This window comes from Primulina eburnea, unplaced genomic scaffold, assembly GCF_022965805.1.
Source record: "Primulina eburnea isolate SZY01 unplaced genomic scaffold, ASM2296580v1 ctg128_ERROPOS2300000, whole genome shotgun sequence".
NCBI lineage: Eukaryota > Viridiplantae > Streptophyta > Magnoliopsida > Lamiales > Gesneriaceae > Primulina > Primulina eburnea.
In genome coordinates this window covers 15,773-87,861 of record NW_027330812.1, presented here as the reverse complement: position 1 = coordinate 87,861, position 72,089 = coordinate 15,773, and the positions used below count along the sequence as shown (strand labels likewise).

At 37.7% G+C, this 72,089-nt stretch overlaps 4 protein-coding genes across 4 annotated transcripts; 3 read left to right on the top strand and 1 right to left on the bottom strand.

Moving 5' to 3' along the window:
- Window positions 1–38,052: 38,052 nt before the first annotated feature.
- On the top strand, window positions 38,053–39,670 carry LOC140820603 (uncharacterized). The gene is made up of 3 exons (XM_073180909.1): window positions 38,053–38,183; window positions 38,475–39,465; window positions 39,572–39,670. Exons 1-3 carry the CDS (start codon window positions 38,053–38,055, stop codon window positions 39,668–39,670), a joined length of 1,221 nt encoding a protein of 406 aa, XP_073037010.1.
- A 17-nt stretch (window positions 39,671–39,687) lies between these two features.
- LOC140820602 (uncharacterized) lies at window positions 39,688–40,668 on the top strand. Its single transcript, XM_073180908.1, has 2 exons — window positions 39,688–40,269; window positions 40,528–40,668. The coding sequence occupies exons 1-2, from the start codon at window positions 39,688–39,690 to the stop codon at window positions 40,666–40,668; spliced, it is 723 nt and encodes a 240-aa protein (XP_073037009.1).
- Window positions 40,669–44,333: 3,665 nt separating this feature from the next.
- LOC140820633 (uncharacterized) lies at window positions 44,334–47,735 on the bottom strand. The gene is made up of 6 exons (XM_073180935.1): window positions 47,357–47,735; window positions 46,228–46,918; window positions 46,010–46,153; window positions 44,777–45,906; window positions 44,525–44,692; window positions 44,334–44,449 (listed from the first exon to the last, which is right to left on the bottom strand). Exons 2-4 carry the CDS (start codon window positions 46,228–46,230, stop codon window positions 45,031–45,033), a joined length of 1,023 nt encoding a protein of 340 aa, XP_073037036.1. The 5' UTR covers window positions 46,231–46,918; window positions 47,357–47,735; the 3' UTR covers window positions 44,334–44,449; window positions 44,525–44,692; window positions 44,777–45,030.
- Window positions 47,736–69,386: 21,651 nt separating this feature from the next.
- On the top strand, window positions 69,387–70,225 carry LOC140820601 (uncharacterized). Its single transcript, XM_073180907.1, has 2 exons — window positions 69,387–69,620; window positions 69,686–70,225. The coding sequence occupies exons 1-2, from the start codon at window positions 69,387–69,389 to the stop codon at window positions 70,223–70,225; spliced, it is 774 nt and encodes a 257-aa protein (XP_073037008.1).
- The last annotated feature ends 1,864 nt before the right edge of the window (window positions 70,226–72,089 follow it).

Genomic DNA, 72,089 nt, shown 5'->3' with positions numbered 1-72,089 from the left:
TAGCTTCCTCAAAGGAGATAAACATCGTGCGGTACTCATTTACCATATCGTGCAATGTGGAAATGAGTTCTTCTCATGTAAAGTCAGTAGAGCTAAATTCAAATACCTGATCGCTGCAAGATTCCATCTCTGCATCATCAGCCATAAGGCATTTCACCTCCTCTTCATTGCTACCTTGTTCAGTTCTTTTGTTTTTCTCATGACCATAGTTTTGACATCCCATTATTTTGGAAAGCCAAGCATTACTTTTAGAGCAATCTCTTTCTTTGAATGCACAATTTCTAGTGCATTCAGCTCATTTACAATACAGTTCAATCTTTCATTGAATTCATCATTGATTCTCTAGATTTCATCTTGTTATTATCAAACTTCTGAACAGCAACTGAAAGTTTGTTCTCCTTAGTTTGCTTGTTGCCTTAACACAATTTAATCAGCTTCTCCCAAATTTCTTGAGCTGATTTGCACATTTTTATCTTGCTGGAAATGTTTTTATCCAACGTTTTGTATAGAATGTCCCCGAAATTTTTTTACAAGTTTTACTTTCTTTTATCTTCTGTGGTCCAATTATCGTGTTTTTTTGATAAGATGAGGTCTCCGTCAGTTAGAGCAACAACTATGTTTGCATTCAAAATTTTCATGGGCCCGTCAGTTATGACGTACCACAAGTCATCGTCCGGTGCAATTAAATGAGCCTGTATTCTAATTTTCCAATCATCAAACTCCTCTCTGGAGAACTTAGGGATTTTGTTTAATGAAGACATGGTTATCAATTTGAGCATATGGAACATTCAAGAAAAGATTTTAACCTCTCTGATAGAACTTATTTGTATTGGTTAAGGATGATGATGTGTTTAGAAAGGGGGATGGGGGTTAAATAAACACTTTGGTTCTTGTTATCTTTTTCAGATATAAACCAATTCTTTAAGGAACTGATTCAGAAATCTTGTGTGTCAATATCAATCAGTTAACTAATGATTGTAGTACGAAAATAAACTGAAAAATAGATTGAAAGTTTGGATAAAGTATTGAAGCAGAATGAATAAAATGTTGAACACAGAGAATTTTATGGATGTTCGGAGTCTTCAACTGCTCCTACGTCACCCATTTTATCTAATGGATAGGATTTCACTAAAATACTTTGAATGATTACAAAGATTTGTAATTACTCACTGCAGTTGGACTTATAGAATGCCAAAATGAAACTCTTAGCTTATCTTCTTTACGTATAAGTTTCATAACTAAGTAGCTCTATTAAGTAGCTTGAATGCTACGAATACAACAATTAAGTAAGAGCTAAATTGTGCGATTTGTAAAATGCATAAACTTTAGAGTAAATCATAGATAATTGATGGTTGTTCTATTGGTATCTCATTTCGTCTCGTAACCTTTCTTCAACTTAAATTATCAGCTATTAATATTCTTCGATTCCAAATGTCACATTTAATGCATTTAATGGTTAATATCCATTGAATCGTCTTCTAGTCCATGTACACAACTTTGTTCTGATAGAAATACGATGTATTGGACTATTCTGCATTTGTACAGACTATCAGTTTATCTGCCGAGTATGATGGTGTGGCTAATTGATCAGGAGTAAAACTGGTTGGCTGATCAGTTCAGCTGGACTACATCAGTTCTGACTCATGTCTTCTCTGTTTGAATACTTTAGCTGAGATAGGTCATTTAACTTCAGTTTTTCGAAGTCTGACATTCAATCTGTTTATTGAGCTTTGAATCATCAATTTTAAGACTTACATATTTTTATAAGATATTTTAGTCTATTCACTTCATTCTTAATCCATTTAAGTCAGATAAGTCTCCTTCCAAAAATTTAGTTTCGTCAGCTCAGTTTGGTTCTTCAGTTCTTTTCTCGATTTTTTTGTCAAATTCTGACTCATAAATCTCAACAGCACAGTATTTGGCATAAGGTCAATGGAAAACTCCAAGACACGCTCGGGTAGAATACCCGCAACGTCATCCAGACACACGTCAGGAAAGTCCCTGACAACTGGGACATCTAATATCGACGGACTAGTTGTAACATGGTGTTGGGAAATTATAAGTTTCGGAGTTTGAAATACCAACCAGTAACGGAACTGAATATCAAAACTGAACAGTGACCAAATTGATAGCACAGAACTGATCTTAGAACTGAAGACAAATTTTCGGACTAAAATGGATTAAGTAGAACTAAAATTAATAAATAAATTTTTGAAAACCATAAATAAGTTTCAAAACTGATGAATAGAAAAAATTCGGAGTTTGGATATCAAAATTAGAGATCAGAACTGAATGTGATATTCGTAGAACTGATATAACAAAACTGAAACTGAAGCTAACAGAGGGCTCAAACTGAAAGGACATTGGTTAGAACTGATTGCCAAATCTAGACCAGCTTAACTTATCAGTCGAACAGTCTGACTCCTGATTAGTTGGCCATGCTGTCTGAAACGTCTGCTACTCGTTTTCTAAAAAAGTACTAGAAATTTTTTTCCTCTTACTAATTCGGCCGAATACATATATATAAATACTTTAAAATACCTTGACACCATTTTTAAACTAAAACAATCAACTACCATTTAAAAACCTTAAGGAAATAGTTTAAAGCATAAAATCCGTCAAAGATTTTACTAAACCTATAAACATTATTTGAAAAGTATCGCTCATACTATAACCTCTCAAAAATATCTCATAACATAAATATAAAGTCGTAAAAATATATTTAACATAACTTAAAATCTTAATTCATAAACTAGTGTGGAAAACTAACGTCGGTCCTCGGGTCATGTGCACCTTCAGTCCAGCAAATTCAACCATCAAGACCTCCATAAACATTATTATCATAATCACCTGTATCAATCACACCTAGCACATCATATTTTTTTATAACAAATAATACGTATACAAATTACATGCAACAGTGAAAAATACATGTACTAAAAATATCGTTTTCATGAATATGTATAAACTTTAAGCATAAAATTTTATGTAAACATTTTATGATGCATAAACTTTAAATAAAAACATTTTCATAATGATGCATCAAGTTTAAACATAAACATTTTCTTAAACATTTTCACATCATCCTCAACATATTCATATACATATTCCTTTTTTCCTTTCGTTCAATTCAGATCATTAATTGCGACTTTCGTGTTCATCTACGTCTATGTATTGAATAGAAAAAATTCGGAGTTTGGATATCAAAATTAGAGATCAGAATTGAATGTGATATTCGTAGAACTGATATAACAAAACTGAAACTGAAGCTAACAGAGCGCTCAAATTGAAAGGACATCAGTTAGAACTGATTTTCAAATCTAGACCAGCTTAACTTATCAGTCGAACAGTCTGACTCCTGATTAGTTGGCCATGTTGTCTGAAACGTCTGCTACTCGTTTTCTTAAAAAGTACTAGAAATTTTTTTCCTCTTACTAAATCGGCCGAATACATATATATAAATACTTTAAAATACCTTGACACCATTTTTAAAATAAAACAATCAACTACCATTTAAAAACCCAAAGGAAATAGTTTAAAGAATAAAATCCGTCAAACGTTTTACTAAACCTATAAACATTATTTGAAAAGTATCGCTCATAACCTCTCAAAAATATCTCATAACATAAATATAAAGTCGTAAAAATATATTTAACATAACTTAAAATCTTAATTCATAAACTAGTGTGGAAAACTAAAGTCGGTCTTCGGGTCATGTGCACCTTCAGTCCAGCAAATTCAACCATCAAGACCTCCATAAACATTATTATCATAATCACCTGCATCAATCACACCAAGTGAGTCTAAAGACTCAACACATCATATTTTTGATAACAAATAATACGTATAAAGATCACATGCAACAGTGAAAAATACTTGTACTAAAAATATCGTTTTCATGAAAATGTATAAACTTTAAACATAAACTTTTTTGTAATCATTTTATAATGCATAAAATTTAATTAAAAACATTTTCATAATGATGCATCAAGTTTAAACATAAACATTTTCTTAAACATTTTCACATCATCCTCAACATATTCATATATATATCATCATCAACATATACATGTTCTTTTTTCCTTTCGTTGAATTCAGATCGTTATTTGTGACTTTCGTGTTCATCTACGTCTACGTGTTGGGCGATGGATCCGTCTACATGTAACCATAGTACTGGACGATGGGGACATCAGCAACACTTTCACCGGTCAACTGAGCATTGGCCTTACGTATTAACATATCATCGTATACATATTCGTATCCAAGGAAACACGATCGTCGGGCTCCCATTGGGACAATAACCCTCATGATATTTCCAACATATCATCGTATTTGTCACAATAACTTCACTTCCTTCAACGTTTCATATTATCATCACTTTATAAAATTTAAACATGCATATAACGTTTTTCTTTTAAACCAATCATGCAACATGTCTTTTAAATGTCCACGTTAAATCATAAAATCCATAAACATTTTTAAAAATAAAATTTTAACCTATCATACCCATGAAAATTTAAAATAATCATATTAACATATAAAATAGCATTCAGAGCAATGCCATGACGTTTACTAATTTTTGGGTGTAAAATTACCGTTTTACCTCTAGATGTAAAAATTTCACGTTTTTTACATTTTCTTAATTCCATCGACTCTAGATCATCCCAAATAATTATTTAAGCTTACATTAATTTATTTTCATATTTTTATTTAGCTTAAATCGATGACTTTTAATTATTCTTTAAATATAACATATTAATGCATTTTAATCCCGAATTAAACCAAACCTTAATATAAAATTCCCAAATTAAAATTTTAGACTTATAATAATTATTTGAACTTAAATATAATTTTACATAATTTTATTCCGTATAAAACTAGGCGTTTCAATTATTTCTTGAATTAACGTTTCGTGCGACGATTAAATCTCGGATAAATCCAAACTTATTATTTTGATCCCAAATTTTAAGCCTAATATTTTTATTATTTATTCTACCCTTGTGAGCCATGAACCACACCCGTGGACCCATGGTTCCAATTTTAGTTTTTAATTCAAAATATTGACCCATTATCGAACAACCCGAGCCATCTCCTAATTTACTCGAGCCATGGTCAAGCCGCCTCGAGCCAAACCCAAGCCAACCCACCTAGGGACCCTATTGACCGAGCCCAGCCCAAAGAACCAGCCATGGCCCACTCAAAAACCTCCTGCCCCCTCACCAGATTTCATGCAAGTGTGTGGGTGTGTATCCTAGTTGTGTAAGGTTTCCTAGTTGCCTTAGGACTCATCAAGCCATCTAAACACTGACCACCCATGACCTCTAATGACCCTATACCAATCTAGACCTAGCCTGGACCACCACCGAGCACCTACCCTGTGCAGCAAGCCACGCGAACAGCCCCAACATCCCAACAGCAACCTGCGCACAAGCTCTTTTCTTCGCCCGAGATTCCTAGCTAGCAATGTGGGGACCCGGGCTCTAACTCAATTCTTTTGGGATTTAATTGGATCTTTGTTCGAAAATGTGGGTCAAAATTTTGCTTATAACATTAATTCAAATGTATAATTAAAGCATATTATGTCTTTAGATTAAATACACAACATAACGTACATACATGTCTGTTTTGTACAATCATACACTAGTGTTTGAATACCAACTACAAACATAAATGACACAAGTCCAGTACGAAACACTAGAAATCTTCAATGCCCGAGATCTCCACGCTATCATCAATCTCTCATCTAGCTCGAGACCCAGATCCTGCCCCACCTGTTGCCATGCACACATACAGACACGACAACAGCCGGATAACTCCGGTGAGAACATATCCCAGTATAAAACATGGATGCATGCAACGTAATAATCATGTACAAATGCATAGCATATGTATCAAGTAACATGAATGTAAATCTAAACATGTAGAAGAATACAAATCTGTATTCAACATTTAAATCTTGACTCGACTCATTTCTAATCTAGGGATCCCGGTGTGAATAAGACGGTCTGTCACCTACCCAACCACTCGGGGCAACGGTACGTCTTATTCCTAGACTTCGGTCAACTCTGTATCGAGGGTCTACACATATAGCAAATCTGCTCCTATGCGTCGATACACCGAAACGTCTAGTTTTGGCCAATCTGCCAATATCTCCTATCTCAGGACTCGAATATAAATCAATAAACAAAACATTACATAATCAATGTAATAACAATCTAGTATGTGATTTAGGGAAACTCGTATCAAATCTGAATCGAGTTGTGCAATCCCGTGACCACATGAATTATACCTTTCTTGTCGAATAGTCGGTGTCGTAGTCGAAGTCTTGAGTTCACAATAGCCAATACAAATCTGAAAGGGCATAATCAATGTGCACTCTATCAATATACATCTCAACAATTCAATATATAAGGCTGAAATCGGTTTCAATATAATTCGACGGCGTAACGGCGTAATTCTTCGATACCGGTAACTCAAGAATATCATACTCAATCACAATCAACTCATAATCTCACCTAACATCAATATACATGCTGAAATCTGCATACTCTCAGTCCAACACATGCTGGAAAATTGAACGTATAGCATACAGTCTCCCAATTTCGATCCGGTAACGAATAAATCATGCTCCACATATCAAGAACACATATTCTAACTCAAATCTGAATTCCCCCAACACATATATTTCGAAACATGTTGCAAATGAGTAAAAAGTATACCCTTATGAAGCGTGTAATACAAGGAGCAAGAATCTTCACTCGGATTCCAAATCGGATGTGTAAACTTCTCACAATTCCAAGTGTGCTATGAAGAAAACTTGAAGCATTCCATGGAGAAGGGTCTCGGTTCTCGTTCTGAATGCCAAAGGAAATGAAGACAACTATCATATATTGCATGCAAAGGGACGAGTGTTCATGTTTTTCAAATGACACGCACTACCGCGGGTGCGGTAGCTTAAGAGCGCGGGTGCGCTGAGCTTTCGGCAGCGATATCATTTTCTGAATTTCGGTGACCGCGGGTGCGGCTCTTGCATGACCGCGGGTGCGGTCTCACCACCGCGGGTGCAGTCTTGCTAGCACCGCGGGTGCGGTGTTGCTTCGCACAAATCCATCACCTTTCTGTCACATACACCGCGGGTGCGGTAGTCTTAGCACCGCAGGTGCAGTGTGGCTTCGGCCATGCTTCACAATTCCAATCTAAATGTCATGCATTCTCATATCTTCAAGTCTAACCTCAATGACCACGGATATTTCTCGGGCCTTACATTTCTCCCCCTCTTAGACAGGAGTTCGTCCTCGAACTCGTAAGCAAATAATTATGCAAGTATATACCACATAGTATAATCAAAATTAAAAGGAAGACTCACATCATATAAATAGCTCGGGATGTTTCTGTCTCATATCAGACTCTGTCTCCCAAGTTGCTTCCTCGATGCCATGATGACTCCATTGAACCTTCACAAGCGGAATGGTCTTGGTTCTAAGCTGTTTCTCCTTCCGGTCAAGAATCTGTATCGGTCTTTTAACATAGCTCAGAGTCTGATCCAGCTCGGCTTCGTCAGGTTGAATGACATGAGAATCATCCGGCATATATCTGCGCAACATCGACACGTGAAAAACATCGTGAATGCCAGATAATGAAGGAGGAAGAGCAAGTCTGTAAGCTCGATCGCCAATCTTTTCAAGAATCTCATACGGACCGACATATCGAGGAGACAACTTTCCACGCTTGCCAAATCTGACAACGCCTCTGAAGGGTGAAATCTTCAAAAATACTCTGTCTCCCTGCTCAAATACCAACGGTCTGCGTCTGACATTGGCGTATTTCGCTTGCCTATCTTGTGCCGTCTTCATTCGCTTCTGAAGGATATTCACTTTCTCGGTCATCTCACGAATCATCTCAGGCCCCAACTCTGGTACCTCAGAAATATCATCCCAGTACAACGGAGATCTGCACTTCTTTTCCTTATAAAGCTTCGAACGGTGCCATCTCTATGCTCGTCTGATAGCTGTTGTTGTATGAAAACTCACACAACGGCAATGAATCTTGCCAACTAGTACCAAAGTCTAGTACTACAGCTCTCAGCATGTCCTCTAAAGTCTGGATAGTCCGCTCTGACTGTCCGTCTGTCTGGGGATGATAAGCAGTGCTCAGGTGTAAATTCGTACCTAAAACCTGCTGCAAGCTGTGCCAGAAATGAGAAGTGAATCGTGGATCACGATCTGATACGATCGACTTCGGCACACCGTGCAGTCTGACGACCTCTCTGACATATAACTCTGCCATCTGATCGTGTCGATAGGTCATGCTGTACGGAATAAAGCAAGCTGATTTGGTCAGTCTATCAATGATGACCCAAATCGAATCACAGCCCCGGAATGATCGAGGTAACTTCGTCACGAAATCCATGGAAATGTGGTCCCATTTCCATTTAGGAATAGACAAACTCTGAAGTAAACCTCCGGGCTTCTTCCTCTCTGCCTTCACCTGTTGGCAATTCAGACATCTAGACACAAATTCTGCAATATTTGTCTTCATCTGCTTCCACCAGAATTGCGTCTTCAAATCATTGTACATCTTTCTGCCTCCAGGATGAATGCTGAACCGACTACAGTGTGCCTCTGACATGATCTGTCGTCTCAAATCTGAAACATCTGGCACCACTAGACGGTTATTCACATACAGAACAGAATCTCTGACTCGATATTCTGAGATATGTCCAGCTCTGACCATATCAATCGATCTCTGCACACTCGGATCGGTTCTCTGCTCTTCTTTGATCCTCATAATCAAGTCTGGCTCAATCTGAATCGCAGCAAGTCGCAACGGTCTACTCTCTGTTTCAAATGTCAATTCGGACAAGCAACAATCTTCTACTAAATTTGATACACCTACAGTTGACAAGGAAAGAGCACATACTTTTCGACTCAAGGCGTCTGCCGCTGCATTCGACTTTCCTGGATGGTATTTGATCTCGCAATCAAAATCTTTCAGCAGATCAAGCCATCGTCGCTGCCTCATGTTCAACTCTGACTGAGAAAAGAGGTACTTCAAACTCTTATGGTCGGAATAGATCTCAAATTTCTCGCCATACAGATAATGACGCCAGATTTTGAGTGCAAATACAATCGCCGCCAATTCAAGATCATGAATCGGATAGCGGGTCTCGTGTGGCTTCAGCTGTCTAGAAGCGTACGCTATCACGTGTCCTCGCTGCATAAGAATACATCCTAGCCCTCTGTGAGATGCATCACAATATATAACAAACTCACCTGTACCGGTAGGAATCGTCAAGACAGGCGCACTAGTCAGCGTCTTCTTCAGCTCAACAAAACTGCTCTCACACTCTTCTGACCACACAAATGGCATGTTCTTCTGTGTCAACTGGGTAATCGGCTTCGCTATACTGGAGAAGTCTTGAATAAAACGTCGATAATACCCGGCTAGACCCATGAAACTGCGTATCTCAGGCACAGAAGTCGGTCTCAGCCAACTGATAACAGCTTCAACTTTACTCGGATCTACAGCAATACCATCTCCAGATATAATATGCCCCAAGAAAACAACCTGTCTCAGCCAGAATTCGCGCTTGGACAATTTAGCATACAACTGCTCATTTCTCAAAGTCTTCAATACGATTCTCAGATGATCTGCATGCTCAGTCAAACTCTTCGAATATACCAGAATATCATCAATAAACACAATTACAAACTCATCTAAATATCTCTGAAAAATGCGGTTCATCAAACTCATAAACACTGCAGGTGCATTCGTCAAACCGAAAGGCATAACAACAAACTCGTAGTGCCCATACCTAGTTCGGAATGCAGTCTTCGGAATATCAACGTCTCTAACTCTGAGCTGATGATACCCTGATCTCAAATCAATCTTCGAGTATACCGAAGATCCCTGTAACTGATCAAACAAATCGTCGATGCGCGGCAAAGGATACTTGTTCTTCACTGTTGCCTTATTCAACTGCGTGTAATCAATACACAATCGCATCGAACCATCTTTCTTCCTAACGAAAAGCACCGGAGCACCCCAAGGAGATACACTGGGTCTGATATATCCCTTGGACAAAAGATCCTCCAACTGTGCTTTCAACTCTTTCAGCTCTATCGGTGCCATCCTATATGGAGCTCTCGAAATAGGAATACTGCCTGGCACCAGATCAATGCTGAAATCAACCTCTCGAACTGGGGGCAACCCTGGAATCTCGTCTGGGAACACATCTGCAAACTCGCAAACCACTGGCAGATCTGCCAATGCTGGGCTCGACTTCAGTAGATCTACTGAATATACAAGAAAACCCTCTGCTCCTCTCTGAAGCAATCTACTCATAGTCAGAGCAGATACTAAGGGAATCCGAGATCTGTAACCCTTGCCATAGAATTTCCACTCATCTGTCATGTCGGGTCTGAATCTGACAATCTTGTGGAAACAGTCTACAGTGGCCCTGTACTTGGTCAACATGTCTATACCAACTATACAATCAAAATCAGCTAAACCAAGTACTACACAATCAAGATCAATCTCATGCCCCTCAAACTGAAGCATACAGTGTCTAACAGTAGTTACAGATATCAAACCACTCCCCAACGGAGAAGCTATAGACACTACCGTAGACATCGACTCAACAGGCAATGAATGTCTCAATGCAAAATGTTCAGATATAAATATATGAGATGCACCTGTGTCAATCAACACATATGCAGGATAACCGCAAAGAAAATAGTTACCTGCAATGACGTCATCTGGCGCCTCCTGCGCCTGCTCCTCTGTCAGGGCAAAAACACGTGCCTGCTGTCTGGGAGGCTGACTCACAGTCTGACTACCTCCAGGTCTCTGCTGGGTCTGTGTAGAGGGTGGCTGAAAGGAGTGTACAGAAGATGCCTGTCTCTCCATCTGTGGCGCCGGTGCTGATGATCCTGTGCTCTGGAATCGTTGTGCACCTCTCTGGGGACAAACTCTGGCGAAGTGTCCCTGTTGCCTACAGATGTTGCAGCGTCCCAGAACTCCTTGACACTGCTCCGTGGCATGTCGCCCTCCGCACGAACTACAGTATGCGCCACTGTAATCTGACCCCTGACCTCTCTGTCGAGATCCACTCGAACTCAATGAACCGCTCCCGGATTTCTTAAACTGTCTGCCCTTAGCCTTTAGAAATTCCTTCTTGCCACTACCACTAGCTCCACTGTCAAAACGAGGAGGAGGTGGTGGAAACTGTACGGTCGTGGACTGTGGCGGTCTCTGCCCCTGAACACCGTAGGAAGCTCCTCGCTGCCTGATCAATCCAGCCTCTGCTCCCTTCGCTCGGTTCAGTGCCTCTGAAAAGGTGTTAGGCCGTCCTGTGTTCACCAAAGTAAAGACATCCGGATTCAATCCGTTGATGAACTGATCAGCCACTGCCTCGTCGTTCCCGGCCACATGCGGTGCAAATCGTAGCAATGCAGAAAATTTAGCAACATACTCCTCGATGTTCCACTGTCCCTGTCTCAGATTCGCAAATTCAGCTCCCTTATCTTTTCGATAGGAGACGGGAAAGAAACGCTGATAGAACTCATCCTTGAAGACTTTCCACGTGATATCAATGCCTCGGTGTTCCAAGGCTCTCTTCGTAGTCAACCACCAGCTCTTTGCAACCTCTTGCATCTGATGCCCTATCAACTTCACACGTCGCTCATCAGTATATGCCAAAGACTCAAACAACATCTCGATATCATCAAGCCAGCTCTCGCACTCTACTGCACTCTCTGTGCCCTTCAGGGTAGGCGGATGGAAAGACTGAAATCTCTTCAATAAGGTCTCCATCGGCGTAGCAGTAACATCCATCTGTGCACCGGATGTGCTACCCTGCTCTGGCTGTGGCACTCGTCTAGGCGGCATAAATCTGATTAACAAACTGATTAGTACACAATCAATATCATCTGTCTCAGCCCTCCTCTGATCATATACCTCTGATCGAGAATCGGTTCTGATTCAGGCTTGAAATGCTGTAAATCAATTTAGATAATACAACAACATATAATAGGGAAAGCAGTAAACCATACTAGCATCTCAAAAGCAAGGAAGATGACTCGATCTACCCCGCTCATTCTATTCTATTTCAGTCTACAGAACCTACAGCTCTGATACCACCTGTTGTGGGGACCCGGGCTCTAACTCAATTCTTTTGGGATTTAATTGGATCTTTGTTCGAAAATGTGGGTCAAAATTTTGCTTATAACATTAATTCAAATGTATAATTAAAGCATATTATGTCTTTAGATTAAATACACAACATAACGTACATACATGTCTGTTTTGTACAATCATACACTAGTGTTTGAATACCAACTACAAACATAAATGACACAAGTCCAGTACGAAACACTAGAAATCTTCAATGCCCGAGATCTCCACGCTATCATCAATCTCTCGTCTAGCTCGAGACCCAGATCCTGCCCCACCTGTTGCCATGCACACATACAGACACGACAACAGCCGGATAACTCCGGTGAGAACATATCCCAGTATAAAACATGGATGCATGCAACGTAATAATCATGTACAAATGCATAGCATATGTATCAAGTAACATGAATGTAAATTTAACATGTAGAAGAATACAAATCTGTATTCAACATTTAAATCTTGACTCGACTCATTTATAATCTAGGGATCCCGGTGTGAATAAGACGGTCTGTCACCTACCCAACCACTCGGGGCAACGGTACGTCTTATTCCTAGACTTCGGTCAACTCTGTATCGAGGGTCTACACATATAGCAAATCTGCTCCTATGCGTCGATACACCGAAACGTCTAGTTTTGGCCAATCTGCCAATATCTCCTATCTCAGAACTCGAATATAAATCAATAAACAAAACATTACATAATCAATGTAATAACAATCTAGTATGTGATTTAGGGAAACTCGTATCAAATCTGAATCGAGTTGTGCAATCCCGTGACCACATGAGTTATACCTTTCTTGTCGAATAGTCGGTGTCGTAGTCGAAGTCTTGAGTTCACAATAGCCAATACAAATCTGAAAGGGCATAATCAATGTGCACTCTATCAATATACATCTCAACAATTCAATATATAAGGCTGAAATCGGTTTCAATATAATTCGACGGCGTAACGGCGTAATTCTTCGATACCGGTAACTCAAGAATATCATACTCAATCACAATCAACTCATAATCTCACCTAACATCAATATACATGCTGAAATCTGCATACTCTCAGTCCAACACATGCTGGAAAATCAAACGTATAGCATACGGTCTCCCAATTTCGATCCGGTAACGAATAAATCATGCTCCACATATCAAGAACACATATTCTAACTCAAATCTGAATTCCCCCAACACATATATTTCGAAACATGTTGCAAATGAGTAAAAAGTATACCCTTATGAAGCGTGTAATACAAGGAGCAAGAATCTTCACTCGGATTCCAAATCGGATGTGTAAACTTCTCACAATTCCAAGTGTGCTATGAAGAAAACTTGAAGCATTCCATGGAGAAGGGTCTCGGTTCTCGTTCTGAATGCCAAAGGAAATGAAGACAACTATCATATATTGCATGCAAAGGGACGAGTGTTCATGTTTTTCAAATGACACGCACTACCGCGGGTGCGGTAGCTTAAGAGCGCGGGTGCGCTGAGCTTTCGGCAGCGATATCATTTTCTGAATTTCGGTGACCGCGGGTGCGGCTCTTGCATGACCGCGGGTACGGTCTCACCACCGCGGGTGCAGTCTTGCTAGCACCGCGGGTGCGCTGTTGCTTCGCACAAATCCATCACCTTTCTGTCACATACACCGCGGGTGCGGTAGTCTTAGCACCGCAGGTGCAGTGTGGCTTCGGCCATGCTTCACAATTCCAATCTAAATGTCATGCATTCTCATAGCTTCAAGTCTAACCTCAATGACCACGGATATTTCTCGGGCCTTACAAGCAAGAGCTCTTCCAGCCAAGCCACCACCGAGCCCCCACGATCCTAACCATCCCTGGACCATACCCAGACAATACCCAGACCAGCCCAAGCACTGGACCCCACGCGCGAACCACCTTAAGCCAGAACAAGTTGTGCGCCTCTCCTGTACGCTGCTGCTGTCAACTTGGCGTGTAGGCTTCTACCTAGGCCACCACTGAGCCCATCCCTTCCTAACCCTTACTGGACCGTCCTTGGCCACCGTCCAGACCACCTAGTCCAGCCCTCAACCGAGCCATTCCCTAAAAATCTCGGTCGATAACCATAACCCTACGGGAAGAGTCCTACGCAGTGTGGACTCTTCCCTAGCCTGGTACCCGAGTCCTAGCCATGCTAGGACTCTTCCTAGGACCTAGCCACGTCCCAAACTAGCCCTCCTCAAGATCTGGTCTAGACCTTAAGCCCCATGCATCAAAACCGTACACATGAAGACAACACACAAGCCAACACAAACTTACAGTCCTTACTTTGCTGCCCACGGTTGTCCAGCTTGTTTCTATTTCGTTTGCAGTGTTTTTCGTGTCTTATAAGACCCCTAAACTTGTGTAAATGAAACGTCCCATGTTCTTGTGTATAAAATGTACTAGAAATTTTTTTTTTTTTCGGTCCTTGAAAAATATTTTGATAATATTTTTGTCCATGATCTAGAACATTCGCTAGCTAGCATTTAAAAATCAATTGCAATCGTCATAAAATAAAATAATCGCATGATTTACCAAACCAAAAAAAGAAGCAATAATCGCGAAACGTATTTTCCTCTCCAAAACCACTCTAAAGCATAAATAAATGGTTTTAAAAATCTTTTAACGTGAAATCATGATCCATCATCATTAGTGCGGAAAAACAGTAGAAGCGCTGGTCCTCGGGTTGTGTGCACCTTCAGCCCAGTCATCTCAAGCGTCAAGACCTCCCTCACTCTCACCTGCATCCATGACACCTAGTGAGTCTAAAGACTCAACACACCAAATCTTTGTAACGAGTAATATATATAAAATCGCATGCAACAGTGAAAGTATTTTTACGTAAAATGACATTTTCGTGATATGCATGACATGAACCTCACCTTTACCTTTTCCTTGATCATAACATAACATGATAACATGACATAATAGCATGACGTGATTCTTTTCATGATCATAACTTTATCTTTTCCTTGATTGAATTCAGATCATTAATTGTGACTTTCCTGACGTGACATGACATGACATGACGATGGTACCATCTACGTGAAACCACAGTACTGGGCGGCGGAGACATCAGCGACACAGAATCGTCAACTGAGCCTTGGCCTATTCTTGATCATAACCTCAATTCCTCAAATCCTCATACTCACAATTACTTCACTTTCATCAATATTTTTCATGTTTTCATCACCTTATAAAAATCATGCATGGATATATTTTTTTTTCTTTTGAAAACAAGCATGCACCATGTATTTTATATGTCAATTTTAATCATAAAATTTCATGGACATTTAAAATAAATCATAAATAAATCATGAACATTTCATAAGCATTTAACAACGAACATAATATCATAAAAATAGCATTTAGGGCACTGCCATGACCATTACTAATTTTAAGTGTAAAATGACCGTTTTACCCCTGGACGTGACATCTTACGTCTTGGAATTGTTTTTTTTGATTTATTGACTCTAACATGTCCCAAATAATTATTTAATCTTACGTGAATTTTTTCGTAATTTTATTAAGCTTAAAAATTAGACTTTTCCATTTATCTTTAAATAATTGTTTTGACGGTGTTTTAATCCCGAAAAAAATACCAAACTTTAATATAAAATTCCTAAATTCAAAATTTAGTCTTTTTATATTATTTTAGCTTTATGAATCACGACTCGACCCCCGTGAACCATTTTTCAGTTTTTCTATATTTTAAAACTCATTTTGACACTTAAACTTCGACCCCGAGCCATCTCTTAATTTTATCGAGTTACCCCCGAACCAAATCGAGCCAGAAGGTGCCCAACATGTTAACTTAGCCTACTGGACACTATGTTTGACAAGGCAACACCCAAAAACCCAGAAACGAGCTGCCCAAGACTCCCCCCATGAGCTGGCCGAGAGTTCAAAGTGCATGAAATCTGTGTGTGGGATCGGGTGACTCCATCCAACGCTATTCTAACCGAACCCAACCCATGGACACTTGCTTAGGACCCTAATGAACCTTTCTAGCCCAGCCCGTGCCCCATGCAACGAGCCACCATCTACTGAGAGTGGCGCGAACCCTGCACAAATCTGTGCAGGGTTCTCGGGTGGAGTCCTAGCTGCGCTAGGACTCTTCCCGAGCCCTCGGTTCGAATCCCAGCGTGGCTAGCACTCTCACCCAGACTCAAGACGACCCTTGGCTGTGTCCTGGTCCAAGACGAATCCAAGGCCCACCCCGAAACGTGAGACCCGATCACTTAAGCCAAGACATCATCCTGCAACATGGTGTTTTCCTGAATTCCGTTGGTTTCTGCCGATAATGGGTGAACGGATGTGGCTCCGTTTTACATTGAAAACTTTACTTAAACCTTAAATAACATCATGGCAGCCCCTAAACACAAACAAGACATGATTTGGTACATAAGAATCATTAGTTCATAGCATATACATGAGAAAACGAATGTTTCTGGAATAAAACTTCATGTTCTTTGCACATGCATCTACTAAATCGATATATGATGTAACGGATGAGAAAAGGAAGATATAGGCGTGCCTTTGCGTCGTAAACGCACGAAATACCGATGGCGGCGAAGAACGGGGAGAACCGAGGCTTGAAATCCTTAAAACTTTGAAGGAAAAAGGCTATTCTCCTCACGGCCGAGAGCTGCTGGAAGTGCCGAGGAGAACTTTTGTTTTTCTCATAAATTTGAGCGGCGTGAGTTTTTTTTTTTTACAGACTAGGTTTTGTGTGTGTTATTTATATGCTAATTACTTATTTAATAGGCTTAAGGCCTATTAACTCTTAATTAAGCCCACTAGTGCAAGCTAGGCTTAATTAAACTAAAAAAAATGTTTTCATAAAAATAACTAGTGAATTAAATAGCCGGACATCGAATTTTAGTTGAAACCCAACACCGATAAAATTTAGTCTCGGCGTATTAAATTACCTCAAAATTTTCTTGTTTTCAAAAATATGAGGAAATCATCACCGTTAAATTAAATAATTAAAAGTAATCATTTAATAAAACATTTTTCACATTACTCAGCCCCCGGTCTCCGTTCCTTGATCGTCACTTGAATAAACTTTAAAAATGCAATTTCATGCAAAATGACAATAAAATCATAATAAGCATGTATGTCACATAATTAATTAACCATTAAATTAAATTACTCATTGTTCATATTTTCTAGATTTGCATGCAGTTGGATTACGTCGACTTAATTTTGGACCTTACAATTCCTCCCCCCTTAAATGAAATTTCGTCCTCGAAATTAGAACTTACCGGATAACTCTGGGTAGCGACTCAACAAGTCCTTCTCGGTTTCCCAAGTAGCTTCCTCTTCCGAGTGATTCAGCCACTTGACCTTGACCATTGGAATGACTTTATTACGTAATCTCCTCTCTTGCTTTGCTAAGATCTGGACAGGCTTTTCCTCATATGTCATATTCGGAGTTAGCTGAAGAGGCTCATAGTTGAGTACATGCGATGGGTTAGACATGTACTTCCGAAGCATAGAAACATGGAACACGTTGTGAACTCCTGAAAGTGCAGGTGGCAATGCCACTCTATAAGCTAGTGTCCCAATCCTCTCCAAAATCTCAAACGGACCTATAAACCTTGGACTAAGCTTGCCCTTCCTGCCAAAGCGCATAACACCCTTCATGGGTGCTATTTTCACAAATACGTGGTCGCCCACTGCAAACTCTAAGTCCCTTCGCCTCTTGTCCGCATAACTCTTCTGTCGGCTTTGGGCAGTCTTCATTCTCTCACGAATTTTGACTACCAATTCCGCTGTCTCTTCAATAACATCCGGACCAATAACTCTTCTTTCCCCAACCTCATCCCAATGAATGGGAGATCTACATTTCCTTCCATAGAGTGCCTCAAAAGGAGCCATCCCAATTGATGATTGGAAGCTGTTATTGTAGGTGAACTCTACTAGAGGTAATTTCGGTTCCCAACTGCCTTGGAAATCGATAACACATGCTCGCAGTAGATCCTCCAAGGTCTGAATAACTCTCTCTGACTGTCCATCGGTTTGAGGGTGGAACTCTGTACTGAACAATAACTTAGTTCCCATTGCTGCATGCAAACTTTTCCAAAATGATGACGTAAATCTCGGATCCCTGTCAGAAACGATAGAAACTGGAATCCCATGCACACGAACTATCTCCCGAATGTACAACTCTGCATACTGAACCATGGTGAATGTCGTCTTAATAGGTAGGAAATGAGCTGATTTCGTCAGACGATCGACTATCACCCAAATGCCATTCAGTCCCCTAACGGTCTTCGGCAGTCCCACTACAAAATCCATAGTGACATTTTCCCATTTCCACTCTGGAATATGGAGTGACTTCAATTTCCCTGCCGGTCGCTGATGCTCTGCCTTGACTTGCTGACAAGTCAAACACTCGGACACAAATCTCAGAATGTCCCTCTTCATCCCTTGCCACCAGTATAACAACTGCAAATCCTTGAACATTTTCGTAGTTCCCGGGTGAATGGAATATGGCGAGTCATGGGCTTCCTTCATAATAAGCTCTCTCAAAGAATTGTCGCTAGGAACCCATAGACGATCTCGATAACGAACTAAACCATCCACCACTGAATACAAGTTTCGTCCCTTGGCCTCATCTCTAGCTCTCCACTTTTGCAACTGTTCATCAGTGGACTGACTCTCTCGGATTCTGTCCCTCAAAGTCGACTGGACTGAGAGTGTGGCAAGATTAGGGCCCCGCCCCTAGCATAAACTGTGAGCTCAAACCGCTGTATCTTGGACTGAAACGGTCTCTGAAGAGATAAATGAGTAATAACCGCCGTTTTTCTACTCAACGCATCTGCCACAACATTAGCTTTTCCCGGATGGTAGCTAATGTCACAATCATAATCCTTCACTAACTCAAGCCATCTACGCTGTCTCATATTCAACTCCTTTTGGGTGAAGAAGTACTTCAAACTTTTATGATCAGTGAATATCTTGCACTTCTCCCCATAAAGGTAGTGTCTCCAAATTTTCAGTGCGAAGACTACTGCTGCAAGCTCGAGATCGTGAGTAGGGTAGTTCTTTTCATGAATTTTCAACTGTCGCGACGCATAGGCAATAACTCGGTCGTTTTGCATCAGAACTGCACTCAAACCAAGCTTAGAAGCGTCGGTAAAAAGAACATACTCCCCTTGCCCCGATGGCATCGACAACACTGGTGCGGATATCAAGGCTTGCTTCAACTTGTCAAAACTGTCTTGCACTCGGGTCTCCAAATAAACTTTGCATTTTTCTTCGTCAGGGCGGTCATAGGTACCGCTATAGATGAGAACCCCTGAATAAACTTGCGGTAATATCCAGCTAGTCCCAAGAAACTGCGGATCTCGGTGACACTCTTCGGCACTGGCCACTCTTTCACTGCCTCTACCTTACTCGGATCAACTTCCACTCCACTGCTGGAAATGATGTGGCCTAAAAATGCCACTCTATCAAGCCAAAACTCGCACTTGCTGAATTTTGCAAAAAGCTTCCTGTCTAACAGTACTTGCAGTGCGGTTCTCAGATGGCGGCTATGCTCCTCTCTGCTCTTGGAATAGATCAATATGTCGTCCATGAAGACAATAATAAACTGATCCAGATACGGCTGAAATACGCGATTCATGAGATCCATGAAGATCGCTGGCGCATTGGTCAACCCGAATGGCATGACCATAAACTCATAGTGCCCATATCTAGTTCTGAATGCTGTCTTATGGACATCTGCTTCTTTCACTTTCAACTGATGGTATCCTGAACGCAGATCAATCTTAGAGAAAATCGATGCTCCTTGCAACTGGTCAAATAAATCCTTGATTCTTGGCAGTGGATACTTATTTTTGATAGTGACCCTGTTGAGTTCTCGATAATCGATGCAAAGACGCATACTACCATCCTTCTTCTTCACAAATAATACCGGTGCGCCCCATGGAGAGTAACTAGGGCGAATGAAACCCTTGTCTAACAAGTCCTGTATCTGATCTTTCAATTCTTTCATTTCTGCAGGTACTAGACGATAGGGTGCTTTTGATATAGGAACTGTGCCCGGTACCAGGTCAATAGAGAATTCCACTTCACGATCGGGCGGGATGCCAGAAACGTCCTCGGGGAAGACGCTAGGAAAATCTCTCACAATGTCCACATCCTGTAGCTTCTGACTGATAGGCTCGTGAGCAGTAGTGACACATGCTAGATAAGCTGAGCATCCTCGCTTAATAAGCTTCCTCGCACATAAACAAGAGATAACGTGCGGCATTTGCTTGTTCCTTGCCGCCTCAAAAACAAATGGTTTACCATGAGGCGGTCGAATAGACACTGATCGCTGACTAAAATCAATCGAAGCTCCATTCGCTGATAACCAATCCATCCCAAGTATAATATCGAATTCGGGCATAGGGAGCACAATAAGATCTGCCCGAACCACATATTTGAATAAACGAAGCTCCAGATTCTTGACAATTTTAGACGTGAGCATCTGATCACCGGATGGAATCGAAACTTTGAAACCCAAACCCATATCTTGAGGAGTAATATTCAGTCTTTTGATGAAGGTTTCAGATATGAAGGAATGTGTAGCTCCTGAATCTAGCAATGCATAGGTAGCTACACCTAGAATGATAATCCTCCCTGCGGTGAAAGATGTCCTTTAAATCTTTTCGAGTTGAAACTTAAGGATTTTACTATCATTAATTTCCCAAGTTCATAAGAAGATTACATGTTGAGCTTAAGCATTTCATGAAAATTGTATCTTAGTCCTTACATTTTCGAATTCCATACATTCTAGTCCCCCAATTTTGGATAATTGCAATTTGGCCCTTAGGTTTTCGCATAATTTCATTTTAGTCCTTAAAACTTTCGAAATTCACCCTTAGTGCTCATGGCTTCGGTAATTACATTTGGAGCCTTAATATTTATATTTATTACATTTCGGTCCCTCAAATTTCGGGATTTGCATCTTAGGCCTCAAATTTTCGGTTTTTGCACAATAACCCCCAAATAATTCGGAAATTGCACCAAGAACCCTTGCCAAATTTTCGAAAAAAACCCAAAAATTAATCGGTTATGATATTCTTTAATTTTGGCCCTAAAACTTTTTATTTGGATACCTCACATCCTTAACATAAAATAAGGCACAAAATTCATATCATTTTCTAGTGTGCTAAAAATCATAACATAAACTCAACTAAGTAGGACATGCAATATAAGTTCCACTAGGTTAAATCTTGCTTCCCAAATCAATTCTAGTAACCAATTTAACATTTCATGCAAGAATAGGCAATATAAAAATGTTAAATAACTAGGTTACCGGTGACAAGAGTAGTGTCTGCCTCTTCCTCTGCTTCCTCAGCATTCATAACATACACTCGTCCTGCTGTGGGTGCCTTCTTCTTTGGGCAATCAATAGCCTTGTGCCCACTCTCCTTGCAATAGAAACACTTGAAAGAGCCCCATTCACACTTGCCCAAGTGCGGGCGATTACATTCTTTGCAAATTTGCCTCTCAGCAGACGGTGGTGCTCCCTGATTCTGAGGCTTCTGTTGTCCCTGCTTCCTGTTTTGACCCTGGGGCTTTTGAGGCCCTTGAGGTCTAGATGGACCCGTATTCTGCTTCTTGATGGGCTGACTGTTGTTATGGTGCTGTTGCCTTTTACGCTGAATTTCAAAATCAATCTCCCTCAAAGCTTGCTCTGACCTGAAGGCACATGTAGTGGCAGCAGCATAATCCACTGGATGCATCATCATGACGTTGTTGCGCAAAGTAGGGCGAAGACCATCCATAAAGTGCCTAAGATTTTCCGCAGGATCTCTAGCAATAAGGAGCACAAAGTGACAACCCCGATCGAATTTCTTCACATAATCTGCAACAGACAAGTCTCCCTGACGGAGGCTCATAAACTCTCTCTTCAGTCGGCCTCTAGCATCCGCAGTAAAATATTTCTCATAGAAAATTTCTTTGAATTGAGGCCAAGTAAGAGTAGCAAGGTTAACACCATGCTCGACCCCTTCCCACCACAGTGAAGCATCATCTCTAAGCAGGTAGGTGGTACACCTCACTCGGTCGACATCACCCATATTCAGATAACGAAAATGTACCTCCAAAGAACGTATCCAGCTCTCAGCAGCAAATGGATCAGTGGTGCCAGAAAATTCCTTTGGCCCTAGCCTCCGGAACTGATCATAAATATCCTGCGCTGGCCTGGGAGCCTGCTGAACCTGCTGCTGCTGCTGTAACTGTAACTGCAACTGTTGTTGTTGTAACTGCTGTTGCTGCAACTGTTGCTCAAATAAACGAGCCATTCCCTCAAGAGCTCGAGTAGCAGCATCTGGTGGTGGTGGTGGTCCATTCCCTTGGTCATTTCCTTGACGATTAACACTGTTTTCCTCTTGGTTTTCGGTGACCGGGGCACGACGTGGAGGCATTTTATCTGAACGTTTTCCAAAATCTAACGTAACCAACATGCATTTAGATATATGTTTTCTAATCATGTGACATATCGTGATTCATTTAGCAATTATAAGCATATAAGGCATAATAATCATAAAACTCGTAAACATGTGGTGTAAGCATATCATTCACTTAATCATGCAGATAACATCATACTGAATCATGTAAAGCATGTAAAAACTTACAAACTGGAGGCTTGCCGACTGATCTTTCCGACGCTGGTGGTGGCACAACCCTTTACAGGAACCTCTGCTCTGATACCAACTGAAACGTCCCATGTTCTTGTGTATAAAATGTACTAGAATTTTTTTTTTGTTTCGGTCCTTGAAAAATATTTTGATAAAATATTTTTGTCCATGATCTAGAACATTCGCTAGCTAGCATTTAAAAATCAATTGCAATCGTCATAAAATAAAATAATCGCATGAGTTACCAAACCAAAAAAAGAAGCAATAATCGCGAAACGTATTTTCCTCTCCAAAACCACTCTAAAGTATAAATAAATGGTTTTAAAAATCTTTTAACGTGAAATCATGATCCATCATCATGAGTGCGGAAAAACAGTAGAAGCGTTGGTCCTCGGGTTGTGTTCACCTTCAGCCCAGTCATCTCAAGCGTCAAGACCTCCCTCACCCTCACCTGCATCCATCACACCTAGTGAATCTAAAGACTCAACACACCAAATCTTTGTAACGAGTAATATATATAAAATCGCATGCAACAGTGAAAGTATTTTTACGTAAAATGACATTTTCGTGATATGCATGACATGAACCTCACCTTTACCTTTTCCTTGATCATAACATAACATGATAACATGACATAATAGCATGACGTGATTTTTTCATGATCATAACTTTATCTTTTCCTTGATTGAATTCAGATCATTAATTGTGACTTTCCTGACGTGACATGACATGACATGACGATGGTACCATCTACGTGAAACCACAGTACTGGGCGGCAGGGACATCAGCGACACAGAATCGTCAACTGAGCCTTGGCCTATTCTTGATCATAACCTCAATTCCTCAAATCCTCATAGTCACAATTACTTCACTTTCCTCAATATTTTTCATGTTTTCATCACCTTATAAAAATCATGCATGGATATATTTTTTTTTCTTTTGAAAACAAGCATGCACCATGTATTTTATATGTCAATTTTAATCATAAAATTTCATGGACATTTAAAATAAATCATAAATAAATCATGAACATTTCATAAGCATTTAACAACGAACATAATATCATAAAAATAGCATTTAGGGCACTGCCATGACCATTACTAATTTTAGGTGTAAAATGACCGTTTTACCCCTGGACGTGACATCTTACGTCTTTGAATTTTTTTTTTTTTTGATTTATTGACTCTAACATGTCCCAAATAATTATTTAATCTTACGTGAATTTTTTCGTAATTTTATTAAGCTTAAAAATTAGACTTTTCCATTTATCTTTAAATAATTGTTTTGACGGTGTTTTAATCCCGAAAAAAATACCAAACTTTAATATAAAATTCCTAAATTCAAAATTTAGTCTTTTTATATTATTTTAGCTTTATGAATCACGACTCGACCCCCGTGAACCATTTTTCAGTTTTTCTATATTTTAAAACTCATTTTGACACTTAAACTTCGACCCCGAGCCATCTCTTAATTTTATCGAGTTACCCCCGAACCAAATCGAGCCAGAAGGTGCCCAACATGTTAACTTAGCCTACTGGACACTATGTTTGACAAGGCAACACCCAAAAACCCAGAAACGAGCTGCCCAAGACTCCCCCCATGAGCTGGCCGAGAGTTCAAAGTGCATGAAATCTGTGTGTGGGATCGGGTGACTCCATCCAACGCTATTCTAACCGAACCCAACCCATGGACACTTGCTTAGGACCCTAATGAACCTTTCTAGCCCAGCCCGTGCCCCATGCAACGAGCCACCATCTACTGAGAGTGGCGCGAACCCTGCACAAATCTGTGCAGGGTTCTCGGGTGGAGTCCTAGCTGCGCTAGGACTCTTCCCGAGCCCTCGGTTCGAATCCCAGCGTGGCTAGGACTCTCACCCAGACTCAAGACGACCCTTGGCTGTGTCCTGGTCCAAGACGAATCCAAGGCCCACCCCGAAACGTGAGACCCGATCACTTAAGCCAAGACATCAGCCTGCAACATGGTGTTTTCCTGAATTCCGTTGGTTTCTGCCGATAATGGGTGAAAGGATGTGGCTCCGTTTTACATTGAAAACTTTACTTAAACCTAAAATAACATCATGGCAGCCCCTAAACACAAACAAGACATGATTTGGTACATAAGAATCATTAGTTCATAGCATATACATGAGAAAACGAATTTTTCTGGAATAAAACTTCATGTTCTTTGCACATGCATCTACTAAATCGATATATGATGTAACGGATGAGAAAAGGAAGATATAGGCGTGCCTTTGCGTCGTAAACGCACGAAATACCGATGGCGACGAAGAACGGGGAGAACCGAGGCTTGAAATCCTTAAAACTTTGAAGGAAAAAGGCTATTCTCCTCACGGCCGAGAGCTGCTAGAAGTGCAGAGGAGAACTTTTGTTTTTCTCAGAAATTTGAGCGGCGTGAGTTTTTTTTTTTACAGACTAGGTTTTGTGTGTGTTATTTATATGCTAATTACTTATTTAATAGGCTTAAGGCCTATTAACTCTTAATTAAGCCCACTAGTGCAATCTAGGCTTAATTAAACTAAAAAAAATGTTTTCATAAAAATAACTAGTGAATTAAATAGCCGGACATCGAATTTTAGTTGAAACCCAACACCGATAAAATTTAGTCTCGGCGTATTAAATTTCCTTGTTTTCAAAAATATGAGGAAATCATCACCGTTAAATTAAATAATTAAAAGTAATCATTTAATAAAACATTTTTCACATTACTCAGCCCCCGGTCTCCGTTCCTCGATCGTCACTTGAATAAACTTTAAAAATACAATTTCATGCAAAATGACAATAAAATCATAATAAGCATGTATGTCACATAATTAATTAACCATTAAATTAAATTACTCATTGTTCATATTTTCTAGATTTGCATGCAGTTGGATTACGTCGACTTAATTTTGGACCTTACAGTAAAACTATCCCTTTTCCATTACTAATCATGGCAGCCCCTTATATACATGTAAATCATGATTTTTGGATCAAAACCAAGCTTTAAAAATCCACCTTTGATGCATGTACGAAAATATATCAAGGTGCTCTTGTTTTTCATGCAATTTCAAACATAAATACATAATATGGTGTGATTATGAGTAAAGGAAGAATATCGCCGCCTTTCTTTATTAACGCAGAAAATAACTTTGACGAATTGAGTAATGATGGCACTAAGACGATGGCTTGAAGATCCCTTGAAATTTCAAAGCTTTTTTTTTAATTCTTCCTAGTGTGTGCCATGAGGAATTGTTGAAAATCCAACACCGATAAAAATTACGTCCCGGCGTATAAAATCATCTCAAAACCCATTATTTTCAAAAATAAGAAAAATCACCAATCATATTTTAAATAATTAAAAAAATTATTTAATAAAAACATTTTCCATTTTTCAGCCATTGGTTTTCGTTCCTCGATCGCAACTCGAATAACTTTTAAAAATACATTTTAATGCAACCATGTAGAAAAATATATTTTAAACATGCCAATATGCACAACATATTTAATTTAAGCATTTAAAACAATTAATTGTATACACAATGAATTTAATAACTTGTATGCATGTGGTTCGCGTGAAACCTCAAATTTTCGGGGCGTTGCACTATCAGTTGCAGTTTGAATTCTAGCTGACAAACTGATATTCTATACCTGAGCAAATCAGTTGGCGCACAACAATCTGATACCTCGTACTATTGTTAGAAGAATGTCTACATGGACAAAAAGACGACTCAACAGACACCATTATTAAATGCATTCAATATTACCATTGGAATCGAAAACTATAAATAGCTAAGGAGTTCAGTTATGGAGTGAGACTATTTCACTCGAATATCAGTTACACAACTACTCAAGAACACTAAGTTATCAAGTCAGTTGAGATTTATTTTAAAGCTCACATCTAGTTTGCAAATCGCAAATTAAGCTTACACCTCATTGATTTATTCCTAGCATTCAGGCTACCATTTGAGCAATCGGTTACTAATTGATAAGTTTAAAAAGGCTAAGAGTTTCAGTGTGTCAGTTTTTAAGTCCAAATTGAAGTAAATATTTGCATCTTGTTGTATTAATCAAAGTTTTTTTAGTAAAAACATATCCTTGAGATGGAAGGGAGTGATATAAGAGCATTTGAAGTCTCCGAACATTTATAAAATTAGTTGTGCTCATTTTGTTACCTTCAGTTTTACAGTAATATAGTCAAAATATTCAAATCTATCCCTCAGTTTATTTTCTCTCTATTTTAGTTGTCTCGAAGTTCGTAACATTTTCTTAGGAATCGTATGAATTTTAACATCCATAGGGCGTTTAGAATTTTTATCTTTTCATATTTAACTCTGGCTCCAAACTATTCCGGATTTTTAATCAAAGATAATCCTTCTTGTATATGCCTTCGAACAAATCTTCCTTCCTTTGATCGCCTATCGAAGCCCACGATCGTAGACTGAATTCCTTGTTTAGATCGCACTACAGATCCTAATAACTTTGCGTTGAGACTAGATTGCAGGAATTTCAGAGATCCTTGGACGATGATGGCCGTGGAGATGGCTGTGAAAGTTTTCTTCAAAATCTTCAAGGTGGCCAAAAATTTAGTTGAAGGGAGGAAAGAAGAAAATTTTGGTGGACAAGATTTTTTGTGCAAAATAGTCTTATTTCATATGACCCTCAATGAAATATTTATAAATTTTGAATCCTTTATAAATCATCCTATATAAACAACTTATAAACTCCTTTATAAGTATTTTGTTTTGTAACGTCTACTAATTTAAAATGCTGCAATTTTTTTTTTATTTAGCTCCCATTTTCGAGATAAAAACTTAAATATTTTTATATTCATGCAATCCTACTGAAAAATATACTGTATAAAAATAATTGTAAATATTTGAAAATTAAAAATAGTGCAGTTTAAAATAGCCAAACTCATCCAATAAAATAAGCGTAAACATAATCGAGTAAATCCTAATAATCATCAACGTGTCACAACCAATGTATAAAATGCTCATGTCCTCACTAATCCCATAAAATCATAATGTGTGGAAGAAATGTGATCCTCGGGTCGTGTGCGCACATCCAGTCCCCTCATCGACATCCTCACCTGCATCATTCATACCTAGTGAGTCTAAAGACTCAACACACTTGTACAGGAAAAACAAGTACATATACACAGCACACACCAGTGAAAAATATATTGTAATCAACATTTCTTCCTTAAAAATGTAAATGCAAACGTGTCATAAGAAATCGTAACATGTCAATACAGCTCGTAGTATCATCATATTCTAATACATTTACTTTCATTGAATTTAGTTCATTAGTTGTGACTTTCGTATCAGCTTTATCGTTTCATCATTATACGATGGATCCATCTACATAAAACCGTGATACCCGGCGGCTGTCAGACATCAGCGAAAGTATTATCTATCCACTTTGCCTAGGCATCATCATTAGCATTTACATATACATCATAAGCATTTATATATATTGTTAGTCACAACTAATTCTCATCTTTCAAACTATCATCATTCTCATCACTTCTCAAAATCGTGCACATATGCAATTTTTTCTTAAAATCAAGTATGCAAAGTATTTTTCATAATTTCATAAAAATCTTTTACTTGATTCATAAAAATTTAAAAACATGATAAATTTGTGCTGAGAGTGCTGCTAGGATAAAAAACTCACCCCGGGTGCAAAATCAACATTTTTCCCCTGGAAACCCAAAATGACCATTTTACCCCTGGACATCTAAATTTCAACCCGAAGTTTACAAAAATCCTTAAAACATCCCAAAAAATATTTAAAAGTGTTTCTTAAATGTAAACTCGAGCCCATTTCAAAACTTAATTGATTCGTTTTAAACCTTGTACCGGGATCTCGGTTTTAAACCGAATCGAACCAAAACTTAACCAAATTTCTCCCAACTTTTTACCACAGTTTATAAACACCTTTACTGCCTTAAAACTCTCAAGACCAAGCCCCTAAACCTCTTGCCCATACCCCGTATGTTTCTGGAAAAATTCTATGTGTCGCAACTCGAAACCCTAAAGCACAAAAATTTCAAATTTTTTATCCTTGCCCACAAGCCGATGTGACCAGCCTCTCTTATCCCATCTTAAGACCCTACCGGACCGACCTAAGCCTAGCCTTCAGCCCCATGCAAGCGCACCTCTCGAACCATCAAGAAAGCACACGGTCGAGCCTCCCTTGAAGCGCATCAGCTCCTAACCTAGGGACCCCTCTTCCACTCGAGACCAGCTGTGTTGATACCTCCCCTGGACCTCGGTTGGACCCCCCTGGATCGCACCTTGGTCTGGTTCTGCCCCCTTTCAGCCGCGTCTATCCTACTTTGCACCAAAACCTCTCGAAACCCTAGCCTTCTATGCACATCTCTCGGCATTCAACTAACACCTGCACACTATCGACTACAGCACCATGTCTCCTTAATTAACAGCCTCCACGCCACTTATCAACCAAGAAAATCGGCAACCCCATGCAACTATCCATAAAAACGTGAGCAAGTCAAGGAAATTATCGTACAAACACAATAAACATTAGTATAATAGGGGCTTGAATGAAGAGAAACGAAGATATGTGTGTGCCTTGATGATTATATGATCGAAAGCTTGGAGAAAAACGCGTCGGGGAAGCACCGGAGGAGTGGGGAAGGACTTTTCTCTTCAAAGCTTGAGAGAACCTTGAAGTGGCTGCTGTATTTTTACGAAAATGCTGTTGATGGAATAGAGAGGGGCGTCCACTTCAATATATTAGGGTTATGGTTTGGCTTAATAGGTTCAATTTAAAATATAATACACTAATGGGCCCCTAATCACAATTAATTGGTTTAAAAGGGTTTTTGAGCCCATTAATCTCTAAACAAACCCATCAAGCCCAAAAACATTCCCGAAAAATATTTTGTTTTGATAAGTTTTTGAAAATATTGCCCGAGCCCTAAAAAGTCCTCTGAATTGTTAAAATTTGCGTACCGGCTAAAAATACAGTCCGATGAGTAAAAATACCCAACAAGGCACATCTTTGAAAAAAACTCTTAAAAACACTTCATATGATTTAATTAAAATTCATCATTCAACAAAAAATATTTTATCTTAATTTCCCCGGTCTCCGTTCCTCGTTCGAGCGCGAAATACAACTTAAAACCCTAATGCATTGACTTTTAAAATATCATGAAATAAATCCTAACCATGCAATAATTATGCATTAAATGCATAAAATAAATAAACACATAATTTAAATAAAATCCTAGATTGCATGCATTCAGGTTACGTAAATTTAAATTTCATGAACCTTACATATTTTACCTCCATTAAACTACAGTCGCCAAATTTAACTCCTTGAACTTTGACTATCTTAACAGGGATACGGAATCCGATCATTGTGTGACCCTCAATAGTTCAGAGATATATATAGCGGCGGGTTCATATCTCCATTTGATTCAAAATAACATTTATTCTTATTCAGACTTTCCCTAATTAGTCTCATTCTTTTCCTCAACCCCTTTGTTGGAATTTATGAGTTTCAGAGTTGGACAAATAAATTTGCAAGAGAATTGAAGAAAAAAATTGTTCAGACGTAATCAAGAGATCATAACTTAAAGAAGACTTATCAGACTAAATGGATTAAAAAAAACTAATGTTCTTATAAGAATAAGTAAGTCTTAAAACCGATGACACAAAGTTCAGTAAACAAATTGGAAATTAGAACTGAAGACTTCACATAATTGAACTTAAAAACCTACATCAACTGAAGTATTCAAAACTGAGAAAACATCAGTTTGTATAGATGAACTGATTTGTCAACCAGTTTGACTCATGATCAGTTAGCCACGTCATTAGTTGTAGTATCAGCCGACAATCTGACAGTTAGTACCAAAGCATAACAGATGAAACAGAACAGAACAGTCTGATTCTTTGTACTTCTATCAAATAAAGTCATCTACATGGACTAAACGTGTAGAGGCCCGAAATTCGTATTTGAAAATTTGCGGAAAAATTTGAAATTTTCTTTTTAAAGGTAAATAACTTGCCTCATTCATAAAATAAACTGAATAAAAGTTTTAAGATTTAATGTAACAGCGGAATAAAAGTTTTAAATGTCGAAATAGCAGCGGAAGTAAATATCTGTTTCAAAACCATAACTAAAAATAATTCATCGTGATAAAAATAAGTTTGCACAATAATGATAAGTAAACTGATAAATGAGGTCCTCGGGTTCATACTACTGCCGACCCAAGCTAGCACACTGGTCCCCGCCCTCGGTCCCGACCTCATCAGTACCTACAACAATCGAGTCTAGTGAGTCTAAACACTCAGCATACATATATCGTAGATAACAAGTAAATATATCATAAAATTTCATGCGGTGTAAACATATCATATCGTAAAGCGTAACGTGAAAATATCTTGTCATGGGTAATTATAAATACGTGCATAACTGAACTGAAAATCGTAAGTGAAATGTTTGCTCGATAGAGCCCTGTCATGAAATAGCATATAATAATTTTCTGTTGAGAATATGTTCTACGCAAGTGCCCATAACGTGAGGTGGCCACAAGCAATATCGCATATATCTCAAAAATGAACATTTTATATTTTTATGCACGTAATATAATTAAATATCCTGAATTATTTTACCGAATGGATTGGATCGTTCCCAGGCTCGCTGCGACCTAATTCTTACATGAAAAATATGCAAATGATTTTTCCTTGAAAATAACTTAGTCATTGAACCCAAAAACGGGCCAACCAGACCAACAACTAAATTTCTAACCATGATTCCGTACCCACCCGAACCAACATCGAACCATCATGTAGTCATGATTAAAATACACCTAAAATGATGAAATAAAGCTTTTAAAATTGTACAAGTCGAAATTTGGTGAATGGAGGCCAAAAACAAGAAACGCTCTTTCGAGAGTCAATTTGGCACATTGCACCGTAAATTCTTGTACGACCTGTAACCTTAACCGAATCACAAATGGCCAAAAACATGACCTTCCTAACTCTATGAGGTACTGTCCAGTCCAAGTCCATAGGGTAAAAGCCAAACAAGAACTCAAACGAGCCTCTGAACCGAAGCACAAGCTTGCTGTCCAATGAATATAGCAGCAGCGCTTGTGCTTGCATGCGTTGTTTACAAGGCTAATGGCCATTGGGCCTTGAACCACCGATAAGAGCCTCTTTTCTACAACATAAAGTGTGTCTTGAACCATGGCTAAAGGCCCTAGGCCAGCCACAATCCAAGCAACACCAGAAACAACCCGAAAACTCCCACCCGAGGAACCACGCTGCGCGTGTGGGGAGTATTGCTTCGCTTGTTGTCTTGGTCATTCCAATGGTCATTAGATCGACCATGGCTTGATCTAGACATCATGAGGTATTATGCGAATCATGGCTAAGGGCTAGGAGCCAACCAAGATCAACACAACACCCAAAAGCCGAGACAACTCACGCAGAAAAGAAATAGAGAGCCGAAGGGGTGCTTGTCTTATTTGTTTTAAAAAGCAAGGGGGACGTTAACCAAGCCATGGAAGGGAATCTTGGTCATGTCCTAGACATTTCAAGGAAGGATTCTAACCATGGCTACAGCCCCTAGGGCAGACAAGATCAGAATCTTCACCTTAGACAAGAAACATGCAAATCGGGACACGAAAATGACATGATGGGGAGTTGCTGTCAAAACGTGTTGCAAAGGAGGAAAGGGCTGCAACTAATGGACTACCACCTTCCTAGCAGACCCTATAACATGACCATAAGCAACCATGAGCCCCTAGAAATCGAGCCAACCCTGAAATCACAAAAACATACCAAACTGTGAAGGCATAGGAGAAACCGAAAAATTCTGCACATAAATTTTTGAAAGTTCTTGACAATATTTCAGTTTTTGCCTTTTCAATCATGCACAAGAAATGTTTTAAAATATTAATAGGACTTGATTGAAGAGTAAAATAATGATAGAAATATGCCTTGGATTTGTTTTGAAAGAAAAACAAACGAATACAATAACGCGGCGCGGTGGAGACGGAGTTGTTTTTTCTTACTAGTTTTTTTTCTCTCTTGTTTCTTCCTAGGAGACTCACGATTTTCTTCTCTGAAAATGCTCTGAAATTTTGAGAATGGTGAGGGAGAAATGAAGGATAGGAATGAAGGGAAAGTCTACAAATAAAATGGGATAGAATGGCAAGATCATATCTTTCTATCCTAGAGTTTGATAGATAAAGAATGATATGACATATCAAAGGATTTGAGGTTGATTTGCTAGGGGTGAGGTCGATTCTATCATTCAAACACAAGGGAAAAATTGTTTAATTGTTAGTTATAGAAGATTAAATGGTGATGGAATTATCTACCAAGAATGGATTAAGGAAATTAATCAAGTGGTGGGTTGTCAAACTTTTATCAAATCTTCTAAGGAGGTGGCCAATTTTTACTAGATAAATGAGGATGAAATATTGCTAAATTATTAATTATTGGGGAAATAAAATTGTGGGAATTATTCTACCATGAAGGGATAAGGAAAGATATCAAAGATGGAGTGGCTAAAATTAAAATCATATTCTCAAAGTGGTGGCCAAAATTATGCTTAATAAATGAAGGGAAATATTGCTTAATTATTGAATTTTAAATATTTAAAGTTTTATCACCCATTAAGTATTTTAGTGAATTAATAAATTAATTATTGAACCTAAATGAACTTATTTACTACTTATCTCAAATTACTTAAATAATTCCTTAAACTTTCTTTTACAATAAAATAACTTATTATTTATCTTAAATAAATTTTTGGAATGTTTTCTTAATATTAAATTTTATCTCAATACTCCAACTCCAGTCCGACCTCACTTATTTAAATGAAAAGACAAAATTATAATTACGCGATTTAAAATAAACAATCATGACTAACAACTTTAAAAATGCTTTAAATAATAAAGAAACCATTTTTAATTTAAATACTAGAAATTATGCATGGCTTATACGTAGTCTGATTTAACGGGTTCTACAAAACGACAATTCAACGGATATTAATCTATAGCTGATAGATTCAATTGAAGAAGATTGGTGAAAAACACTGAACGAACTATCTATAATCGCCAATCAGTTGCGATATATTCCCAGGCATTTTTCAGTTTATAAATCGCACAATATATCTCTTATTTCATTGTATTTATTCATATCATTCAGGCTACTATTTAGAGTTACTCAGTTAACTATTATAAGGTGTTGAAAAACTAAAAATTTCAGTTTGGCAGTGTATAAGTTCAACTGAAGTGGATTATTACAATCTATTGTAATACATCAAAATCTTTAATGAAAAATATATCCTTGAGATAGAAGGGGTGACGTAGGAGCATTTGAAGTTTTCGAACATCTATAAAAATCGTATCTTCTATTCTATCATTAATTCAGTTTTTACAGGACCTCAACTTAGGTATTTAATCTATATTTCAGACTATTTTCGAACTATCACTAGTTGACTGATTTATATCGAAAAACAAGATTTCAAGATCAATTCAATCAAAGAACTGATTCATATAAAAAAGATTGCATTATTCGACCTCTACTTCTAAACACTCCAACTAGTGATAGAAATAACATAGCATTTTAAACTTCAATTGCAAAAAAACAAATCTCTAAATCATCCACTAACCAAAAGTCCTACGTCGACATTTAAAAGATCAACTAACAATAAAACAAAGCATAAAAATCCCTAATAAAGTCATTAACATAAATTTTTCAAATACTTTATCTATCAAGCTAATGCGGAAAATAAAGGTCTCTCGGCAGTGTACTGCAGCACTCGATCCACTCAATCGTCAGCGCCTCTCATAATATCAACAAATCTTGAATCATACAAACCTAGTGAGTCTAACGGCTCAACACGTTCTAAACAAAAATAACAAATAATACATATACAATCACAAGCATTTAAACAAATCATACTTTTATTTAAAATTGCTTTTAAACATAAATAAACAATTTAAATTATTTTTAAGCACAAATAAATCATTTAAAAACTTTTAAGCATAAATCATATATCATAAAATCGTAAAAATTGTAAAGCTTTTAATCCTTTATCATTTTGGGTGAAGTTTGATCTTTGAAAGTGATTAGCTTTTATCCTTTGATCCTGATCAGTCTTCAGCTCCACGTGGTCCATGCGGGTAGGCACTAGGCTCTACCGTGGAAATACAATCGTCGGGGTCTCTCTGGGTCTTGTCCCGTAAACTGTGTCCCTCTGGGGCCTTGGCCCTCACGATATCCCCACAAAATCATATATTATATCTTTTGTCACAATCAATTCACATCCCTCAAAATATTTTTCATTTTCTTTTAAAAGCGTAAAATATCACAACTTTCGAAAAATAACATTTTAATAGTAATAATTGCACAACTTTATCATAAATAATAAAATATTATATTTTTGTTAAAATCATCATTTAAATCATAAAATATCAATTAACATGAATTATTATCCTTCAGGATGCCAAGCTTTTACGTATTTCCCAACTGTAGAATGACCGTTTTGCCCCTAGACGTATAATTTCTCGATTTTATCTTTTTATTACTTTTAATGACATGGGCTTATCCATATAATTATTTAAGCTTAAATCTAATTTTCCATAATTTTATTTATCTTAATTTGACAATTTTCGATTAATTCTTTAACTAACTACTCATTAGGCGTTTATGTAACGTCCCGAAAATTTGAAGGTCCACGCGAACCACATGCATGCAATTATTAAATTATCTTGTATTTTAATTAAATGTTTTAATTGCATGGATTAATTGCATGTTTAAAATATACTTTTCTACATGGTTGCATTAAAATGTAATTTAAAGGTTATTCGAGTTGCGATCGAGGAACGGAGACCGAGGGATGAAAAATAGAAAATGTTTTTAATAAATAATTGTTTTTAAAATATGATTGATGCTTTTTAGTATTTATTAAAATGAGGGGTTGTGAGGTGAATTTAATACGCCGGGACGTAAATTTTTATCAGTGTTGGATTTTCAACAAAAATATAAACGTTTTGGCAACCCGGCTAATAAATTCAAAAATTTATTTAAACAAAAACTTTGGTTAAATTTTATTTATGTCCTAATTAGACTAATGGGCCTAATTTAATGGCTTAATAGGCCTAAAGCCTAGTTAGTAAACTAATTAGGATATAATATGTCAATTAACCTACCCCTAGCATCACAATTCACGCCACCCACTACTTTGAAAAATCTGAAATTCTCTCCCAATCTCACCATAGCACACGGCACACACCATCACTAATTTGAAGAAGAAATTTCGAAGGTTCAAGCAAAAGTTCAAGCCAAGGTGTCCCTCCGTTCTTCGTCGTCAACGGATTTTCGTGCGTAAATTACGCAAAGGCACGTCATATTCTCCTTTTACTCGTCATCACACCATAGTAATTGTTTTTGCATAATTTTTGAGGAAAAACATGGCGCACACGTTGAATTTTCGTAACTTCATGCATATGTGTTTTAAACTTGTGTTTTTTATTTCAAAAATCATGTTTTGTATGTGTTAAGGGGCTGCCATGATATAAATTATGATCAAGCATTGTTTTATATGAGTTTAGTGCCCTAGAACATCAACATAATGCTGCACACGTGAATTAAACAAGCTGGACTGAATTCTGGTATGGGTTGTGAGCTTAGGGGTTCGACTGTTGGGTTTTGTGGCTGGGCTTTGGTTCGTCTTGGTACCAGGGCTAGATAGGGACGTGGTTGAGTCAAGGGAAGAGTCATAGCCATGCTAGGACTCGAAAAGCAGGGGCTTGGGAGGAGTCCTAGCAAGGTAGGACAACACCCGAGAGCCCAAGGGAAATCATGTGCAGGGTGTTGTTGCTTGTGCAGGGAGGAAAGGCTCGGCCAGGGGGCTATGGGCTGGGATAGGTCGACTATTTAGGGTGGGTGCTTGAGGGTCTGGTTCAAGGTCTGCTCCGTTGGTTAGGTGGCTAAGCAAGAAAACAAGAGCCCTTGCCAAGTGGGTCTTCTCGGCTGTGTTTCTGCAGCTATTTTGTGGTTTCGGTTTTAGGGGCTTGGGTCGTTCCAGGGCCTGGGGCAGTGGTTATGGTAGTACCTTAGGGTCATAGGGTGAGTCTTGTGGTGGTGGTTCATGGGATGGATGGTCGGGTAGAGCGCTGGAACTAGAAACTCGAAAGCTGCACAGAAATTGGCCTCACATGAGGGGCTGTCACGTTTCTAATTTTTGGGGCTTAGTTGATGGTTCTGAGTAAAAAGGGACTTAACCATGGTCTTAATTTGTGTCTAAGGGTAACGTCTAGGGCCTGGTTCGGGTCCAGTTCGAGTCGGTTTAAGCATGAAGTGGTTAGAAGCATGTATGTCTCGTTTGCTCAACGGTGGGTTTTTGGGCTTATGGCTTCGGTTTTGGAGCTTAGGGTCAGGTCCAATGGGTTCTAATGGTTCAGGAGGATTCCTAGAGGGGTTGGCTAGGGTTTGGCTCGAGGTGGCTCGGGCATGGCTCGAGTAAATTAGGAGATGACTCGGTGTGTTCGACAAGGTGTCAAAAAACAAAAATAATAAAGCTAAAACTAAATCCAAGGGTCCACGGGGGTGGATCACGACTTGGAAGGCTAGAATAAATAATAAAAATATTATGTTTAAAATTTGGGATCAAAATAACGGCAAATTGCTCATAAATGCCTAAAAGTAAACATACATTTGCTTCCAATCCCCATGTCAGGTATGTTTTAAGTCCCTGACATCTTTCCTTGTGGAGTTTAGGTCCCTAATTGGTAACAATTTACCATGGTGCCCTCAAATTTTTTTGAAAACCGTAAATACCCTTATATGGGCAAGTTTAAAAAATGTAAATCTTTCCCAAGAAACCCAAATTGGTCGACTCTCATTATCATCAACCCTTAAACACTCTGATCTTCCCATTGCCGATGAAAATGGTTGGAAAAAATTGTGGCAAAATCCTTTCAACGACTAAACAAGAGTAAACTTTGCACCCAATATCTCTTATTTTTCTGCAATCTCTCGTCCCTTTTGTCCTTTTACCTTGCTGTGTAATGGAATTTGCTGGAGTTGGGTCATCATCAAATCTTGAGTTTCTTGGTACCTGCAAGTTCAATAACCAACTCTTTGTGATTTCGATTTTCAGTGGGTGTAGTTTGTTTGATATTTTTGCTAGTCTTGGGAAAAAAACGAGGAGATTAATGCTGAATCTATTACTCTGCGATACCTAGCTCCCCAACATAAGATGTACGTGACGTTGAACGATGATGATGATGTGCTTAATATGATCCATCTTCATATGTGTATGAAGCTTACACTGATTGAACTGTTGGCAGAGAGAAAAGAGCAGATTGGAGGTGGAAAATCTGTGGAGAGGTAGTATCGTTATTTTGTTCCATAGAGTATGTTGTGTTATATTGGTAAGTATTATTTGTTCATATTGCACGCTTTTTTTAGTGATAATCCTGGAAGATAAGAATACTGTGGTTTTGTATTGTGTATGTGTTCGACTAATTGAAGCAGTAGTCTTTTTTGTGTCATTATTTCCATTTGAGTAATTAAATTGATGCCCAAATTTTCAGTATCTATTGTAGTACTATTGTTTTCCATTAGAAAACTTAGTTTTTACATATTTATTACTGAATATATGGTTATGATATTGGTAAGGGTTGAGGAAGATGACAGACATTCCAGTAGTGATAACAAGTTCGAAGATGCCCCCGCACAAAATTCCATTGACGCTTGGTTTCATTGCATCCGAGGCGAGGGGCAAATATTCAAGGATGCTGCAGAATGTAGGACCTATATTAAAAAGTATTCAATTGCTACCAGACGTTCATATTTATATAAAAAAAATGATCGAGAAAAGATTATCGCTATTTGTAGTGTAAAAAGTTGTAAATGGAGGATTTATGCTTCTCGACATAAAGCAGACAATCTATTTGGGATTAGAAAATGCAATTTACAACACTCGTGTGGGGAGTATAATTTACGTAGTAGAGGGCATCCTAGAGCTGATGCAGCTTGGGTTGCTAATGTATTGAAGGATAAATTGAGGGGAGAGCCTTCTTATCGTCCTTGTTTAATGATGAGGGATTTACATAGGGACTATGGAGTAGAGATAGGTTATCGAAAGGTGTGTAAGGGCAAGGAAATAGCGATGCATGATATTCACGGTTCAGAAAAGGGCTGCTACGATAGATTGAGATGGTATTGCCAAGCCGTTAGAGAAACAAATCCTGGTAGTGTTGCTGAATGTGAGATAGATCCGGTGAACAATAAGTTTAAACGATTATTCATTTGTTTTAATGCTTGTGCAGTTGGTTTTGCTACTGGTTGTAGACCGTTGATATTTTTGGATGGCACTCACATAAAAATTAAATACAAAGGAAGTATGCTACTTGCTGTGACAAAGGATGCCAATGACGATCTTTTCACTTTAGCATATTCTGTAGTAGATGCGGAGAATGATTCTAATTGGGAATGGTTTTGTTATCATTTGAGATGTATCATACTTACGCATCATACCATTGGATTCGACAAATTCACTTTTTTCTCAGACAGACATCCTGGGATTATCAAGGCTATCCAACTTTTGTTTCCGGATAGTCATCATGCGTATTGTTTGAGGCACTTGGTCGATAATTTTGTGAAGACGGTTAGTACTTAATTAATGTTTTCTGTGTGTATTATATGATTAAATAGTTATAATTTATGTACAGTTATAAGAAAAAAATTTATTACTTGTCTTTTTGTCATTACAGGTGTTGCGAAGTTATCCTCTACATAACAAAAAACATTGGTCGTCGGTATTCAAAAAAGCTGCCTATGCCCCATCACAACATGAGTTTCACAGCACATAAATAATATCTTCGAGTCAATGCCACTTGCAATAGCATTTATTCAAAAGTCTGAGCCTGAAAGTTGGGCTAATGCTTTGTTTCGTGGAAATCGTTGGGGTGTTATAAATAATAACATCGCTGAATGTTGGAATAATTGGGTTAAACCAGCTCGTTATCTCCCTGTTGTTTCTATGGTTGACCATATACGTGTGCAAATAATGAATATGATGCACCGACGACACGAAGAAACATTAGGCATGGTGAAAGAATTAAGCCCAGCAAAGGAGAAGGCTGTTCTGAGCACATACATTGAATCTCGCACCTTGAGAGTGCACCGTTCATGTTGTTGGAAGTTTGAAGTAGTTGATTGTGATAAAACATGTGCCGTTGATTTGAATGAATGGACTTGTTCATGTAGAGCTTGGCAGATCCATATGCTCCCTTGCAAACATGCTTGTGCTGCCATAGAATCGAAGTCAATGTTGGTATACGCCTTCTGTGATAAATTTTTCAAAAGTGATATGTATCGTCAAACATACAAGGGCATTATTAATCCCATACCGACATTTGAAATGTATGAGTTTAATGGCGATGAAGGATATGTAATCAATGCTCCTGATGTGCGTAGTCAGCCAGGGCGTAGAAAGACTCAAAGAATACCATCCCAAATTCAATCACGTCGGTCAAAGTGTAGTCGTTGTCATGTACGAGGACACAACCGAAGAAGCTGCAAAGTAGCTATAAACTAGCTTATTTTGTCTTTTTGGTTTTGTTCGAATGGTGCTCGTAGAAATTTGTTCACTTTTCGTTGACCATTTCCAATATCATTTTCATTTGTTATTTTCTTGAAGTTGATACAAATTTGCTCATTTGTACAGGAAAAGGACAACAATGGATTCAATTTTGGATGTGCACAAGAGGAGACACACCCGTTCCAGAGGCAGCATTGGCAGTGTAGCCTTGAGTTGATTATTGTGTTTTTGCATACTGTTTGTGTTGAGTTGTCAGGTGTTATATGATTTGTTGAATCTGATTTCTGTTGTCACATTTCATGTATTGTCTTTGTAATGTATACAATTTGTTGTTCAGTTTCATAATGATGTTGTGCCACTGTTGTATGATCCAATAATATTTCTGAATGTATTTTCTTCCACTGGTGTATGTTGTTCTGGACCGCCACTGTTGTATGATCCAATAATATTTCTGAATGATTTTTCTTCCACTGGTGTATGTTGTTCCGGACCTACTGGTACATGTGGTTGATTGTCTGTTGTTCATTTTCTGGTTTGTATTCATTGTGGCTGATTATATCACATGGGAAAAAAAATGTAGCACAAAATAGGCTGAATCTAGTATCATATATATATATCGATATGGCACACAGTTGCCAAAATTCTGGTACAAATATTTCATGAAGTTGGAATTTGGATGCTCGTATAATATGTGTATATTATTGTGTTCTGGACACCTACTCTGGTACATGTGGTTTATTGTTTGTTGTCCATTTTCTAGTTTGTATTCATTGTCACCGATTATATGACATGGGGAAAAAATGTAGCACAAAATAGGCTGAATCTAGTATCATATAATATCGATATGGCACACAATTGCCAAAATTCCGGTACAAATATTTCATGAAGTTGGAATTTGGATGCTCCTATAATATGTGTGTGTTATTGTGTTCGGGACACCTACTGGTACATGTGGTGATTGTTTGTTGTCCATTTTTCTGGTTTGTAATGAGATGGGGGAAAAAATGTAGCACAAAATAGGCTGAATCTAGTATCATATATGTATCGATATGGCATACAATTGCCAAAATTCTGGTACAAATATTTCGCAATTCACCTAGACATTAATACAAACATTATTGAAGCATGCAAAGCATAATAACACATTGTCCGTGATGACCATTTCACTTGGATATTAAAACAAACACAAGAGCTACCATGAGAAAACTTGCAATTAAAAAACATGTGCAACCGAAACAACAACAAATTCCTTCCATATTGTTGGCCATGTTGTCGTTCTTATCAGAGAGAACGTTATCATCATGTGGTGGAAAACCATGTGTCGATGAAGAGGCAGATTTCGAGTAGCTGAACGTTGTTTTCATAGGTGTACTGATGTTGGATTTTGATGTATTTTCTTCAAGTACTTGGCCGTGGTATTCATCACACCAGTAAAACCGATTACGGTGTCATAGCTCTCGAGGGCAAATGTAGTAATACTTTCCCGGACGGGTAGCTCGTGGCCCAGCTTCTCGTAAAGTCATTTTTCCATAGCCACATTGGCATTCGGGTGCATCCTTGAACTCCATTCAGCAACAATGGAAGTCGTGTCTTGTTACAGAAGGAAGAGAAGTGAAGTGAAGATAGTTGAGAAGGGAATCGAACCGAAAATTGATGTTGTGGTCTATGTTCAAAACTTTTCAGAGTCAAAGTTGTGTACAACTTTTGTGACGGGCAAAATAGTAGAATGAAGGTGATGTTTTTGTTTTTTTCTCTAGTATGAATGTGTAATTTGGTCATTGTGAATGGTGCTCCATTTTTAAACTTTACTACTAGATAATAGTCACTGTAGTGCTTCATAAAGGAATTATTATCCCGTAATTCGGATATTATGTACCTTTGTTTTACAAATATAGATAGATATGGTGTACACCTAGGCATAGTTTGGTAAACATGATATGATAAACATGTGATATATAATATAAGGATAAGTCAAAGATAAATATGGATAGATATGGTGTACACTTAGCCGACAATGCTTGCATGATTTATTTATATAATTATCTCGAGCCGTTTCTATAATTATCATATTATATAAAATGATCTAATAAAAAAATATTTATTTGATTTTAATTTCTACCGACTATCAAAGATTTATAAAAACCATTATATAATTAGCATCTAGTCATACTAACATATCGAATCATGCTATATAAATGTTTATTCATATTATCTAACATTCACTAACAATAAACATATTGACTAACAATGATGAATGTTGCTTAACATTGATTCATGTTACCTAACATTGATTAGTTATAAACATATGGAATCATGTTTCATATTAGGGATTCATGTTACACAATATTGATTCATATTAAACAAATGTATTCAATTTACATAAATGTTGATTCATGTTATCTAACATTCATTCATGGGCGCACAACTAGTACACGGATGCATGGTCGTCGACGTGCTGCTCAATTTTAGGACAATGATACCACAAATTGGTCAATGAGGTGCTCCTTAATAAACAAAGTGTACTGTATTTCTGATTCTTTGCGCCAATATTTTAGAAAAAGAATTCATGGGCGCACAACTAGTACATGGACGCATGGTCGTCGACGTGGTGCTCAATTTTAGGACAATGGTACCACGAATTGGTTAATGAGGTGCTCCTTAATAAACAAAGTGTACTGTATTTCTGATTCTTTGCGCCAATATTTTAGAAAATGAATTCATGGGCGCACAACTAGTACATGGACGCATGTTCGCCGACATGGTGCTCAGTTTTGGGACAATGGTACCACGAATTGGTTAATGAGGTGCTCCTTAATAAACAAAGTGTACTGTATTTCTGATTCTTTGCGCCAATATTTTAGAAAAGGAATTCATGGGCGCACAACTAGTACATGGACGCATGGTCGTCGACGTGGTGCTCAATTTTAGGAAAATGGTACCACGAATTGGTTAATGAGGTGCTCTTTAATAAACAAAGTGTACTGTATTTATGATTCTTTGCGCCAATATTCTAGAAAAGGAATTCATGGGCGCACAACTAGTACATGGACGCATGATCGTCGACGTGGTGCTCAGTTTTAGGACAATGGTACCACGAATTGGTTAATGAGGTGCTCCTTAAGAAACAAAGTGTACTGTATTTCTGATTCTTTGCGCCAATATTTTAGAAAAGGAATTCATGGGCGCACAACTAGTACATGGACGCATGGTCGTCGACGTGGTGCTCATTTTTAGGACAATGGTACCACAAATTGGTTAATGAGGTGCTCCTTAATAAACAAAGTGTACTGTATTTCTGTTTCTTTGCGCCAATATTTTAGAAAAGGAGGACATGGTCTTTAGATTACTAATTTTTCACCATCATATGTTTGTCAACAGTACAAAAGAGGCAACAACACAAAATCTCAAATTAACACAAAAGGGAGCCCAAGTTTAAACATCTTCTATACTAAACAAATGTATTTTTCAATAGTCCATTACCATCAGAAATTATAGTGGCGGCAATACGGGCTCGATAAGTGTCCATCTTTACATCTTGTTCATATGCCCAAATTTCTTCAGTAGCTCAACAGAGACACTCTATCCACATGCATGTATAAACGCCACAATCCAGAGATGTACCTTGTTGACGACATCGTTGTCTCAAAACCTCATCATTGCCTATGGTGAATCCGGATATATGTGACACACAAACACTCAAAAAACGTGCCTGCAATAAATAAAATTGATCGACACTGGAATCATTACTATTGTTGGAATATAATATTGTCAGACTTACCATTACTTTAGCAGTCCCAACTGAAAATGGATCGTGAAGTGAATTGAAAAGTAGGAATTTCCCTTCAGATGCTTTGAAAACTAGCAAATACCAATGAAATCTGTCATTAATTGGAAAAATGATATACTTGAATCTTCTAAAAAGATCTTCGTTTAGGTCATTCAACTTCTCTCGCGTCGTGGATGTCAGCCTACCAATGAAATTTCCATACTCTGTCTTGCTTATACGTCTCCTTTTACCGTATCGTACCAAAGCTTCCAGCACTTCCTTCTACAAATAAAAAATATATATATACTCATTCTCTATAATTCAATAAGTTGAACAAGAATTCAATTTCAATCGCACCTGTACCAACGTGTCCATACAGTAAGTCTCAAATCCGTAATCCATATTTTCTTTTGCATTATTCTCATGTACACATCTATCATAATGCCACTGACGAGCTCACGAAACAAGAAGTCACAAAACACTGGTCCAGTCAAACAAATATGCTCATCCATCCAAATTGTAACACTACAGGAATAGAATACAAAATTCATTACAAACATTGACAAAAAATTATTATGAACAAAAATAAAATATCAAAGATATACATACTCCAATTCTTCACTATTCAGGAATTCTGTCAACAACTTCCTCTGTTCTACAGAAATTTCTTCACTCCCACAAAAATCGCTTCTACCTTTGAATTTCAACATGCAAGTCTTAAGAGGACTATTTCCCTCGTCAACATCTTGGAAATAATTTTCCTATGTTGCAATATATTTTTAATATAAGATGCAAAAAAGATTAGCCGTGGTATAAATAAGAAAATTGACATATTATTGAGATAAAAGTAACTATTCGGGGAATTAATTGTGCAACATTGATCGGAAAACCTGTTTTTTGGAACGCCTCTTCCGTTTTGGTATAGAGCTGGTTGGAGTCACAAAACTCGTGGGTTTTCTCTTTTTCACACGATCATCCCTAGTCCTCACGGTATCTACAATTGAAGATTGAAAAAGGGTGATCTTCGGCACTTCTGAAGTACCAATTCCACTGCCAGCATCATTATCATCATCGTCAATTGTTCCACTCCCGCTATTTCGACCAAACACATAATTATTTTCATCAAATGAAGCGGTTGCAAATTCAGGGCCTAATACTTTGTTGTTTTCTATCTCCAAATCAACATCAACATTATGCATCATCAAATTTGCATTAGGTACAATTGCAATATTATCAGCTGAAGGATTTCCAGAATCAGTTCTTTTCACTTCGTTATGCTCTTTATTACATGAAAAATTCATAGAATCAGCTACCCTCGGTTCATGGTTTTCTTTATGCAAATCAGCAACAACATTCTTCACCATTACGTCAATAGCATCATCACAATTATGAGCTACATATTTTGCAGAATCAGCAGCCTGTTCTTTATGAAGCTGCCTAGCCTCCTCCCAGTGTTCCTCAATAATCTCATCCAATGATTTATCACTCTGCTCAACATCCTCCAACTTTAAATCAATAATCTCATCGTTCTTCTTAGAAAACAATGATCTTGTGGCTACATGTAAAATACTTTCTCGCTCTAGTTCAACACATTTCATTTTCAACATTTTCAGTTCATCCTTTTGTTTTTTTAAAATTTTTACAAATTTTCTCACTTGAGATCTACCATTTTCCAGCTCAGTTGCATGTTTTATGTCCAACAACTCCCTCTCCTCAGAAAATGGTACAATTGGTAGAACCTGTTCAACAGTACAAAAAAATAAAATTTCCTGTCAGTTCATCCATCCATTATATTTACAAAGCGAGATTACTTGAAATATACTCGGATGAAATAAGACCAACTTGGGTTGAATCTATGGAATTCAATATTGATTCAGCTCCAACAAACTTCAATGGAATCTTGCTTTCCACCCATCGAAACAACCGAGGGGAAACATGTAAACCGGTGCACACTCCTAAGACTGGAACCCTCTCATATACCCACGCCTAAAACAAATAAGAAAATCGCAAAATTATTAAGAACAAAATTGTGTTTCATAAAAATAAAACACAATACTAACCATTAAACCAACAGTGCTTCCGTCTAAATAGGTTTTACTTCCGACGTCACGTAAACCTCGGCACAAAAATCGGAAGGCAGCATCTCCCCAAGCATACTCGAAAAAGTCGAAAGGTCATCGAGATAAGGGAAAATAAAAGCAGGGATTGAATAATTACAAGTTGGAAATATTATGCAGTTGAAAACAAACAAGATAAAAAAACGAACAAAATCATCGACTTCACTGCTATCATCACTGGCAGCAAGTGAACTAAGTTTTTTAAAAATATCTGCACGTCTGGCATTCGTCACTTTTCCTTCAAAATGACGAGACAAAAATTTGGAATCCACTTTCAGGTCCAAATCAACATGTTGTCCAACATAACACAGCCCGAGAATAAGAGAGAAATCCGCTGAAGTAAAAGGTATTGAGATATCTTCACCAACAACTAACGAGCACGAATCAAACTGAAATCTATTGAGAATATAATCAATTCTTGAACTACTTATCCCAAGGGCAGGAATATCGATCCACTTCGCAAAAGGCGTATATTTTATCCGCCCAATTTGTTGCTCACCTAAGACAGGCTTCAATTTTTTCATCACGAATTTAAAGAAATGGGGGGAACAACGTGAAAGTAGCTTTGAACATAATTCATTTTCATCCTTCTGCTGATCACCAGATTCAACAAGGTTCTTCTCAACAACAAACTCTACATTAAAAAATGAGAACAAGATAAGGAATCTATCTCTGATATATATATATATATATATATATATATATATATATATATTTATATATATTTATATATCAGAACCTGAATTTTTTTTTTTACAAAGAATCTAGGGTAAATATATACACAAATACAGAGAGTCGATGAACTATCAATCATATCACTGTTTCCACAAAATAACGTCGTCATTGGGGATAATTGGTTCATAAAGCCGTCACTTTTTAACATGATTTATAAACTTCATCTGCAATCTTCAGAAATTATGCAATATAATTAAATAACCAAGTTCAGAACAATATCAAAAGAGAACCCTAGAAATTGAGGATAAATGTGCCTAATCAATGGGAAAACAATTCGAGCGCTCACTGTCATAAAAAGAACCAAAATTACGAAACAAAATAAATGAAATATACAGACCTGATTTCCGCGTTCTCTGCTTTCTCTCTTTCACAACTTTCTTCACTATCTTCTTTCGTGGTGATTTACTCGTCCTTCTCTCCTTTGCTTCTATACTCTTCTTCGGATTCTTGTACTCAAGTGTTTTACCCATTTTGTCTCTCTGTTGCTCGCTTTCTTTTGCCAATGTTTTCCTTCGATTCACAGTGGAGATGTCGGGAAGATACAAGAGAGAAGGGGAAAAAAATAAATACAAAGCCTGTTTAAGGGTTTTCAAAAAATATCAAGGGCAAAAATGTAACTTCATGCCATTTAGGGACCTGAAACATATATTAAAATGGGTCGGGGAGTTTCAAACGATTTTTTCTGACATGGGGACTGAAAAAACATTTTTGTTTGCTTTTGGGGATTTTTGAGGAGTTTACCCTCAAAATAACGAGTTTTGGATTTATTCGAGATTTAATCGCCGCACGAAACGCTAATTAATTAAGCTTAAATAATTATTTTAAGTCTAAGTTTTCAATTCGGGAATTTTATATTAAGGTTTGGTTTAATTCGGGATTAAAACGCATTAATACGTCACATTTAAAGATTAATTTAAAAGTCCTCGATTAGGCTAAATAAAAATATGAGAAAATTCATGTAGGCTTAAATAATTATTTGGGACATATTAGAGTCAATAAAATTAAGAAAATGTCAAAAACGGGAAATTTTACATCAAGGGGTAAAACGGTCTTTTTACACCTAGAAATTAGTAAACGTCATGGCAGTGTCCTAAATGCTATTTTATATGCTAATATGATTATTTTTCATGATTATGGATGTCTATGAATTTTTAAGATGTTAACACGTTTATTTTAAATGTTTACGGATTTTTAAAATGTTAAAATGTTTATTTCAAAACATTTATGTTTTTTTATGATTTTTATATGTTAGAACGTTTATTTTAAATGTTCATGGATTTTTATGGTTTAATCTTTGACATTTAAAAAACATGTTGTATGCTTGGTTTCAAAAATAAGACGATATATATATACATGATTTTTATTAAGTGATGATAACATGTTGAAGGATGTGAAGGGATTGTGACTACTACATGTTGGAAATATCGTGAGGGTTATGGTCCCAGTGGAAGCCCGACGATCGTGTTTCCTTGGATACATATACGAATACGAATACGTGATACGAATACGAATATGTTAATATGTAGGCCAAGGCCCAGTTGACCGGTGAGAGTGTTGCTGGTGTCCCCGCCGCCCAGTACTGTGGTTTCTATAGATGGATCCATCGCCCAATACGTTTAAGAATACGAGTCACAATCACGATCTGAATTCAACAAGCACGAACATGAATACGAATACGAATACGGATACGAATATGGATATGCATATGAATATTAATTTGAATATGTTAATGTTTTTATGAAAATGTTTTTATGCATCATGAAAATGTTTACGAAAATATTTATGTTTATGCATCTTCACGAAAATGATATTTTAAGTACAAGTATTTTTCACTGTTATATGTTAACTGTATTACGTATTACCCGTTATCAAGGATATGACGTGTTGAGTCTTTAGACTCACTAGGTGTGATTGATGCAGGTGATATTGATTATGAATATGATAATGGAGGTCTTAATGGTTTATCTGACTGGACTGAAGGTGCACATAACCCGAGGACCGACGTTAGTTTTCCGCACTAGTCATGATTTATAATTTTAAGTGATGTTATAGATAATTTTTTTACGACAATTTATGTATGAGTGGTTTTTGAGAGGTTATAGTATGGGCTATACTTTCAAATGTTATTTTTAGATTTAGTAAAGTTGTTGGTTGTTTTACTTTTAAAATGGTTCCAAAATATTTAATGATTCGGCCGATGCTATGTGAGGTTTTAAAAAAAACATTCTAGTATTTTTAAAGCAATAAAAAGGGCAGGACGTTTCAGTTGGTATCAGAGCAATGGTTCTGTTAAGGGTTGTGCCACCATCAGTGCCGGGAAGTTCAGTCGTCAAGCCTCAATTTGTAAGTTTTACATGCTTTAGATAATTTAATATGTTGTTACCTGCATGATGACATGAATTATATGTTTAGGTCACATGTTTAAGCTCTATGAGGATATATGATTTTTATGCTTTGGAATTTTTATACGTGATATGATATGAAACGAAAAAAAAATTATTTGATTTTAACGCATGTTGGTTTCGTGGTGGAATTGGACTATGTTGATTTTTGGGTTTTAGTATCGACGTTCTACTTTTTGGGCTATAAGTTAATCATGAATATTATGAATGCTTTGGGACACGTAGATGTTCTAAGAAAATATTTATGATACATGGTTAATAGTTGAATTAATTTTTGGGAATTAGACATAAGTAATAATTATTCGAGGACTGCGATTATCTTTGGAAGTAAGAAAATATATAAATTTGGATTTATAAGTTTGATGTAAGGTAAGATTGGTTATAGAAATTGATTTTTTGGTAAATAAGTGTAATTTTTTGAAATTATGATATGGGAAACCTATAGAAGAAAATTAAGAACGCCAATAACTTATGGATTAGTTTTAGGAATTTTGAAATTAAGGACCAATTAGGATAAATTTTGAGGAAATTAAGAAGTAATTTTGCAATTCTTAAAGAATTTGGGAACTAGTTTAGCAATAAGAGGGAAGTGAATGGGTTAAATACTAAGAATTTTTGATGATTTGGGCTCGTAAGGATATTTAGAACATTGGGATATCTTAAGTTATAACGTTATATGGAATGTTAGTCAAGGGTTTTTAAGAATGAATCGATATTAGGCTTGAAAATCTAAGCGTTAGCGGATGCGTTTGGGACTTTTAAGATTGAAATTGTTAGGTTGATTAATATTTTAGGTATAATATAAGAGAAATAATATAAGATAAGTATGGTCATCCATCTTTTTGATATTGGGAATCGTAAGAAAAATTGAAATTCGGGGTTATAATAGTAACATCATTAAGTCATAATGAGTCGTTTTAAGTTGCGAAATAGCAAATAAGGATTTAGAAGGAAAATTCAATTGGGATACTAGAATTAAGTTTGAAATTTGGGTTATTAAAGATAAGCGAATTTTGAAGACGAAATTCAATTTAAGGGGTGAAGATTGTAACGTCCCCAAAATTTAAAGGTCCACGCGAACCACATGCATGCAATTATTAAATTATCTTGTATTTTAATTAAATGTTTTAATTGCATAGATTAATTATGTTGTGCATAATTGCATGTTTAAAATATACTTTTCTACATGGTTGTATTAAAATGTATTTTTAAAGGTTATTCGAGTTGCGATCGAGGAACGGAGACCGAGGGCTGAAAAATAGAAAATGTTTTTAATAAATAATTGTTTTTAAAATATGATTGATGCTTTTTAGTATTTTTTAAAATGAGGGGTTGTGAGGTGAATTTAATACGCCGGGACGTAGATTTTTATCAGTGTTGGATTTTCAACAAAAATATAAACGTTTTGGCAACCCGGGTAATAAATTCACAAATTTATTTAAACAAAAACTTTGGTTAAATTTTATTTATGTCCTAATTAGGCTAATGGCCTAATTTAATGGCTTAATAGACCTAAAGCCTAGTTAGTGAACTAATTAAGATATAATATCTTAATTAACCTACCCCTAGCATCACAATTCACGCCACCCACTCCTTTGAAAAATCTGAAATTCTCCCCCAATCTCACCATAGCACACGGCACACACCATCACTAATTTGAAGAAGAAATTTCGAAGGTTCAAAAAAAAGTTCAAGCCAAGGTGTCCCTCCGTTCTTCGTCGTCAACGGATTTTCGTGCGTAAATTACGCAAAGGCACGTCATATTCTCCTTTTACTCGTCATCACACCATAGTAATTGTTTTTGCATAATTTTTGAGGAAAAACATGGCACACACGTTGAATTTTCGTAACTTCATGCATATGTGTTTTAAACTTGTGTTTTTTATTTCAAAAATCATGTTTTGTATGTGTTAAGGGGCTGCCATGATATAGGTTATGATCAAGCATTGTTTTATATGAGTTTAGTGCCCTAGAACATCACCATAATGCTGCACATGTGAATTAAACAAGCTGGACTGAATTCTGGTATGGGTTGTGAGCTTAGGGGTTCGACTGTTGGGTTTTGTGGCTGGGCTTTGGTTCGGCTTGGTACCAGGGCTAGATAGGGACGTGGTTGAGTCAAGGGAAGAGTCCTAGCCATGCTAGGACTCGAAAAGCAGGGGCTTGGGAGGAGTCCTAGCAAGCTAGGACTCCACCCGAGAGCCCAAGGGAAATCATGTGCAGGGTGTTTTTGCTTGTGCAGGGAGGAAAGGCTCGGCCAGGGGGCTATGGGCTGGGCTAGGTCGACTATTTAGGGTCCTAGGAGGGTGCTTGAGGGTCTGGTTCAAGGTCTGGTCCGTTGGTTAGGTGGCTAAGCAAGAAAACAAGAGCCCTTGCTAAGTGGGTCTTCTCGGCTGTGTTTCTGCAGCTATTTTGTGGTTTCAGTTTTAGGGGCTTGGGTCGTTCCAGGGCCTGGGGCAGTGGTTATGGTAGTGCCTTAGGGTCATAGGGTTAGTCTTGTGGTGGTGGTTCATGGGCTGGATGGTCGGGTAGAGCGCTGGAACTAGAAACTCGAAAGCTGCACAGAAATTGGCCTCACATGAGGGGCTGTAACGTTTCTGATTTTTGGGACTTAGGTGATGGTTCTGAGTAAAAAGGGACTTAACCATGGTCTTAATTTGTGTCTAAGGGTAACGTCTAGGGCCTGGTTCGGATCCGGTTCGAGTCGGTTTAAGCATGAAGTGGTTAGAAGCATGTATGTCTCGTTTGCTCAACGGTGGGTTTTTGGGCTGTTTCTGCAGCTTAGGTATGGCTTCGGTTTTGGAGCTTAGGGTCAGGTCCAATGGGTTCTAATGGTTCAGGAGGATGCCTAGAGGGGTTGGCTAGGGTTTGGCTCGAGGTGGCTCGGGCATGGCTCGAGTAAATTAGGAGATGACTCGGTGTGTTCGATAAGGTGTCAAAAAACGAAAATAATAAAGCTAAAACTAAATCCAAGGGTCCACGGGGGTGTCTTACGACTTGGAAGGGTAGAATAAATAATAAAAATATTATGTTTAAAATTTGGGATCAAAATAACGAGTTTTGGATTTATTCGAGATTTAATCGCCGCACGAAACACTAATTAACGAATTAATTGAAACGCCTAGTTTAAGCTTTATAAAATTATGAAAAATTAGTATTAAGCTTAAATAATTATTATAAGTCTAAGTTTTTAATTTGGGAATTTTATATTAAAGTTTGGTTTAATTCGGGATTAAAACGCATTAATACGTCACATTTAAAAATTAATTTAAAAGTCCTCGATTAGGCTAAATAAAAATATGAGAAAATTCATGTAGGCTTAAATAATTATTTGGGACATATTAGAGTCAATAAAATTAAGAAAATGTCAAAAACGGGAAATTTTACATCAAGGGGTAAAACGGTCTTTTTACACCTAGAAATTAGTAAACGTAATGGCAGTGTCCTAAATGCTATTTTATATGCTAATATGATTATTTTTCATGATTATGGATGTCTATGAATTTTTAAGATGTTAACACGTTTATTTTAAATGTTTACGGATTTTTAAAATGTTAAAATGTTTATTTTAAAACGTTTATGTTTTTTTATGATTTTTATATGTTAGAACGTTTATTTTAAATGTTCATGGATTTTTATGGTTTAATATTTGACATTTAAAAAACATGTTGCATGCTTGGTTTAAAAAATAAGACGATATGTATATACATGATTTTTATTAAGTGATGATAACATGTTGAAGGATGTGAAGGGATTGTGACTACTACATGTTGGAAATATCGTGAGGGTTATGGTCCCAGTGGAAGCCCGACGATCGTGTTTCCTTGGATACGGATACGGATACGAATACGTGATACGAATACGAATATGTTAATATGTAGGCCAAGGCCCAGTTGACCGGTGAGAGTGTTGCTGGTGTCTCCGCCGCCCAGTACTGTGGTTTCTATAGATGGATCCATCGCCCAATACGTTTAAGAATACGAGTCACAATCACGATCTGAATTCAACAAGCACGAACATGAATACGAATACGAATACGGATACGAATATGGATATGCATACGAATATTAATTTGAATATGTTTATGTTTTTATGAAAATGTTTTTATGCATCATGAAAATGTTTATGAAAATATTTATGTTTATGCATCTTCACGAAAATGATATTTTAAGTACAAGTATTTTTCACTGTTATATGTTAACTGTATTACGTATTACTCGTTATCAAGGATATGACGTGTTGAGTCTTTAGACTCAGTAGGTGTGATTGATGCAGGTGATATTGATTATGAATATGATAATGGAGGTCTTGATGGTTGATCTGACTGGACTGAAGGTGCACATAACCCGAGGACCGACGCTAGTTTTCCGCACTAGTCATGATTCATAATTTTAAGTGATGTTAAAGATATTTTTTTTACGACAATTTATGTATGAGTGATTTTTGAGAGGTTATAGTATGGGCTATACTTTTCAAATGTTATTTTTAGATTTAGTAAAGTTGTTGGTTGTTTTACTTTTAAAATGGTTCCAAAATATTTAATGATTCGGCCGATGCTATGTGAGGTTTAAAAAAAAATTCTAGTACTTTAAAAGTAATAAAAAGGGCAGGACGTTTCAGTTTAATTCCCGAATAAATTCAAAACTTAATATTTTTTTCCCAAATTTTAAACATAACATTTTTAATACCTAATATACCCTTGTGAGCTATGAACCACACCCGTGGACCCATGGTTCCGATCTTTTTTCATTAAATTCGAAATATGACCCCTAATCAAACACACCGAGCCATCTCCCAATTTACTCAATCCATGACCGAGCCACCTCACGCCTAACACTATCCAACCCATATAGGAACCCTATTGACAAACCCTGACCCTTAGAACCTGACCCTAACTCACCCCCAATCCCTGCCGGAAGACACAAGACCTGTGCATGTACCTTCCCATCTTCACTAGAACTCTTAGCCAACTAGGACTCTCCTACCCGAGCCACCACTGAGCCCATCTGACCCTTACCGACCCTGGACCACGCCCAGGCCCAACCAAGCCATGTACCCATGCAGCGAGCCGCCTGATTCCAGAACAGCAGCCGCATGCTAAAGCTCTTCCAAGGCGCTATGAATTCCTACTTCAGCTAGGACTCTTGCTCAAGCCACCCTCGAATCCCAACCTTTCTGGCCTTCTCTGGAACACCCTAAGCCACCTCCTGGATGACCTAGAGCAGCCCTAAAACCCTTCGAAGGCTGCAGCACTCGGCTGCGCCGAATACATGTAAGTGAAGAGTCCATCCGATCATGGACTCTTCCTAACTGACTAGCCATGGCTAGGACCCTACCAAACCCTAGACAGGTCCCTCACCAAGCCCCCAACAGCCCTGTTCGAGCCCAGGCCCAGCCGAGCCCTCACCTGAACCCCATGACCCAAACCCTGCTAGGAAACCCTCCATTCTTCTAGCCACCTTACACAGCCCTTGACCCCGACGGTTCCAGCCTGGTTTTCACTTCAAATAATTCATATGTCATTCATATATCGTCCTACATTGGCAGCGTGTCCATTGGATCATATCATTTTTAAAACAAGCATAAAATCATCATATTTTTTGAAAATAAACATTCTACCGTTAAAATAATCAAAAACCTATTTTTCATGCATAAACAATTAAATCATGCATATTATGATTTGTATGATGTTTAAAAGAGTTTAAAAAACGTACATTTACATTTATAATGCTCGAATATTCAATCGTCAGTGGGGGTACAAAGTTGGATGACCGGACGACGAAGAACCCTAGCTTTCGTTCCTCCCTAAATTCTCGATTTTGTGTGTGTGTGTGTGTGTGTGTGCAAGTGAGAAATTTTGGCTGCTGATGGTGCTGAAGAATGATGTTTGAAAGTCTAGGTAACATATTTATAGATTTAATTGTAAGTTAATGGGCTTTGGTTTTGGACCTCCAAGTATAAGAGAAATTGGGCCTACTCAATTTGGTTAAATTGGGCCCAATAACTATTATTTAATTAAAACATAAAGTTTATAAAATTAGTTTCCCAAAAATAATATTTTGATGTTTTAAAAACTCCTCGTTTGCACAAAACCGTCTTCCAAGGAAAAATCAATCTCGACTCGTAAAATTATTCGAACTCCAACATTTTTGGAAAAAAATTAAATCATTTAAAATCATATTAAGAAGTCTTGCAATTATTTAATGAAAAATAAATATTCTTGTCTTGGTCGTCCACGGTCTCCTTTCCCCTACCTATTATCGAATATTCCGGTAAAATCCTTCAATTTTAATTATCCAATCATACCTTTAATCATATAATCATGCAAGCATTTAAAATCAATTATATAAAACAATTAAGCAATTCCAGTAATTTTCATGCATGTAGTTTACGTAGGTTTGGTTTTTCGGACGTTACAAATCTCCTCCCCTCCTTTAAATGGAATTTCGTCCTCGAAATTTGCCTTGTCTTGATAGTTAAAAAGCTTGGCTTCCCTCATTCATTTCAAACTTAAACCTCTAACTTAAAATTTTCTCTTCGATTCGATCCTCACAATCTCGAAAATTGTATTTCTATCCTAAAAATTTTCAATATCAACTCCTAAATCCAGATCAAGTAGTGCATGAACCCTATTCTTCTCTAAGTTCCTCATTAACCCAATCAAAATTCCATAACCACTTTTAACATTTGGTGCAACATGCAACTAACATTTATATGATGTATTATAAAAGCATTTCAAAGATTTTTTAGCATATAAAATATAAAGCAGTAAAAACTCACATACTTGTGGCATGACTTCTTGAGCTTCTCGGAGTGATAGTATACAACCCTTTGGGGAAAACCTAGCTCTGATACCAACTGAAACGACCTCAAATTTTTTTTTTAAAAAAAAAAACATAAACTTCGAAAATCACCTTTCAAACTAAATTAACATTTTCATTGACCAAAATAACTTAGTATTTTAAACTTCAATTGCATAAAATAAATCTCTAAATCGTCCACTAACAAAAAATCCTACGTCAATCTTTAAAGATCAAGTAACAATAAAATAAAGCAAAAAAAAATCCCTAATAAAGTCATTAACATTAAATTTTAAAATTTTTTATCTATCAAGCCAGTGCGGAAAATAAAGGTCCTTGGAGAGCGTACTGTAGCACTCGATCCACTCAATCTTCAGTGTCTACCATAATATCATCAAATCCTGTATCATACAAACCTAGTGAGTCTAATGACTCAGCACGTATGAAACATGAATAGAAAATAATACATATACAATCAAAAGCATTTAAAAAAATCATACTTTTATTTAAAATAGCTTTTAAATATAAAAAATCATTTAAATTAATTTTAAGCATAAATAAATCATTTAAAAACTTTTAAGCATAAATCATATATCATAAAATCATAAAAATCGTAAAACTTTTAATCTTTTATCATTTTGGGTGAAGTTTGATCCTTGAAAGTGATTAGCTTTTATCCTTTGGTCGACTGATCAGTGTTCAGCTCCACATGGCCCATGGGGGTGGGAACTAGGCTTCACCGTGAAAATACGATCGTCAGGGTCCCTCTAGGGCTTTGTACCATAAACGGGGTCCTCTGGGCCTTGGCCCTCACGATATCCCGACAAAATCATATATCATATCTTTTGTCACAGTCAATTAACATCCCTCAAAATATTTTTCATTTTTTTTAAAAGCGTAAAACATCATAACTTTCCAAAAATAACATTTTTACATTAATAATTGCACAGCTTTACCATAAATCATAAAATATCATATTTTTTTGTCAAAATAATCATTTAAATCATAAAATATCATTTAATATGCATTATGATCCTTCGGGATGCTGTCAAGTTTTTACGTATTTCCTAAGTATAGAAAGACCGTTTTGTCCCTAGACGTATAATTTCTCGATTTTATCTTTTTATTACTTTTAATTACATGATCTTATCCCAAATAATTATTTAAGCTTAAATCTAATTTTTCATAAAATTTATTTATCTTAATTCGAGATTTTTCAATTTTTTCTTTGTTCTTTAATTAATTATTTGTGAGGCGTTTAATTCCCGAATAAATTCAAAACTTAATATTTTTTCCCAAATTTTAAACTTAACCTTGTTATTATCTAATCTACACTTGTGAGCCATGAACCACACCCGTGGACCCATGGTTTCAATTTTAGTTTTAAATTCCAAATATTGACCCATTATCGAACAACCCGAGCCATCTCCGAGCCCTACCCCACGCAACAAGCCACGCGAACAGCCCTAACATCCCAACAGCCCTAACATCCCAAGCTCTTTTCTTCGCCCAAGACTCCTAGCTCGCAAGGGCTCTTCCAGTTTACTCGAGCCATGCCCGAGCCACCTAAATCAAACACACCGAGCCATCTCCCAATTTAATCGAGCCATGCCTGAGCCACCTCAAGCCAAACCCTAGCCAACCCATCTAGGAAACTACTGACCAACCCTGACCCTAACTCAAACCAAATCCCTACCCGAGGACACAAGACTTGTGCATGTACCTTCCCACCTTCATTAGGACTCTTAGCCAAGTAGAACACTCCTACCCGAGCCACCACCGAGCCCACTGAACCTTACCAACCCTGGACCACGCCCACGAGAAGAAGGGAAAGCTCAACCCTAGATTCATCGGACCCTTCGAGATCCTAGAGAGAGTTTGTACACTAGCCTACAGAATGGCATTATCTTCGAATCTAGAAGGAGTTGATAATGTGTTCCATGTCTCTATGCTGCGGAAATACATGTCGAATCTTTCGCATGTGCTGAACTACGAGCCACTTCATCTGACACCGCACCTATCATTCGAGGAGAAACCCACTCAGATACTGGACAGACAAGAGAAGAGACTCTGGAGACCAGAGAATTATCAGGAAAATTATTTTAGTTACATGATTAATTTTTATTAATTAATATAAGGTATTTTAAGTGTATTTTTCAAGAAATGGGATTTTCTGTATTTTTACCCGCCAGAGCTATTTTAATCGGTACGCAAATTTTATCGAAACGGAGGACTTTTTGACGGCTCGAGCAATATTTTCAAAGACTTACCAAAATGAAATATTTTTCGGGGAAGTGTTTGGACTTTATGGGCCTATTTTTAAGCTTAATGGGCTCAAAACCTATTTAATATTTTTAAATCAAAGTTAGGGCCCATTAGCATTTTAGTTAACTATTTAACTATTACCCTAAACACTCCCTAACCCTAACCCTCACATATCAGCCGACCACCCCCTCCTTCAACAACATTTTTCACGAGAAAACTAGCTACAACTCTCGGCCATTGCTGGTGTTTTCAGGAAGTCTTTTCCCCCGTTTCTTTGGCGCCTCCCCGACGCAAAATCCTCCAAGTTTTCAAGCATAATTCATAAAGGCATGCCAAGTACCATTATTTGTGCATCATTCACATCATATAATGCTGATATGTGTTCATTTGTGTTAGGATTTCTCGATCCAACTTAGAGCATGGAGATTTTTTCGGTTTTGTTCAAGTTCATGCATTCTTTTATATCCATCTCACGTTTCTATGATTTTGTTGAAAGGGGGCTGATGTTTTGTGTTGTTGAGGGTTTTTAAAATCGAGAAGGAAGGGTTTTCTAGGCTGGAGTCAAAGCCTTGTCGAGTTGGGAGGGAGTCGAGTGAGTTCCTTGTTGTTTCGGCTCGTTGGTGAGGAGATCGATGGATTAGTTTGAACCGGTGGTGTAAGGGCCGATCCAAGCCATGGACCAGAGCTTGGTCGGTATGAGCCATGGCCTAGGAATTTTCGACCATTTCTGGAACAAGCCTCGAAGTCGATCGAGCCTGGGATAGAGAGTTGAGTCGTGATGTGCGTTTGGAGTGAGCCTAGAGCGTGCGAGCTGTGCTTCATGCATGGGGCCGAGTGCGTGGGTTCAGTAGGTTCTGGGCCGTCCTAGGGTGGTCTAGGAGAGGCTGTTAGTGTCTGGTTCCAACGGTATTGGCGTAGGGTCGATGAAAGTGTGTTAGGGTCACGGTTAGGTTCTATCTAGCTCGTGTAAGAAATATTCCAGCAACTTTTCGGGACTAACTGAGGGTCTTAGGTGGTCTAGAGTTGAGGTTTTAGGGGCTGGTATAGTAGTTTGAGATATGACTTGAGTTGGGAAGAATTTGGTTAAGTTTCGGTTCGATTACGGGTTAAAACCGGGACCTCGGTCCAAGTTTTAAAACGGATCATTTAAGTTTTGAAACGGGCTCGAGGTTACATCTAAGAATGCTTATAATTATGTTTTAGGATTTTTTTAAGGAGTTTTGTAAGCTTCGGGTCGGAATTTAGAGGTCCAGGGATAAAATCGTCATTTTGGGTTTCCAGGGTGATATGAATCTGATCATGTGTGGCATGCTGATAGTTGGATGAAGGTTTAAGGAGAGTCGTTGTCATGGATTTTCAAGCGTGATAATGATTAGTGATGGGGAGTCAAGCATATTCAAGCATTCGCGCACAGCAAAACACGAAACAATACAGAAGACCTCGCGTACATGCGCCCAGACGAGCGCGCATATGTGCGAGAAGGGACACCGAAGATAACACGGACAGAGACTTCCACGCATATGAGCGGGTATAGGGTGCGCATATGCGTGCGGCGCAAATCTGAAGACATTAACGTCCGCACATATGCGCGGGTATAGGGCGCACATATGCGCGCGACGCGAATATTTTCCTAGTTTAGAGTTTTAGTTATTTTGACAACTAGATTTCATATCTTTTTGATTATGTAAACATATTTGCACGATTTTGGGAGCACAATTAAAATTTATTATTGATAGTTTAACAAACGTTTGAGTTTTCTCTCAAACTTTTCAAGGCTTTAGCTTCATGCAAAAATCAAACTTATCAAAGTTTTAACTTTGTGGCGTTCGTCAATCGTTTCTTATGCGGATCGTCAAATACGAGTTCTTTGAAGGTTCGTTTGACTATCGGTTGTTCTTTTGTGATCGTTTATTACTGAACCACACAGTTTAGGGTGAAGATAGCGCATTTGCTTGAATCAAAATTTCGGGACAACACAACGATCCTTGTTCGTATTTGAATTGAAGACACGGTTCGATTTTAATTGTGTTTGCCTTTATTTTCGTACGAGGAATCACATCATTTGGTATCAGAGCAAGGTTCATTGAATTCAAGTAAGTTTATCTTTTTCTTAAATTTTCATATCAGTGTTATTTATTCGTTTGTTTCCAGATCTGTTTTTGTTCTATCGTTCTTCGACTTTCGTCAAACTGTGTATCTTGAAATTTTAAGATTTTTCTTGGAATTTTTGTGTGCGCAAATCAACCTTGTGCAAGAGAAAAAAAAGATTATAAAAATTCCGAAAATTTCCTAGAAATTTGTGTTGGTATTTTATTCTATTTCCTTTGGTGAGTAATATTCAGTAGTCTCTCATAGTCAAAAAAAATTTCAAATTGCTTGTATACGCAGTCCAAGTGAGTCGATCACATTTGTTCACAAGTTGAACTTGATTGTTTGATATATCCAAATACGAAGCTTGAGCACCTTGAGGGAACTTTCGAATTTGATTGGAATATTTGAGTGCGAGTGTATCTCCTTTGGAGTGACTGGTGAGTATTTGTAGTGAGAAAAAATAGAGAGGAGAAACGAGCGAATTTTCTTTAGAGCGACCGTGAGTGCTTGGGTGAGGAATATCTTTTATTTATACTAACTTTTTCTTGCAGGTATAAGTCCGAAAAATAAGATGGAGAGGGAGGTAGGAGATAGTTCAAAACCAAGGGTTATCTAAGGCTCAAATAGAGGCGTTGTTTGGGCATTTCACTAGGATGATGAGGACCGAGTTGGAGACCTTACATGAGAGATTGGATAAGCTTGATGTTAGTGCTAGTGGGAGTAAGTATAAGCCTAAATATGTGGGTAGAGGAGGAGAAGATGAGGAATATGATGTGGGAGGAGATGACGAGAGCCAAAATGAGAATTGGGGTAGGAAGGGACGAGGTAGAGGATTTGGGAGAGGAAAAAGAGAAGTTGAACGGGGTAGGTACAATGATGGGAATAGGGAGGATGGTAATATGGGTAGTATTAAAATTAAAATTCCATCATTCCTTGGGAAATCTGACCCGGAGGCATATTTAGAATTGGAAAAGATGGTAGAGTTTGTGTTTGAATGTCACACTACTCCGAACAAAAGAAGGTTAGGTTGGCGGTGGTTGAATTTCTAGACTATACTCTAATTTGGTGGGATCAACTAGTGACCACTAGGAGGAGATATAATGAAAGACCCGTTGAAACTTGGGATGAGATGAAGAGGGCCATGAGGAAGAGGTTTGTGCCCAACCACTATTAATGGGAGATGTTTAAGAGACTACAAACTTTGAGGCAAGGAGTAAAGAGTGTCGAGGACTAATATAAGGAGATGGAAGTAGTCATAATTAGAGCAAAAATAGAGGAGGATAGTGAGACGACAATGGCACGTTTTCTTTGTGGCTTGAACAGGAAAATTCAAGATCAAGTGGAGCTTAGGCACTACATGGATCTAGACGAGATGGTGCAAATGGCAATAAAGGTAGAGCAACAAATAAAGAGGATAGGACTTTGCAATGTTATTATAGATGGGGGGAGTTGTACTAATGTAGCTAGATGTGAGATGGTGGAGAAGTTGAATCGGCCTACTTTAGAACTTCCTAAACCATATAAGCTACAATGGTTGAATGACTGTGCAGAAGTGAAAGTAAACAATCAAGTTTTGGTGTCCTTTTCTATTGGTAAGTATTTTGATGAGATATTGTGTGATGTGGTGCCAATGCATGCTTATCATATCTTGTTGGGTAGACCTTGGCAATACGATAAGAAAGTGACACATGATGTTTCAACAACACGTACTCATTTGTCCTAAACAAAGGGCCGATTGTATTACTTACCTTGTCCCCAAAACAAATATTGGAAGACCAATTAAAGAAAATTAAAAGAGATGAGGCTGAAAAAAAAAAGCGTTCAAAACAATGAGATAGCCTTAGAAAAAGAAAAAAATATGGTCGAAAGAAAGAGTGAACAAAAGAGTGAGATGACCATGGCAAGAAAAATAGAAGAAAATGATGAGAGGAAAGAAAAAGAGAAAGGAAAAGAGGCCAAGAAAAGGAAAAAAAATTAATTTGATGGGCCAAAAGAGTGAGTTAAAGAGTTGTTTATTCTTGCATGAGTCATTTCATGTACCTTTGTACAAAGTGGTTTATTCTCATTGTGATGATATAGCCGGTTCAATCTCGAGCATTATTATGTCGCCTTTTCAGGATTATGATGATGTCGTGATGAGGAGGCGAGCAAATGTTGATGGTATAAAAATGCAATGGGGTGATCCATATGATGTTGAGAGCAATCATCGTGATGTAAGAGTAGTTGACACCACAAAAACTATGACATATGACTTTCTTCCTTACCTTAAAGTTGTGTTGTTTTGTTTTCAAGAATTTGTAGAACGGGTTGCAAGTTTGGTTGTTAAGGGACCGGGTGTAAGTTTGTCTTTATTCCTTGATTGTTATGGATTGGCGACTAATGATGAAATGCATGTACCTATTATGAACTTTGATATCCCACGAGTTACTAAGTTAGTGGGGTTTGTTTGCTACAAGAGTTCACATGCATTAGACTTAAACTCTTTTGATGAGTTAAATTATTGCAAGGATAGTACGTGTAGTGTTTCATATTTACATGAGTTATATTAGTTGGTGTTGGTTTTGAAAGGTGCATGATAGAATATGATAATTACTTCATTCATGATGAATATATGTTTATAGAGAATAAATTTTTCATTCTATATTCATTGCATGATATAACGCTTAGTCCTAGTGAACTATGGTCGTACACGTGTATGAATTTCATATTTGTGTTAACTAGGTCTAAGAAGGGGAGGAATATAATATTTGTGATAGTTAATTATATTTTATCATTTGGATTCGTTGGTCATTTAATGTATGTTGAAGATGGTGAGTTGACAGAGAAGGCAACCATGGAGCTAGGATTCAAAGAGTTGATGGAACACGGTGGCGATAACACCTACAAATGTAAGCATGTTGATAATTTAATTCTTTTTATTTCTAACTTGCCTCGTTTTTTGTATAGGTAGACAAGATTTGAGGACAAATTTTTTGAAGAAGGGGAGTCTGATATGAATGTGATCATGTGTGGCATGCTGATAGTCGGAAGAAGGTTTAAAGAGAGTCGTTGTCGTGGATTTTCAAGCGTGATAATGATTAGTGATGGGGAGTCAAGCATCCGCGCACAGCAAAGCACAAAACAGGACAGAAGACCTCGTGCACATGCACCCAGATGAGGCACGCATATGTGCGAGAAGGGCCACCGAAGATAAGACGGACATAGACTTCCGCGCATATGAGTGGGTATAGGGTGCGCATATGGGCGCGGCACAAATCCGAAGCCATTAAATTCCACGCATATGCGCGGGTATAGGGCGCGCATATGCACGTGACTCGAATATTTTCCTGGTTTATAGTTTTAATTGTTTTGGCAAAAAGATTTGATATCTTTTTTATTATGTAAAATATTTGCACGATTTTTTGGGAACACAATTCAGATTTATTATTGATAGTTTATGATAGGACTCGTTTTTACGTGTTTTTAGTGTTGGTTTCGAGTCGCATTCATACATCATATTAAGTTGTTCTAGTTTATTCTTGCATTTTGTTTGCATTATTTAGCATATGACTGATCTCGTGTGTTTTGTGGTATTTTGTAGGAATGGAACCAAATATGGCAGAAAATGGGCACAACAACGAAGAAGCATCGCTAGGGCGGTCAAAACTGACCGCCCCAGCGAGCATTCTAGTCTTACCGAGGATTTCGAACAGAAGACCTCTCGCTAGGGCGGTCAAAACTGACCGCCCCAGCGAGACAGCTAGCATGGACAAGAGAATTTAACAGAAGATCTCTCGCTCGGGGGGTCAAAAGTGGCCGCCCCAGCGAGACTAGAGAGAAGGCTAAAGATTTTTATTCGAGAGTCACTCGCCCCAGCGGTCAAAACCTACCGCCCTAGCGAGTCACGCGATCTAGCAAGATTCTGCGAGATTTGTTTCTATTTTCATGGACTCTATCCAAGACCACTAACCTAATACACGAGATTGGGCGCCTCTTAGAGGAGGATTCATCATATTTTCATCAATTTTTCTGGGAGAGAAGGCTAGGAGTAAGGAAGACTTTCGAAGAACTCGAGAATTCCAAGCGTCGCAGCCATCTTCCATCGTCATATTTAGTATTTTATTATGCAGTATTTTATTCTCTTGCATAGATTGTGTATTTTTAGTATGAATTTGGTTGGCTAAACTCTATATTTGTTGGGATTTGAGGGGATCCTACCCCGTACTCGTGGTTTAACATTATTTATCGACGTTTTTATGAGTGATTTGTTTATGCTTTTGCGCTTTCTTATTTCAATTGAAGTCTAGCTAACTTCCTTTGATTATTTCATGTTGTTAATGATTTCGATAGAATAATTGACAATAGGATCGAATAGCATAGACCACGGATTTACAATTTTAGTAGATATACGGAATTGGGTACGTGTCGATAGTGATAATTCACCCGGATGAAAGCTAGCGGATTTCATAGAACGTAATGCAATCGTGAACTGTTAAATAATTGAGGATACTTGATTACTGCATGTTTATGATTAGTATTAATATAGCTCGACAGAGTATATTAATTAGTCTAGGGAATTCCGTCGAATGCACGAGTAAAAGTCGAGTATAATTATTTGAACACGAGCGGTAGGTGAACTGATAATTCCCAACAAATTCGCTTCTCATTTGATTTACATCCAATCTAATCATTGATTTCTTGATTATTTGTTCTTGCATTTTAATCATTTTAGTTATTAAATTCTGTAGTAACCCGAATTCCAAATTGGGTAATTAACGGATTAATGGTGATTAAGAAGGTTTAATGTGTAATTTTGACCGTGGTCATGATCGGACGGACCGAAGATGGTTCGGTAGCACCGAAGAGTTCGGACGATCCGAAGTGAGTTCGGTGGATCCGATCATGAGGTGTCAAGAGCCTATGGACACGTGGGAGTTCGGACGTTCCGAAGTGAGTTCGGTGGATCCGATCATGAGGTGTCAAGAGCCTATGGACACGTGGGAGTTCGGACGTTCCGAAGTGGGTTCGGTGGATCCGAACATAGCCGATAAATAGTGCTCGGATTTCCTCATTTTGTATTATCAAACTTTGAGTTGTGTCTCATATTTGAGAGATTTGGAAGGTTTCTAGGGTTAGTTGTCGGTCGAGCGATAGCCAAGAGCTGCCAGGATTGCTAGTGTAGCGACGCCTGAGTTACGAGGCAATCGACATCAAAGGGCTGTCGACGGACGAAGGTAAACCCTAAACCTTTGGTAGTACTGGTTTTGCTAGTATAGCATGGTAGTATTGTTCATTGGGTGCTTTTGATGCATAGGCTTGTTCTAGACCTGATTAGCGGTGTTGCGTAAGGCTAGGCTTGCTGTGATAGAGGTACGAAAGTACTATCCGAGATATCCTGGTTGAGTATACATTCTTATATGTGTTGCATGATTATGTGGTGCATTGATATATGTCATATGATGCATGCTATTATGTCACGTTTATTACTGCACGTTGCATTTCATGTTGAGCCGTATCTCCTTCGAGATAGCCTTTATTGTTGAGCTGTATCTCTTTCGAGATAAGCTATATATCTTGTGGGGCCGCTCAGCCCTGTCTTGTCTTGTGGACGCATGGACACCGAGAGTACACAGTGGCCGACGGGTCGGGAGGGCTTCGGTGGTCCGGGACATTTTAGGTCCACGTCTGTTCTTGCAGTGGATGCAGTGACCCAGAGGTTGGACCGCGCGGCACTATCCACTTGGCGCCTCTAGACTGAGCATTTTGAGATCCTTTGTTACTCCTGTTTCTTGACTACCCTGGTATCATATCATAGCATGTGCATTTCATATAGGTTTGTATACTCATACTTTTGTACTGGGCGTTCTTATCGCTCACGTCCTCGGTTTTTGTTTATCTTGGACACCCCATTCCCACGGGGCAGGCCTCAGGTTGGACAGCTCAGGAGGAAGAAGAGGAGGACGTTGAGTAGCTGGTTGGTTTAATTCTTCGGTATCTCTTTGATTCGATTTGGTTGTACCGTATATTTTAGTTTAAGTTGAGTTGTTCTGGATTTTCGATTGGGTTGTATAACTATCATTAGTTGGTATTTTCCGCTGTTATCTCTGATTTTTATTAATTAAGTTAATTGCATGCTTAGTTTTCAACTAGTAGGTGATTCTGGAACGGGTCACTACATTTATGGTATCAGAGCATGCTTACGATTTTGGGATATAGAGTCTGTTTTGGGATTTTTCGTGGACCATTTTACCATTTTACCCCATTCTATCTTGTAGCGATGGCTGACCACTTTGGTGATGAGAGTAGTCAGGGAAGTGTAGGTCGTTGGGGTGACCAGGACGATCGTAGGCGTCATCGTGAACATCGTCATCGTCGGGATGGTCCTAGGCGTTTTGATTTGCACCGTTTCATTCAGATGGGGCCTAAGCCTTTAGTTGGTGGTGAGACTCCCGATGATGCTGAGGATTGGATTGAGCGCATGGAGAGTTGTTTCCGTGCATTCCAGTGCACCGAGGAGCAGAAGATAGAGACCCTTAGTTTTCTTCTCGAGGGCCGTGCGCGCAAGTGGTGGCGATCGACTTCTGCGCCAATAGTCCAGTCTCAGGGTAGGGTGATTTGGGCCGATTTCCGTGCGGCTTTCATGCAGCTGTATTTTCCTCCAGCCCTTCGCCAGGCGAAGACGATTGAGCTCCTGAACCTTAAGCAGGGGAGTATGTCTGTTGATGAATATCAGCAGAAGTTCTTCGAGTTGTTACCCTTTGCGCCTCATATCAGTGGTAGTTCTGAGGCCAAGTATGATCATTTCCTTCAGGGCCTTAACCAGGAGATCTTTGATCGAGTCACTGTCTGTGATAATCCTACTTCGTATGATGGGTTAGTGAACCGGTGTCGCCAGGCAGAGATCAGTCTCCAGCGTGGTAGGGCTATTTTTTCTTCTAGACCTCCGAGTACTTTGAGCCCTAGGTATTAGTCGTTCAAGAAATCTGGTTCTTCTTCTTCTGGATCTGGATCACGGTCTAGCGGTGTTTTCCGCTTTGGTGATAAGAAGGATGCTTGTGTGCATTGTGGAAAGAACCATCCCTCGGAGCAATGCCGATCAGTCGCGGGAGCTTGTTTTCAGTGCGGAGAGATGGGGCATATTAAGAAGTATTGTCCTCAGTTGCGAGGTGGAGCAGGATCTGGTTCCGGATCACAGACGACTGTTCAGCAGAGGAGGCAGGGTCAGGCAGTGGGTAGTTCGAATCTTCGACCTCGTGCCCAAGGTCAGGTATTTGCGCTGAACCAGGATCAGGCTGCAGATGACTAAGAGAGTCATAGCAGGTACTTTTTTGTGTTTTGCGTCGACCAAAATTGACCAAAATAAAAGTGAATAATATTTCTTCAACCAAATTAAGTTGTCGATCAATAAGCTTCCTGGTCGACCAAAGAAAATTTTTCATGGTCGACCACACTCTAATGGTCGACCAGTTGGGTTGTTTGCCCCGGGTCGACCGTGACTCATCTGTCGACCCGACAAATTCTGTGTCGACCAACTAATTTTTGGTCGACCATGTGCGTAATTTTTTTTTTTGTTATTAAATCATTTTGCTCATTATAATTATCATATTTGTTTGTGCACTTTGTAGATATGCCAACCGTTATTGTTGTTCATTTTGATGGGAAATGTGAAGTGACAGAGGGGCTGGTTTATAAATGGAATCCAGGGGCCAATGCAAAGTTTATTGCTATTCCAGTGGATGATGATATTGTTATTTTGAAAATTTAAAAAGTGAACTATATAGAGCTGGGAAAGTAAAAGACACTGCCAACTTGAGGTTGAGTTATCTTCTAGAATTGCCGTGCAACATTCAACCAATTTATATAGAGAATGACCATGATTTTAAAGCATATTTGTATCTTGGTTGTCCGAGAAGTAGGCAAGTGCTTCAAGTTGAATTGAATGTGTTGCTTCTTTTGATAATGTGCACGGATATGGTATTATTGAAACAATGCAATATTAACGAACAGAGTCATTTTGATGATTATTTTCACTTGAATATTGTTTTGTGGATCGTAATAATAGCAGTGGTTTTTTCGACGAAGCGCATAATGTGGATTCCATGCATGTGGATCGTAGTAACACAGACGAGTTATATGACGAAGCACGTAATGACGCAATTGAGGTTTGAGGCAAATTTGGTTCAGAGAAATGACGCAAATTTGGATGCGGATGTGGATATTGATAATGACACATTTTCATTCACGGATGGTTCAAACTTGTTTGTTGGTCAAGAGTTTCCAAACTGAGAAGCAGTGAAAAAGAGCTAATTAGAATAAGTTTGGAAGCTTGCTTTGAATTTGAGACGGTTAAAAGTAGTCAAAAGGTGTACGCCGTAAAATATGTAGTGTCTAATTGTAAGTGGAGAATCTGGACCTCTTTGATTAAGAATGATTCACGTGCATTCTCCATTAGAACATATTGCAATACACATACATGTGGTTTGACTGGGAGACGAAAGAGAATCCGTGGAGCGAGTTCTGCTGTTGTTCGTGATATGTTAGTGGATAATTTCCAAGGTCATCCAGTGCCAATGGTACCAAAAGCGGTGATGGCGATGATGCACAATAGTATGAATGCTGATATATCATACTACAAGGCTTGGAAAGGAAAGAACTAGCAGACAATATGTTGAAAGGTGATCCTACGCAGAGTTTTACTAAATTGAGTTGTTATTTGCACATGGTTGAGCAGATGAATCGAGAAAGCATAACAGACATATTTGTCGACGAGGAAAATCAATTCAAGTATATGTTTTCTTGCTTTTGGTGCATGCGTTAGAGATATCGAAGTATGCGAAAAGTTGTATCAATTGATGGTACGTGGTTGAAGGACAAGTATAATGGTGTTTTACTTGTGGCATCGGCACAAGATGGAAATTATCACCAATATCCTTTGGCGTGGGGAATCGTAGATGTCGAGTGTACTTCTTCGTGGAGTTGGTTTTTAATGAAGTTGTTAGAAGTAGTACCTGACGAGGATGAATTGGTGATAATTTCTGACAGGCATCAGGGGATCATTAATGCGGTTTCTACTGTCTATAGAAATGCGCATCATGGTCATTGTACGTGGCATTTATCCCAAACCTGAAGGCTAGATGCAAAAATAAGGGTGCAACCGAAATGTTTTTGCACATTGCTAAAATTTATAAAAATTTCGAGTTTGATATTGCATACAATGATTTTAGAAATAGATATCCTGAGGCAGCGCAATATTTGGACGAGAGAGACTCACTTGATAGATGGACTCGAGCGTATTGTCCAAAGACCCGTTACAATATTATGACGACGAACGGGGTTGAGTCGATCAATGCTAGACTACTTGAAGAAAGGAAGCTGCCAATCATTGCACTCTTAGATTCTTTGCAGAAACTGGCCTCATCTTGGTTTGCCCGATATCGCCACGCATCAATTGCAAGTAACGCTAACTTGACCCCTACGATCGAGGGGATTCTTCGTAGTAGGTTCACAGATGCCCAAGGAATACAAGTTTTTGAATTAGGACGTCTGGAGTTTGATGTTTGGAGTCGTGGACATTCGGCCATAGTGGACTCGAATCAAAAAGATGCACATGTCGAGTTTTTGATATTGATAGAATCCCATGTGCTCATGCCATCGCAGCTAGTTGGTTAGCGAAGATTGATTTATATGATATGTGTTTAGAGTACTATTCTACAATGTAATGGTGCATGGCTTACTCAGAGACTGTGTATCCCGTTCCGGAAGAAAATGAATGGCCACACAACATTAATTTTCCATTGGTGTTGCCTCCTTTGTTAGAGAAGAGAGTTGGCAGAAGAAAACAAAACAGAATTCCTTCGATCGGTGATTTCAGCAAGAGATAGCTTGAGGGTCGACCAAAGTTTTTTTTTTGTTCGATCATGAGCCTAATGGTCGATCATTAGCTTGATTGGTAGACCATAAGTTTATTTTGGCCGACGTTCAAACTCATGGTCGATCATTAGTTTGATGGTCGACCACTATTTTCTTTGGTCGACCATCAAGCTCATGGTCCACCATCCTGATGGTCGACCATGAGCTTGAACGTCGACATTAGTTTTTTTTTTTTTAAATAGATACTAATAATTGTCGAAAATATGTAACATAATTGTGAAATTAAGATAGTTGTGAGAGTATGATTCCGTTTTCATATATAAATTAAAACATGTAAGGTAATGCAATGTCGATTCATATTTTTTGTTGGCATATCGTGACACATCTCCATTATTAAATATATAACATAATAGTTCGATTGTCATTCCACTAACATAATCCTGTTTTTTTTTTTTAATGTAACAAAATGCTGAGATTTTGACGAAGTGATTCATATGTAAATTAAAATATATAACATAATCTTGAAATTATGATTTTTTTAAAAAAATATAACATAATAGTTTGATTGTGATTCCACGATTCACATTTAACTTAAAACATATAACATAATCATGTTTTTTATAATGTAACAAACTACTGAGTTTTTGACGAGTGATTCATATGTAAATTAAAATATATAACATAATCTTGAAATTATGAATTTTTTTTTTCAAAATATAACATAATAGTTCGAGTGTGATTCCACGATTCCCATTTAACTTAAAACATATAACATAATCATGTTTTTTATAATGTAACAAAATACTGAGATTTTGACGAAGTGAATCATATGTAAATTAAAATATATAACATAATCTTGAAATTATGAATATTTTTTTTTTAAAAAATATAACATAATAGTTTGATTGTGATTCCACGATTCACATTTAACTTAAACATACAACATAATCATGTTTTTTATAATGTAACAAAATACTGAGTTTTTGATGAAGTGATTCATATGTAAATTAAAATATATAACATAATCTTGAAATTATGATTTTTTTTAAATATAACATAATAGTTTCGATTGTGATTCCACGATTCACATTTAACTTAAAACATATAACATAATTATGTTTTTTATAATGTGACAAAATACTGAGATTTTGACGAAGTGATTCATATGTAAATTAAAATATATAACATAATCTTGAAATTATGAATATTTTTTTTTTAAAATATAACATAATAGTTCGATTGTGATTCCACGATTCACATTTAACTTAAAACATATAACATAATCATGTTTTTTATAATGTAACAAAATACTGAGTTTTTTGACGAAGTGATTCATATGTAAATAAAAATATATAACATAATCTTGAAATTATGAAATTTTTTTAAAATAAAACATAATAGTTCGATTTTGATTCCACGATTCACATTTAACTTAAAACATATAACATAATCATGTTTTTTATAATGTAACAAAATACTGAGATTTTGACGAAGTGATTCATATGGAAATTAAAATATATAACATAATCTTGAAATTATGATTTTTTTTTTTAAATATAACATAATAGTTGGATGTGATTCCACGATTCATATGTTTTTTATATGATGAATTATTAATTTACGGTTCTAAACCCTTAAAACCCTAAACCCTAAACCTTTAAAC

Bases quoted from the DNA above. Each gene is read 5' to 3' on its own strand.
- LOC140820603 (XM_073180909.1), top strand. From the start codon at position 38,053: ATGTACGTGACGTTGAACGATGATGATGATGTGCTTAATATGATCCAT. The intron at 38,184-38,474 runs GTAGTATCGTTA...GATATTGGTAAG, and splicing joins GGTGGAAAATCTGTGGAGAG to GGTTGAGGAAGATGACAGAC. The intron at 39,466-39,571 runs GTTAGTACTTAA...TTGTCATTACAG, and splicing joins TCGATAATTTTGTGAAGACG to GTGTTGCGAAGTTATCCTCT.
- LOC140820633 (XM_073180935.1), bottom strand. The intron at 45,907-46,009 runs GTTGGTCTTATT...ACTGTTGAACAG, and splicing joins ATTCCATAGATTCAACCCAA to GTTCTACCAATTGTACCATT.
- LOC140820602 (XM_073180908.1), top strand. From the start codon at position 39,688: ATGCCACTTGCAATAGCATTTATTCAAAAGTCTGAGCCTGAAAGTTGG. The intron at 40,270-40,527 runs GTGCGTAGTCAG...TCATTTGTACAG, and splicing joins ATGTAATCAATGCTCCTGAT to GAAAAGGACAACAATGGATT.
- LOC140820601 (XM_073180907.1), top strand. From the start codon at position 69,387: ATGCGAAAAGTTGTATCAATTGATGGTACGTGGTTGAAGGACAAGTAT. The intron at 69,621-69,685 runs GTTTCTACTGTC...CCAAACCTGAAG, and splicing joins ATCAGGGGATCATTAATGCG to GCTAGATGCAAAAATAAGGG.